The following is a 71,448-nucleotide window of genomic DNA, read 5'->3' as shown; positions in this document are numbered from 1 at the left end:
GAGCTAAGAACACACAACCCGTGAGTTTTTGAGCTTAATTGCATGGTTACATTATTTAACCATAATTTTTATTCTTGTGTGTTTCTTCTCTATGATTGCAATATTTGGTTTGTTCCATTCTATATGTCCATTATTTAGTGTATGTTCATGCTTATATATGATTGAGGCCATCATTTGATATTAGCTCACTTATCCCAAATAGCCTACCATTCTATTTACCTTTGTTTGCCACTTTGAGCCTTCTTAACCCCCTTTTTGTTCTTTATATTACTACATCACTAGCCTTAAGTGGAAAAATAATTAATTACCTTATTTGAATCTTTGGTTAGCTTAAGATAGAGATTGTGTGTCAACTAAGTGTGGGAAAATGTAGGACCTATGGTTAATGAGAATGTGTTTTTGCTTATATTGACAAATATTGAGAATTTGGGTGCCTACTCATGTGAAATTAGAAAAACATATACATTAATATGTTATGCTTTCATTCAAAAAAAATGAATAGGGGAATAAAATCACCCCAATGTTAAGTTCAATAAAAAGATCAATGCATATGTGATGAAATTAAAAATTAATACATGAGTGTGTGAAAATATGTAAAAGTGAGATTTTGGGTAGCTAAGCTTAATTTTAGGATTGTATAGAGTATGTGTATGTGTTAGGTGAGAACTTAAGTTAGTCAAAGATTCATATGATAGCTCACTTGGCCATATATATACCCTCACCCTTACCTTAGCTCCATTACAACCTTGAAAAGCCCTCATGATATTTGCATTTGTACACTTGATAATTGTTGATTGGTTAGATGAAGAACAAAGTTTTAGAAAGCATGATTAGAGGAGATTTGAGTGGTTTAACCCCAAACACTTGAGTGATTAGAGTTCATATACAAATCCAGTGAGGGTTCAATTGCTTATTTCCATATGTCCATATTTGATCATTGCTTGTCTTGTAAGTTTGTGAACTCTTTTGATTAACTCAACTCAATTGTGAATGTGCTTTGATATGATTGATTTAGTCCTTGATTGTGCATATATGATTTCTTTTGGAAATTTAACTCACTTTGACCACATATATGCTTTTATATATATATATATATATATATATATATATATATATATATATATATATATATATATATATATAGTACTTAGAATAGCATGATGCATGTAGGTAGCTTGCATCTAGATAGGTTGCATTGCATAAGTTCTACCATTTTGCCTTCACTCTTTTGGTTCTCTTGAACTTAGCATGAGGACATGCTAATGTTTAAGTGTGGGGAGATTGATAAACTCTATTTTTAGGGTTTATCTTATGCTTAATTTAGTAAATTTTATCCATTATTCTCACACTTATGCATATAATTCGCATGTTTTATATTTTCCTTCCTAATTTTATGTTATGATTGAAAACATGCTTCTTTGGCCTTAAACTTGCTAATTTTGATTCCCTCTTATTACCATTCGATGCCGTGATATATTTCCTGAGTGTTTTCAGGGTTTATAGGATAGGAATGACTTAGAGGATGGAAAGGAAGCATGCAAAAGTGGAAGGAACGCAAGAAAATGGTGTTTTGAGAAGCTGGCAGCGACGCGTACACGTGACTGGCGCAAAAGACGAGCGATGCGTACGTGTGACCCACGCGTACGAGTGACCCACGCATACGCGTGACCAGAATTTTTGCCAAGCGACGCATACGTGTGGACGACGCGTACGCGTGACAAAGCGTCACGTGCTGCATTACACAGAAGACGCTGGGGCAATTTTCGGGCTCCTTTTTGGCCCAGTTCCAGGCTCGAACACACAGAATGGAGGCTGCAGAGTGGGAAAATCATTGAACAACTTTCATTAACATAATTTTAGGTTTTAAATGTAGTTTTCTAGAGAGAGAGGCTCTCTCCTCTCTCTAGGTTTTAGGTTTCTTAGTTTTAATTCTTCTCAATTTCTGAATTCTATCTTATTTTAATTTAGTTTCTCTTCTACTTTTAATTGTCCTAGCTTTCTAGTTTATTAATTTCCCTTGTTGATTACTTTATGTTGCTATTTTAGTTTATGAATTCTCATGTTAGATTCAATTTTCCTTTATAATATAATTTGAGGTATTTCATAATTATTATTCCTTTCTTCATTTGTTATTATTGATGTTTGTAATTGGCTGTTTAGATTTGATATTCCTTGTCAGTTTCTATGCTTTTATGATGTGCCTTCCAAGTGTTTGATGAAATGCTTGGAAGGGTTTTAAGTTAGATTTTTATATTCTTGGCTTGAATTGATTAATTGGAGACTCTTGAATCATCATAAGTCTCTTGTTGATTGATAATTGAAAGTTACTAGTTGATTTGAATTCCACTAACTCTAGTCTTTCCTTAGGAGTTGACTAGGACTTGAGGATTCAAGTTGATTTATCCACTTGACTTTCCTTCATAGTTAGAGATTGACTAAGTGGGAGCAATGGACAATTGATATCATAGTTGACATTGATAATAAGGATAGGACTTCCGATTATCAATCCTTGCTAGGACCTTTTCATAATTATTAGTTTATTTTCTTATTATTTACATTCCTTGTTCAACCTTTCAAAAATCCAAAAAGATATTTTCTCGTAACCAATAATAACTACACTTCCCTGCAATTCCTTGAGGGACGACCCGAGGTTTGAATACTTCGGTTATTATTTTTATTGGGGTTTGTTACTTGTGACAAACAAATTAAATTTGATTGAGGTTTAATTGTCAGTTTAGATCTAGACTTGCAACGCAACTATTTTTATGAAATTCTTTACCGACGATTTTTCCGCCGTCAAAAGCCTTAGCTTGCATAGAAGAGAAGGAAAACTAGAAGGATGGAAAGAAAATTTACTCAATCAAGTGGGAAAAGAAACCTCTCATCAAATTAGTGGTTCAAGCCATTTCGGCCTATGCTATGGATGTGGTTTTATTTCCTAAAGGGTTCTGCAGAAAACTAAGTGCCAAAGCTGAAAAATTCTGGTGGAGTTCTAATAATAAGGATTTTAGCATCCATTAGAGAAGTTGGAGAAATATTTGTAAAAGCAAAAGAGAGGGGAGTTTAGGCTTCAAAGATTTTCAACATCAAAATCTGGCCCTTTTGGCAAAGTAGGCATGGAGGATTTTAGAAGAACTAGAGGCAACTTGGGTTAAAATAATCAAAGCCATTTATTTTTCAACTGAAAGCTTTTGGGAGGTGAGAGTAAAGGAAGGTGCATCTTGGGTATGGAAAAGCATCATACAAGGGAGAGATTTCTTCAGAAGGAAGGGAAAGTGGATGGTTGGTAATGGCAGAACTATCAATATTTGGGAGGATTCCTGGATATACGACATGGGGAGGGTTTTCAGAGAGAAAAATAAGGAGGTAAGCTTAGTGGAAGAGCTGATAAAATGAGGAGAAGGTTGGGATGAATTAAAGATTAAAAGAATTTTTTCGAGTGATATAGCCAACATGATTCTCAGAATCCCGATAAGCATAATGGATAGAGAGGACACTCTGAAATGGCTGTATAAGTTGGATGGATGCTACTCGGTTAAGATGGGATATCATGCTGTTAGGAAGGAAGAGAACAAACAAAATCTGAATGCACCATCAACAAGTGGAGAAGACAAGGAGGTGTGGCAGAAATTTGGAAGCTTTAGGTACCACAGAAAATAAAAATATTTATGTGGAGGGTGGCTCAAAATATCTTACCAGTGGGGCCAACCTATTCAGAAGAAAACTAACAAGGAATCCCATCTGCCTTATTTGTAATGAGAGCATTGAAACTACAGAACATACCCTCTTGCTATGTTCCTGGACCAGGGCAGCCTGGTTTGAGGCTCAATGCCAGCTCAGTCAATCAACATAAATTATCTCTACTTTTGGGAACTTGTTTCTTATAAATGTGAGAAAAATTAGAGCAGACAAGGACAAGAATCAGGATATAATGATCAGTAAACTTGCTTATTTATGTTGGGAGATATGGAAAACGAGAAATTGGGCTTCTTTTTAGAATTTAGCAGTCGATCCTAAAACTACAATCAGACGAGCCATCACAATGGAGAAAGAATTTAGAGCAGCAACCAAAGAGGAACAAATAGCAACAAATACTAACATGTCAAAGAAAAGGAGAACAGCTACCTGGGGGTGGATCAAGGCCAATGTGGATGCAGCCTTCAACTGCAATTCAGGAGAAGGAGCAACAGCAACAATAATCAGAGACAACAGGGGGAGACTCCTCATAGGTGCTTGATGAATCCACATTTTATGGTATTTATTTGTTTAAATTGAGTGGATTTTATTGACTTTTCCCACATTTATTCACCAAAATAGCATGGTTTTGTAAATTTCTCCTAATTTGTACTTAATAGTAAAAACATACTTTTTAGCCCTTATAATTGCTAAATTTTATTCACTTTAATCCAATTTGATGCCTTGATGTGTTTGTTGAGTAATTTCAGGTTTAGAAGGCAAGGATTAGATTGAAGGAATGAAGAAAAAGCGTATAAAAGTGGAGAATTCATGAAGAAATGAAGTTTGAAAATCTGTCCAGTCCCATGTACGCGTGACCAGAGACTTCATCAAGCGATGCGTATGCGTGACCCACACGTACACGTGACCAGAATTCGTCAAGTGACGTGTACGCGTGACCCACGCGTACGCGTGACACTCAGCACGTGACTTCATTTAATGCAATACGGTGGGGGGAATTCTGGGCTTCCAGAGCCTAATCCAACTCATTTCTGAAGCTTTTTTAGGCCAAATTCAAGAAGGAACAAGGGGAGAACAATTAGGTTTAGAAAGAATCATGCTTTAGGTTATATTCTAGAGAGAGAATCTCTCCATTCTCTCTAGAATTAGGTTAGAATTAGGTTAATTTCTCTTAGATTTAGGTTTTATTTCTTGTCTTGATCTAGTTTCCTTTACTTTTCCGTGTTCTATTGCTTTAATTTTCTTAGTTATTCTTGTTAATTTTGTATTTTGGTCACTTTTATGTTTATGAACTCTTTGTTGATTTTAATTTTCATTAATGCAATTTAGTGTTTTTAAGTTTATTGATATTTAATTGAGTTGTTATTATTAATTTCTTGCATTTGGTAGCTTTAGATTTTATTTTTATTGCAATTTAATTAACATACTTTTATTTTCGTGCACACCAAGTGTTTGATAAAATGATTGGGTTAGTTTTAGTATAGTTTTCCATACTCTTGGCTTGGAATTGAGGACTTTGGTGACCTTGAGTCATTGATGTCCATTCTTGATTGATATATTAGGGTAGCTAGTTGATTTGGTTTCCACTAACGCTAGTATTTCACTAAGCTGATTGGTGAGTAGGCTAGGACTTATGGATTGAGATCAATTATGCCTATTTGACTTATCCTCGATGTTAGGGTTGACTAATTAGGATTAACTCTTCATAATCATTATATATTTGTAGTCAATGGCTAGGATAGATAACCTTAACTCTCAATCCTTGCCAAGGGGTTTCTTAGCATTTGAATTTTTCTTTCTCTTGATTAATTTCCTTGAGTTTGATTCCTCTTGATATTTAGTTATCGTTTGTTTCTTTAATTTCTTGCTATTTATATTACTTGCTTCTTGCATCAAACCCCATTCCCTTCATAGCCAATAATGGAGTACTCTATTGCAATTCTTAGGGAGAACGACCCGGGATTTAAAACTCCTGGATAATTTGATTTGAATTGTAACAATTCTTTGAATTAAACTTTGATTGAGGGTCAATTATCGGTTTGAAACTATACTTGCAACGAAGAAATTCTATTTTGTGAAATTCTGAACCCACCTTTGGCCTTCATCAGTGCTACGAAAAGAATCATGGCAAGCTCAGCCCTAACAGCAGAGGCAACATCGATTAGAAATGCAGTCATCCTAGCCAGAAACCTCAGCTTAAATAAAATTTTAATTGAATCGGATAGCCTTCTCATGGTACAAGCACTAAAATCAAACAATATAGGAGGCGAATCAGAACCCATTCTAAGACATATTCTAGATTGGATGAAAGAAGTGGAGAATGGTGGACTTACCTGGACCCCAGGGAGGGGAACCAATTGGCACACATGGCGGTAGCAATAGAAGCTGAGTGAAAGCTGGATAGGAATTGACCTGGGAACCTGAAGAGAGAACTTTTGCGTGGTCTAGAATTCAGAATAAATTTCCGTTGCAAGTATAGCTTCTAAACCAACAAAAGTCCTTTCTTACAAACGTTTTGGTTGTCACAAGTAACAAATCCCTTTAAAATTGATAACCAAAGTATTTAAACCTCGGGTCGTCTTCTCAAGGAACTGCAGGGAGGTATGTTCTTATTATTGGTTATGAGTTTTGTAAATTGGGGTTTTGAAAGTAAGGAACAGGTAATTTAAATGACAAATAAAATAAATAAATAACTGTAAAATAAACTCTTGGCAAGGTATGAAAATTCGGAAGTCCTATCCTAGTTATCCTTATCAATGGTGATGAGAATTATATTTTGCTCTCCACTAAATCAACCTCTAACTATGAAGGTAATTCGAGCGGATAAATCAATTTAACACCTAAAGTCCTAGTCAATTCCTAAGGAAAGACTAGAGTTATAGGGAATTAAATCAATCAGCAAAGATAACAATTATCAATCACGATGAGTTTGACAACTCAAGAGTTACCAATTAATCAACCAAAGCCAAAAGGGAAAATTCTAAATTATTCATATAATTGAAGGAAAGCAATCGTAATTTTGAAATACCTCAAATTATATTAAATAGAAATTCAAATCTAAACATGAATGGTTCATAAGCCAAATTGGCAACAAAAGTAATTAAAGGAAAGTATTAAAGTATCTGAAAGTAAAAGAGAAATATAAAGTAAAAGGAATATTGAACCTGATAAGAAGTTGGAATACTAAATTGAAATAATGAGAAATCCTAATCCTAAAAACCTAAGAGAGAGGAGAGAACCTCTCTCTCTAAAAACTACATCTAAAACTATGAAAAGTGAATAATTGAAGACATGATGATGAATGGATGAATTCTCCCACTTCATAACCTCTGATCTGTGCCTTCTGGACTTGGATCTGGGCCAAAAAGGGTTTCAGAAATCGCTGGGAGCATTTTCTATAATTTCAGGTGCGTGGCGTCTGTCACGCGTCCGCGTGGGTCACGGTGTCGCGTCATCTGGAGTTTTTCTTATCACGCGTTCGCTTCGGTCATGCGTCCGCATCATCTGTGTTCTGCTCAAGGCACGCTTCCGCGTAAATCACGCGTTCGCGTCGCTGCCTTTTCGCGCTGGGCATGCGGCCGCGTCGTCCATGCGTTCGCGTCGCTGCCAATTTCTTCAAAAACTCCATTTTGTGCTTTCCTTCCATTTTTGTATGTTTCTTTTCCATCCTTTAAGTCATTCTTGCCTTAGGATATCTGAAACTACTTAACACACAAATCACGGCATCGAATGGTAATAAAGGGTAATTAAAATAATTATTTTTAAAGCATAGGAAACATGTTTTTCACATATATCACATATTAAGGAAGGGAAAGTAAAACCATGCAATTTACTTGAATAAGTGGGTGAAGGGTTGAATAAATCACTTAAATTGAGCACAATATATATCATAAAATATGGGTTTATCAACCTCCCCACACTTAAGCAATAGCATGTCCTCATGCTAAGTCCAAGATAAAGAGTAAGGTAAGGTCAAAGTGGTGGAATCTCATGCAATGCAATCTATCCTAAATGCAAACTACCTAAATGAATCATGCAATTCTAATTGTTATTCACTTGTATATAAAACTTACATGTAGTTAAATTAATTCACATTCTCAAGAAATCATATATGCATAGCCAAACCCTAGATAATGTTAAAGCACTTTTACAATTGAGATGGGTAAAAATATTTTTCAAACTTGCAAGACAATTAACAATTTAAGCAGAGACATATGGTGATGAGCTATTGAACCCTCACTGGATTTTATGTTTACTCTCTAGTCACTCAGTGTTTATTGGGTTAATCACTCTATTCTTCTTTTTATCCTTACTTTCTATAACTTTGTTCTTCATCTAACCAATCAATAATTATAGAATATAGGCATACAAAAATCATGAGGTCTTTTTCAAGGTTGTAATGGGGCCAAGGTAAAGGTAAGGGTATATGTATAAGGCTAAGTGAGCTAATTAAGTGAATCCTTGATTAGTCTAAGATCTCACCTAACATACATATTTTGTAATTCCAAGTTTCTTAACCTATTTGCCCAACTTTTCTCACCTTGTATTGCAAGCTCATGCATTAACTTTAATTTTGTCCCATGTGCATTGATTCTTTTTATTTTTGCAATTGGGGAATTTTTTTGCATCCCCTTAATTAAATACCGAAAATAAATTTTTTTTATGCATATGGTAATTCAATTGTTTTGATCTCACATGAGCATGCTTCCCAAATTTTTTTTATTTTGAAACATCTTTATTCTTTTTAACTTTCCACCTTTGTTTCTATCATCCATGTTCCCATAAAGTTTCCCACACTTAAACAATACACAATTTCTATCTTAAGCTAACCAAGGATTCAATTTGGGATTTTTATTTTATTTTTCTACTTAAGGCTAGTAATGTGGTTTATAGAACAAGAGGGGATTTCAAAAAGCTCAAGGGGGCTAGCAAGGGTGATGTAAAAGGTAGGCTAATTTGGGATAAGTGAGGAAAATTCAAATGATGGCCTCAATCATCTCTTAGTATGTATCTATACTCTATAATTGGACATATAGATTAAAACAAAGTAAAGAACACCAGAATAAAAAAAAAAGAAGGGCGAAACACACAAGAATAAAAATTATGGTTTGAATGTAACCATACAATTAAGCTCAAAACTCACAGGCTGTGTGTTCTCTAGCTCAAAAATCATATATCAGTTATACATGTCATGCAAGTAGAAATTAAGAGTTCCCATTATTCTCAATGTAAATCTTAGGATGCCTTTAAAGTTTTAGTGTTGTTCCTTGATGAAATGTTGTTAACTAACTAACATGTACTGCTATATATACAAGGTGTGTGGATTGTTTTTGATTATGTTAAAGTCTCTAGTTTACTTCCTTTTTATTTTCAATTTAAACGAAACTATTATATGCTAAAAGGGTAAACTATACTAATTAATCCACATATTCTATAACTGATAAGTTTAGAATTGCAACTAAACTAAATGGCTAAAATATAAACTAAAGTGCAAAATGCAGAAATAGAGTAAAAATACAGCAAAAGAACAATGTATAAGTACTGAAAAATAAAAATAAAGATAAAAATACAGAAAAATAAACAAAATAAGATAGAAAGAGTCTGTAGTGGTTCACCAAAAAGAAATACGCCAGGGATGGCGACCTCCCCACACTTAAAATAAAGCATCGTCCTCGATGCTCACTCAAGCTGGGTATGAAGGAGTGTCATCACTGGAAGGATGGGCTGCTGGAGTCTCTGTGGTGGCCTAAGGATCTGCAGACTGGATGAGGGTAGGAGGATCTGTCTGCTGCAGTGGAGGCTCTGACTGGATAGGAATCTCTGGATCGGTGGCCTGAATCTGGTGTGGCACCTCCTGCTGTGGCACAGCCTGCTCTGGTCCTGCCTGTGCGGCCTGGGTAGGTGTCTCCTCCTCGTGATCATCCTCCTCCACCTCAGATCTATCAGAAGGGGTGTCAGGCTCGGAGGGGATGTCACCGCCGGATCGGATCATCAACTTGACGTGCTCATAGCGTCGCTTGTTATGACGCTCCATACGATCCAAGCGGGCGAAGAGTCGATGCACCAAATGGTAAATAGGCTCAGAAGCAGCTGGAGGTGCAGTGGTGGTAGCTGGGGCAACAGTAGATGAAGAAGGGGCAGCTGAATGGGTGGCTGTCTCATCAGGAGCGGTGAGGAATGGAGGCCTGTAGCCTAAAGCCAGAAACTTCCTGCTGTGAGGAATGATCTTCTTGCAGTCTGCAGCAGTCGGCTTCGCATCAGCATCCTCCCAAGGCACGTCAGCTCGACGGCCTAGCTGGGTAACCAGGTAAGGGAAAGGAAGGGTGCCTCTGACATGGACCCTGGCCATAAAGTGCCGGATGAATCGTGAGAGGTACAGGTCCTTACCCTCCATCACACACCAGAGAAGGGTGATCATAGTGACAGGTAGCTCTGTCTCATGAGTGCTCGGCATAACAAAGTTGCTCAGGATCTGGTGCCAGAGCCGAGCCTCATCATTCAGATACATCAGCTTGATTCCTTTAGGCATTGTGGTGTTCTTACCCATGACCCATGGGACAGTCGGATCAAGGCTATCCTCTGCTTGACAGCATCCCAGTTAAATCTCAAAAAGTGCATGTCCTCTTCAGCCTTTTGGTAACCGTCAGGCTGATCTGACTTAGGCTGAAGCTGCAGAATATCCTCAATGGCCTCTTCAGTGACCAGTATCTGTTTCCCTCTGAGGTGCACTGCATCCAGGGAAGTCTTGAAATAATTGCAGTAAAACTCTCTTACCCAGGAAGCATTGACCTCTGTCAGGTTTCTCTCCAAGAAGAACCAGCCTCACTGTTTGATCTGATCGGAAGTGTACTGCTGTAGTTCTTCTGAAATTTTCAGAGTCCGCTCCAGGTACAGGTTTCTGGAGGTGGCAAACACTTGATACTTCAGCTCACAGTATCGATTTGCAAATTTAATTGGATCATTGGCAGGGAGGAGCTGGTCAGCCTTCTCCTGCGGGGTAAAGTGCTTTTCCCGCCAGGAGTCATCATGCATAATCTCCAAGATAGACATAGAGGATTCACCTCTTTTCCATTTGCCAGTTGTGACTTTGCTTTTTCCTTTTCTTTGAGGGTCAGACATCCTGAAAAGCAGAAAATTCAGGATATAAAGGAAGAACAGAGCAGGAAAATAAGTAGGCAAATAGCAATATAAGCACATAGTGGCAAAATAGTAGTAGAATTATGAAATGAGTTGAATAATTGTGCATTTTGGATTGTTTCGGAGTTAAAAAGCTGAGATGAGGAATTACAATCCAAAATATGTTATAAGTAGAATATCTGTTAATTAGGAAAAACAATAACCATGCCATGAGTTAAAAAAAATTAAAAGAGTTAGTCAAAAAAGTGGAGGGGGAAGTTAGAAAGTTAAAAGTGGTTAAAATTGAAAAAGAGGTTAGAAAGCGAAAATCAGTGAGTTAGTAAAAATAAAGTCAGAGTAAGTGGCATGATGATCGGTTTCTAAGTAACAAGAATTTCACAATTTTAAGCAACAGTCAACTCATACTTAAGCAAGGAAATCAGGTTGTTGATGATTCATATAGATATAAAAATAGCAAAAAAGTAAAATCGAATCATCAAAAGTGCAATTTATTAACCAGGAAATCGAAAGGAATAAGAATGCGGGCACGTGCATTCATGAAGTGGTTTCGGAAAAGCTAAGTAATGCCAAATTCAAATTTCCAAAACCAAAACATGAATGAAAATCAAAACAATTTACAGAAAATTGGGCAGCATTCCGACTAAAAATGGATGTTCCCGGGTAATAAACAGCAAGCAGAATAGTTTCTATAAATTAAAATAAAGCTGCAATTACATATACGGAATATGAACATGAAAAAGCAGTGTAAAAAGCAGCATGAAACAGTAAAGAATATCATATGAACATTATTAACATCACAGCAACATTAGAATTGCGAAATTGATAAAACAAGAAGCACGAACAGCGCAATTATCAGGCCTAAATCCACTAACCACATCCTAGCTACCTAACCACCTAGAATCCACTACAAACATGCATCTCTAACTAGCCTAGTTTGAACAGAAACTAAAAAATATGCAACTAACTACGAATGGGGGAAAAATGGTGTTCGGCGGAACCTGGTATGCAGATGAACTAAGGTAAGGCTCAGAGAGATGGCGGTGGTGAGATGGCGGTGTTGGGGGGGCACGGTGGCGCTGTGGTGGAGCAGGGTGGTTGGCGCGGCGGTTGGTGGCTATTTGGTGGCAGGGGGTTTCGGGTGGGGGTAATGGTGGAGAGGGGGTTCAGGAGGGAGGAAGGAAGGGGGTGAGGGTGATGGTGGTGGGAGTCGTGGCGGTGATGGCGCGGTGGCGGTGATGGCGCGGTGGCGGTGGCTGGCCGCGGTGGTGGAAGGGAGAGAAGGGAGGGGAGAAGAAGAAGGAGAGGGGGGTGGGCGTCGCGATGGGTTCGGGTTGGTGGGGGTGGTGCGGCGGTCGGAGGTGGTTGGTTTGGTGGTGTTGGAAGGGGGCAGAGAGGGAGCAGGGGGGTTGGGGATGGAAGAATGGGGACGCGATGGGGGTAGGGTTCGCGTCACTGGGGGTTAGTGAATTTGAATCCACGCGAACGCGTGGGGCACGCGGTCGCGTGGCTAGGGTGGAATGGGGTTGACGCAATCGCATGGAATGGGTAAAAGGATGAATGACGCCGTCGCATGAGGCACGCGACCGCGTCGCTGGAAATTGTACGAAATGCACAAGTCCAGCGTCGTTTCAGCGCAACTCTCTGTCTCCATTTAGGGTGTTGTGCAATCCACGCGACGCGGACGCGTCGCTCACGCTTTCGCGTGAGATGGGTATTTTGCAAATGACGCGTTCGTGTGATGGACGCGAACGCGTGAGCCATTTTGTGCTAAACGCACAACAGCCGCACGATTCCAGCCCAAATTTCTGGGCGTCGGATTTTTACGCCGATTTTCAGATCACGCGTTCGCGTGATTGACGCGGACGCGTGGGAGGTGGTTTTCGCAACTGACGCGAACGCATTAGCAATGCGGTCGCGTCGCGCCCTCTTCTTTTTTTTTTTATATATGCAGGTATGCAATTATGTAGTATGCAATGCTAATGCAAATTCTATGAATAACATCCAGGTTCAATAAAAATAATATAACATAAAATCAAACAGTACGAAATAAAAATTGAAAAAGAAATGACCATACCATTGTGTGTTGTCTCCCACCTAGCACTTTTAGTTAAAGTCCTTAAGTTGGACATTGGATGAGCTTCCTGTTATGGTGGCTTATGCTTAAATTCATCCAGAAATCTCCACCAATGTTTGAAATGCCAACAGCCTCCGGGGTCCCAAACTAGGCATGTGAAGCCTTTGAGTATCTTCAAACAGGTTCTCAGGCTCCCGGGGTGACGAATGTCAAAATAGATTCCAGGATCCTAAACTTTGCATTTAAATCCGCCTTTGTCTTGATCTATATTCTTCGATCCGGGCGGTTTAGAAATTGTATTCTCACCAAGATGACCAAACGTCTTCCAAGATCCATTCAATTGAACTTGATACCAATCCTTGCACTTCGAATTGAAGCGTGGAACCTTATTGAATCTTGTATACCAGCTCTGAGTACGAACCATTTTCCTCTTACTCTTAAAGCCGCAGAGAGCTCTAAGCTGGCCATCTGTTTCAAGCAAACCATATTCAAGTGGAAAAGTAAAGATAAAGGTTAAGGATTGTACCCACTTGAAGCTTGTATTAGGTGGTAATGGCCTTGGGATAGGTGTTTCCAGTGGTTCTGTAAGTTCTACTCCCTTGTAATCTTCTGTGAATTCCTCCACTTCCTTGCAAACTTCTTCAAATGCAATCACATCTTGATCAAAGTCTTCGATATCTTCCGCATCACTCAAGTCATAAGTTGGAGGTTGAGAAAAATCTACCTCGACATCATCTTCGTATTCGCTTGGATAAGGTTCTTCAATCTCAGAGAATTCATGTGCGGATGCGAGTTCATTACTAGGAGAACTTGACTTGAGACTATCATCATCAAGGAAACTTGCGTCTTGGGTTATTCCGTCTAGTTCTTCATGAAATACCTGCTTTGGGAGTTGTGCACTATCCTCCTTAGCATCAATTGTAACGTCCTTGACGGAATTTTTCACAACTCTGGATTCCCATGGAGGTTCAGCATCTCCTAAATCTTCAATTAGTACTTCTTCTTCTTGGATAGTTTGAGCTTCCTCTAATTGTTCCAGAACAAAGTTATGCTCATTACTGCCCACTGGGGTTTCTAGTGTCTCCTTCATGCTACGTTTGTCATTCGATTCTCCACATAAGACTATTGGAGTTCATTGAGTGTCTAAACGTCTGGAAGATAATTGTTTTATTGGTATGCATTGTAAAGTGGTCCTCGTCTGTGATACTGTGGAGGGTGTTGTTGCCTAAAGGGTTGATCAAGTTCTCGTGGCTCCATCCATCTTTAATTGCTCTGACCTTGATGCATGTTCCTGCTATAACTTCCGTTCCCTTCAACAATATTAGAACCAAACTCAAAGCGATAGGGGTGAGAATTCATAGTAGCTAATGGAAATAAAAGGAGAAAACAAAAAAAAAACAAGTAAAAGAAAAATATTTACAATAACCAATAATAACGCACACGTTTGCAATTCCCCGGCAACATCGCCATTTTTGAAGAGAAAACTTTTGCGTGGTCTAGAATTCAGAATAAATTTCCGTTGCAAGTATAGCTTCTAAACCAACAAAAGTCCTTTCTTACAAATGTTTTGGTTGTCACAAGTAACAAACCCCTTTAAAATTGATAACCGAAGTATTTAAACCTCGGGTCGTCTTCTCAAGGAACTGCAGGGAGGTATGGTCTTATTATTGGTTATGAGTTTTGTAAATTGGGGTTTTGAAAGTAAGGAACAGGTAATTTAAATGACAAATAAAATAAATAAATAACTGTAAAATAAACTCTTGGCAAGGTATGAAAATTCGGAAGTCCTATCCTAGTTATCCTTATCAATGGTGATGAGAATTATATTTTGCTCTCCACTAAATCAACCTCTAACTATGAAGGTAAGTCGAGCGGATAAATCAATTTAACACCTAAAGTCCTAGTTAATTCCTAAGGAAAGACTAGAGTTATAGGGAATTAAATCAATCAGCAAAGATAACAATTATCAATCACGATGAGTTTGACAACTCAAGAGTTACCAATTAATCAACCAAAGCCAAAAGGGAAAATTCTAAATTATTCATATAATTGAAGGAAAGCAATCGTAATTCTGAAATACCTCAAATTATATTAAATAGAAATTCAAATCTAAACATGAATGGTTCATAAGCCAAATTGGCAACAAAAGTAATTAAAGGAAAGCATTAAAGTATCTGAAAGTAAAAGAGAAATATAAAGTAAAAGGAATATTGAACCTGATAAGAAGTTGGAATACTAAATTGAAATAATGAGAAATCATAGTCCTAAAAACCTAAGAGAGAGGAGAGAACCTCTCTCTCTAAAAACTACATCTAAAACTATGAAAAGTGAATAATTGAAGACATGATGATGAATGGATGCATTCCCCCACTTCATAACCTCTGATCTGTGCCTTCTGGACTTGGATCTGGGCCAAAAAGGGTTTCAGAAATCGCTGGGAGCGTTTTCTGTAATTTCAGGCGCGTGGCATCTGTCACGCGTTCGCTTCGGTCATGCGTCCGCGTCATATGTGTTCTGCTCAAGGCGTGCGTCCGCGTCAGTCACGCGTTCGCGTCGCTGCCAGTTTCTTCAAAAACTCCATTTTGTGCTTTCCTTCCATTTTTGTATGTTTCTTTTCCATCCTTTAAGTCATTCCTGCCTTAGGAGATCTGAAACTACTTAACACACAAATTACGGCATCGAATGGTAATAAAGGGTAATTAAAATAATTATTTTTAAAGCATAGGAAACATATTTTTCACATATATCACATATTAAGGAAGGGAAAGTAAAATCATGCAATTTACTTGAATAAGTGGGTGAAGGGTTGAATAAATCACTTAAATTGAGCACAATATATATCATAAAATATGGGTTTATCAGAACCCTCCTAATCTGATACAAGACATACTTGGGAAGGAGGCTCGTCTAGCGAGTAGGATTGGATCAAATCCATTTGCAGGTTGGGCACAGGCTCCAACCAAAGTTGAGCATCAAACAATTCAAGGAAAGTAACTTACATCAGGACTTCGGGAAAGAAGCTCACAAACTTACTTGGGATGCACAGTCAACACTGGTTTCAACCACCCAACCTTAACCATTCAAGAAATCTCCACGAGATATCAAATTAAGGAAAATAGAACAAAGAAGGAGCAACAGATCCACATGGAGAATCAAAGACAAGATGCAAGCCAACTCGCATTAGAAATTGGAGAAGCAGGGATATCCGTCCTCGAAATTGCTCTCTCTGCTTTGGATTTAAGGGGCAGGTCCACAACACAAGGCGACAAGTTTAGGAGAACCATTCCAAGCTACGACAAAGGGGAAGCAAAGACGAATCATCACTGAACGTCCATAGTCGCAATTGAGGTTCCAAAGCATTCCCATGAGCTGTGAAAATGGCTTCAAATACCATATAAGAGAGGTCACTATGGCTCGTCAACCGCTTCATCTTCTTCATTTAGAGCATGGCTTTAACGTTGTTGTGAAATCGGAACGGGTCTTTTCAATTCGATTTTTTAGTAGCCTTAGCCCCAGACAAAAAAAAAAAAAGAGTAGTGAGAATGAATCTTTAAATTTTTTTCGATTAAAAAAAATAAAATATAATTTCTAACTCTTTAATTTTTTTTTTTACATTTTTTTTATTCCACTAATATAATATATGATAAAAATTTACACTTTACTCAAAATTAAGTCCCGTGAGATAAATGATAAAATTTTTGGTAAGTGTAAGAATGGAAGGAGAGAGGAGCACAGAACAGAACGTCAGAACTCAGAACCCTTGAGCGTGTGATTTTGCGTGTTTGCTCTTCGAAATAAAATTTCGATACATGGTTGCTTACTGCCATTCAGCAATTCCACTCCTTATGCAACCCTCTCACTCCCACACCGCCAAATTCCAAAGGTAAACCCAATCTCACTTCGCTGCTCTTCCTCTTCGATTATTCTGGTTTTGGAATCCACAGGTTTCACTTTCATTCATCATTCATTTTCGTCTCAAACCTCCAACTATATTTGATATTCCTGCCTTGCAATACTTCTCTTCCTACTCTCACGCGTAAATTGATTGATGATTGAGATCCTAACTACAAACATTACTTGATAATTTAGGATTATTCGGCTCTTCTTCCATTATTTTTGAACAACATTTTAGTTGGTTATAGGCTTGCATTTGTCACGTACTCACGTTAACATGAATATGTTTTTGCACTGTTTCTGATCTAATAGGCAAGAATAGCAATTTCAGGTTAAAAGGTTTCCTTATTCACCGGTTCATCTATCGTTATTCGATTTGCTTTTGCTGTAAATCATTACAATTTTCTATAAATCAAAGTATACATGGCATTCATTTCAAAAAGATGTAAGCAATTATCAAAGTGCAAGTCGATTTTTTTAGGTTCTGTTGCACATGGTCTGTTCTACTTTTTAATTCATTTTTTTTGCTTGTGTTTGTAGGAGTAAACAGAATGATCATAGATTCATAGTAACATTTAATGCCAACTCCATTTTTATTGAACTTTTGTTACATTTCTCATTAAAATGCTCTTCCAAGATGATTATGCCTAACAATGAAATTGTTCATTGAAACTTGGGCAAGCTTTCAAGAAAGGGTGTTTTCCATAAGAATTTTATTAAATTAAGTGTTGATTTATGAACATTTCAATAGGTGTAGATGGACGTTGAAGTCGGTAATCAACCCAAGCAAGAGCGTTCAAGGACGAGATGGACTGCATCCCTTGACAAGATATTTGCAGATTTGGTTGTCAAGCAGATTCAACTAGGGAATAGACCAAACAATGTTTTTGACAAGAAAACATGGAATCACATTCGTGATGAATTTAATAAGCAAACAGATCTCAACTTCAATAATAATCAGTTGAGGAAGCATCTAGATGTTCTTCGGACACGCTTCTACAATTTGAGATCTGCATATGATCAAAATAATGACTACGTGATAGATGATTCCTGTTGCATTGGCTTTGAACTATGGGATGACATTGGGGTAAAATAGTCTATTATTAAAAATAGCATTGGTGTTGTCTATCGCTATTTTCATTATGAAATTTTTATAGGTTTTGTCTACAGGAACAACCTAGGCCTGAAACAGTTAAAGTGAAAGATTGTCCAATATACGAGCAACTCTGCACAATATTCACAGATTCAGCTGCAGATGGGAAATATGCCCAATCTAGTCACTACCAAGAGTTCAACAAGTCTGTCGGGATCGATGCTGCCGGCTCAATTTCATGTCCGGAAGCTGGGGTTTCACATTATCGGAACCCATCATCAATGAAGTCCTTACAAGGTAACACCTCAACTGCAGAGAAAGTAACAAAGAATTCGTTAGATAGGAAGAAGAAACGTCCATCTCAGACGCTAATTCCTAGTCTGGATCAAGATAGCTGCGATGCTATAGCAGAAGCCTTGCTAGAGATGGTTGCTGCTTCAAGGTTAAGGACAATTGTTCCAACTGAAAATGATGATAAATTCTCCATAACTAACTGTATTAGGGCTCTGGATGAGATACAAGGCATTGATCAACTTCTCTACTTTTCTGCATTGGACCTTTTTGAAGACCCTACTTTAAGGGAGACCTTCATTTCTTTAAAATGTGATAAGATACGTCTGACATGGTTACAAGGGAAGTGTGGTAAGAGTGCCTTCCGTTAGATTTAGCCCAGCTTTAGCTGTATTTAAGCATATTAACATTGTCCATATCTTGTGGATATGATTCCATTATTATTCTTTCCAATGTGATTATAGCTAGCTATTTATACCTGACCTATTGTGTTACATACTTACATTTGCTTATAAATTAATGCTTGAGCGTTGAAGTGTGATCAGTAATCAGTTAATTTTGGCTTGAATGTATGAGTTTCAACATTTCGATAAACAAACGAAATCTGCAATCATTTTTGTTTCAAATGAATTTTGATTCTAATGCATTCTAATGATAGAAAAATTGAAATAACTATTTGATTTCTTCGATAGGAAATTGATCAATGACAAAGTTTCAATATGTCAATATTGATATGAGATTTATGCTATATAAAAAGGTGAATTCTAATATGACTATATTACAGTAGCTATGCAAGTGTTGTTGACATTAAAGTCACACTTATTAAAAAAACATTGTTTAACAATAAAAAAAAATTACTTTACCTTTAACAACACTTTTTTAAATATCATAACTACCGTAACAACCGTAGAATAACCTTAAGTCAATTCAGCTTTTAAACCCTGGACAGCTGGACTTGAAAACAATTCATCTAAACCATCTCTGATTCTTTAGCCATGCGTTCATTCTAAAGCATAAAGTGAGAAAAAAAAAAATTCAAGTGTCTAATTCTTTAGCCTGTAATGAATTCAAATTCCACATAAACTTCGACTGTAGAAACTAGAAACTCCACACTAACAAAAATTCAAAATTTGCAAAATTCAAATGTTCCTGCAACCTTGTAAGTTGTAACTAGGTCCTACATCTGTAAAACTCGAGCATTTCTTCCTCTAATGGATGGGTATTGCCTGTTATGACAAGGCAGTGTAAAGGGGCTCCAAAATCAACCATCTGCAGCTGCTTCATTGTTCCAGCTATAATCATCTGATCGTCACTTCCTAGCCGAGCAAACCCAACACACTGGGTATCTTCAGTGTAGGCTGAATGCCAAAGGGAAGGAAAAGTTGTATTTAGCTTGTTAATAATATTTCTTATGAGGGTATCAAAGGGAATTCTACAACTATGATAGTAAAGAAGATTTGTTCTTAACCAGCACGTAACAACATATCAAAATCAATCAAAAACATTTTAGCATGCCAAAGAATTAATTATAGTCCAATGAAGAAGCATAGCATTTATGATTGAGGAGAATTTCGAACTGACCAGGTTGTTGGCGCTCTTGCACAACCTCCAAGAGCTGCTCAATGGCTGTGTTTATGGTCATATATCTGGGGGGTTCATAGGTTTTTCTTCCTCTGAAAAAAAAAATGCATCAATAATGAATAAAACCAAGAGGAAGAAGTTGAGTAAACCAAACCAAACCAAACCCAACCTTGCCAGAGATTCGAGGGTGGGCTCCTTTACACGAATATCTGCAGTGAACCCATCGAATTTGAAAATCGAAGTAGAATTTGTCAACACAGAGAAATAGCAGAGAAAGTAAGAGAGTAGGTGAGTGAGTGAGTGAGACCTAACAAGCAAAGTGTGTGGAGTCCCATGGTTCGATTACTGTGAATCTTTTCATAGAAGCTATCGGGCCTCCAAGAGCCAGTGAAGAACGGAATGGAAACAGTTTCGCCATAGCGATAGAGTTGGAGACCGCAGATGCCAATAGCATTCATGACAGAGGCATTGTGCACACTCTGGACATGAATCCCCATCTTCTTAGCTCTAACAACAAGGTCAGTGTGGGTCGTGGCCCCAAAAGGGTCCCCAACAACGAGGAAGGCAACATGGGAGTGGCGAGCTTCTTCAAGAATGTGATGGGCTTTCTCTTCCACCATCTCTCTGTCTGCTAGAGTTATAGTTTTCCCATACAGCTTTTCCAGGTTGGAGAGGCCATGAGAGTCGAGCCCAAATGAGAGGAGGGAAGTGTAGGATTCCATGTAAACCTTTTCGCAGCTCTTCACTGCTTCCAACCCCCTCAACGTTATGTCTCTCTCATCTCCCAATCCTAATCCAATTATGAACAGCATTTCTTCTTCTTTCTGTCTCTGCTTTTTCCCAACTGTCCACCCTCACTTCCTAGTTTAGTCTCAACTTGTCTTTAAGCCATAAAACCCCTAAACGCCATTATCCAAACCTCCATTAAAACTGAACAAATCAAGTATATAAAATTACTCAAGAACAAATGCATATACTAAGAGTACGCTCGTTATGGAATAATATCTTAATAAATTATATTGATTTTTTTTCTAATCCTCTTTGATATTTTCCTAATTTTGTTCCCTAATTATGATATTCTAATATCTTAAACCAGACAGGGACTGAAAATGATTTCGCTTAGTGAAAAAATTGAAAGCTCACCTGCACTCACTGCAGAAACAGACGCAAAGTCAGGGGCGGACTGGGGACTTGGGATTGCAGCACCATTGCAGAGGCAGGCTACCGGGCGAGGAGGGTTGGCCGCAGAGGAGAGGAGGCCGCACGCAGAGCTTCGGACGACACAGACAGACGCAGGGGAGCCACAACGGACGACAGGCACGCAGTCGGGGCACACGGCACGGCGGAGTGAGGTAGAGAGGTGAGACTTGAGAGTGAGTGAAGCTGTTCTCAGTTGGGACTTGGGAGAGAGTGACTTCAGGTGGGGATGAGGGTGTCGTTAGGAGACGAGAGTTTTTTATTTTTATTTTTTTAATTCATAAACCAAACCACATCTATTGTAGGATTTTTTTAAAAATAAATAAAAAAAAAAACTATCATTTCTATCTACAAGAGAATTAAACTTTAACAAATTTACTCATGAAAAAAAGAAAATAATAGTTATATTCATTAAAAATGAGTTCCATACCATAAAATTTTTGAGTTCTGTGTACTCTTTATTTTTGATATTTTATGTACTCCTTATTTTAAATTTTTTTGATATTTTTGTATTATTAGTACTCATATTTTTAGTAAAAATATTATATATACATTAATAATTAAATACTAAATTAATCGTTATGCAATTATGTATAAATATTGTTTAACTTATTTTAAAGTTTAAATTATATTTTTAACTTAATTTTTTATTTTAAATACTTATATAAATGATACTATTTCTACTCATTATCACTATTTTTTATAAAATAGAAAATCTATAAATTTAAAATTGATATAAAATAAAAATATTATATATAAAATATTATATATAAAATACAAAGATGTATATAATGGACACTCAATATAATTTGATGAAATAATAAATAAAAAAAAAGTGTACTCATGAATATTGTATGTGAAACAGTGATAAAATAAAAAAAACGTCAGTAATATATAAATCAAAGTATGGAACACGGAAACAACTAGTAAATCAAAACAATGGGCGTCGATTTACAAAACCATCAAATCAAATTGGTTTCGAATTACCTTGGGCGTTTTTTCATTCGATTTGTTGCCATTTTAACTATGCACTTAAATCGAATCCACTTGATTCGATTTTTGTTCACCAACATTTTTCACCTAATTCGAATCTATTAGAATCGATTTACTTCGTGTTTTAATAAATCGAATTTAATCAATTCAGATTTATATAGAAATGTGCTTTGGGACTTTTACGTTGCATTTTTTGATTTGAGACATTCAGTTAATATTGATATGCATTTGGTTTAATGAGGTGAATTGCCCATAAAATTATCCACATACTAAAAAATTACCTAAAAATTTCAAATTATCATTTTTCTAATCCTAATCTCAACACCCTTCTTTCAAACCTCAACATTTAATATCTTTTTTTTTTCATGAATTTCATTACTTTTAAGTTTTATCCTTAACACTATTACCACCACCGCTGCCACTAACTATCCGTCTCACCTTCCTCTTTCTTTACTGTCACAACAACACCACCACTACCATCACCAAAGTTGTGTTTATGCTCTATGCGAGTGAGAACACTCTTAGTCTATGACACATGAATTCTTACATAATTTCACTCGGCGTCCCACTTTATTATGAGTCTCTCTCTACTGATGCACCTAAGCTTCTCTCTCTATCCTCTCTTTTTATAATTTCTGGTTTGTGTTCTATCTCTACTACTTTGTAATCTCTCTTTAGCGTGACTGTAATATCTGTACTCATAGTCATCATTGTTACTTTCAAGATTAACGGTGGAGTAGTGGTGATTGAAGGTTTTTAAGAGGTGGTGGATTTAGAAAAAGAAGATGATTGCACAAGATGAAAAAGAAAAAGGTCAAGTGAAACAGGTGCTGCTTTGCCATTGCATCGCTGTCGTTGTTGTGACAGTGGAGAAGGAGGAAGGTGAGACTCACGGTTGGTGGCGATAGTAATGGTGGTGTTGGTGAAAGAGGTGACGGTTGGTGGCGGTAGCGATGGTGGTGTTAGTGAAGGAGTTGGTGAAATCCATAAAAAGAATAAAGGAAGGAGTGAGATTTGGAAGACAAGTATTGAGATTAAGGTTAGGAAAAAAGTAACTTGGAATTTTTAGGTGATTTTTTAGTATTTGGTTAATTTTGTCATACGAAACCTATATTTTATGAGTACAACTATAATTTTTTTTTTGTGGCTAGAAATGGTAGCTTACTCAAAAATAAATAAAACACATTTATCACAACTGAACTGGTCTTACGAATGAATCACTAGTTCAACCAATGGTTCATTGGTTCACTTGATTATCAAAAATTAAAATGCATGTCTTCACAAACATCTTAATAACAAGCAAATATCAATTCTTAGACATAACTAATAATACAAAAATAGATAATAAATTAGTTACTAGTATAAAATACCTTCTCAATTTAAATGAACAAAAAAAAAAAACAAATCAATAAATTGATAATTAACAAACTAACCAAAAACCAAATTTAAATTTATTCTTATAGCAACAAATTCATCTTATTGATAATTTTTAATAACAAATTTTACTAATGATAATTTTCAGCAATAAAAAAATTTAGCTAAGTGATTATTTCAAGATTTGGTGATGATAATTAGTAACAAATTCAACTCAGTGATGATTTTCAATAAAAAAATAATTAAGGCTATGTTTGTTTGAAGGGAAAATGAAACGAAAGAAAAAGGAGGAAAGAAAATGGGAAGAAAAATGATTATTTTCCATTGTTTGGTTGAAGAGAGAAATGAGAGAGAAAGAAAAATTTTTTTCCTCTTCAACATTGAAAAAAAATAGAGAGAAAATTAATTCTCTCTCTACTTCCAATATTACTCTTTTACTTTTTTCAATATCTTTTATAATATAAGGATAAAATTGTCTTTTTATAACATTTCTTTCCTTCTTATTTTTTTTCCATCCAAACACATCTAAAAAAAATAAAAATTCACTTAATTTCTTTTCATTCATTTCTTTCCTTTCTATTTCTTTTCTCTCTATTTCTTTCCTTCCAACCAAACATACACTAAGTGATTATTCAGCAAGACAGCAAAAAATTCAAGGTTCAATTAGTAACAAACTCAACTCAGTGATAATTTTCAGCAACAAAAAAAATCAATTAAGTGATCATTCAGCAAGATAGCAACAAATTCAAGGTTCAATTAATAAAAAATTCAATTCAATGATGATTTTCAGCAACAAATAAATTTAGGCTAAATGATTATTTTAGCAAGACAGCAACAATTATAACATTTGGAAGCATCAAGCATGGCTTATGATCCAAAGTCCAAACTCTCGAAATGGAGCACCATCTAGATCCATCCAAAACACCTTTAAGATATGTAACACCCTACCACACAGAGTACACCTAGGGCATAAATCAAAGGTGGTGAGGTGCCACGACCTCTAAAACAAAATACGTAAATAGATATATACGAAGAATAGTTTAACTACGAGCCTTGAAAGAAAAATTAAATGAAACACCAACAGAAAAGTGCATCACTCTCAATCGGGTCAACATAGAAAAGTAGATAAGATCAAAGTTCTAAAATACAGACATCAAGCTCCAGACTCGACCCACGAAACTAAGCTCCAAAACATCAGAAAGTGTCGTTGTTGATAGATTTTCATGATGGACTAGTTAATCAGATTCAGGAAGAGAAGTCTGTAGAATTGAAAAGGATACCATCAATTGAAGAGATAAAGGATGTAGCATAGGATTTTGAGTCGTCTAAGACTCCTGGTTGTGATGGGTACAATATAAACTTTATTAAGAAGTATTGGGGAGATATTGGATCAGAATTTACTACAGTTGTCATGGATTTCTTTCAATTTGCTAAACTACCAAGAGATTCTAATGTACATAGGTGGCTCTGGCTCCAAAGTTTGTTGGAGCTAAGGAGATTAAGGATCTTCGGCCGATTATCATGGTAGGATATGTGAATAAGGTCATATCGAAGGTGTTAGTTCGGAGAATGAGGAGGGTAATGCCAGAATTAGTTGGGAAGACTCAGAGTGCTTTTGTGAAGGAAAGGAAGATCCATGACGGGGCTTTGATTGCATGTGAAACTGTGTAGTGGCTGAAGACGAAAAAGAAGAGCTCGGCGATAATTAAGTTGGACTTCCAAAAAGCCTATGATAGATTAAAGTGGAGCTTTGTGGATATTATACTTCAGAAGATGGGATTTAGCCAAAAATAGAGAGGGTGGATCAAGGAATGTGTATGCACGACATCTATGTCGATTCTAATAAATGGTTTGCCATCTAGGCTTTTAAGATGGAATGAGACTTAAGACAAGGCGATCTTCTTTCTCCATTCCCATTTGTTCTTATTTGTTGATGTCCTCTATAGGATGGTAGGAGAGGCAGTTAGACATGGTAAGATTGCTCTTCTGATGGTTGGGAGGGACAATATTGAGTTGACTCACCTGTAATTCGCAGATGATACCATACTCTTCTGCTCTAAGGAAGAGGTGTCTATCAGGAACAACAAGCGACTCCTGTAGGGCTTTGAGATGATGTCTAGTTTGAGGATTAATTTTAATAAATCTAGTTTGATTTCGGTTAATTGTGAGCAGGAGTGGTCACAAAAGATATATAGATTGCTGGGGTGTAAAGAAGCTTCGTTGCTAGTTAAATATCTTGGTATTTTTTTGGTAGTGAACCCGAAGTTGGGCAAGATATGGAAACCGATAATAGATAAAGTGGAAGAGAAGCTCAATTTGTGGAAAGCAAAAACGCTTAATAAAGCTAGTAAATTGGTCCTCATAAGATCTGTGCTTAATAGTCTGCCAGTTTATTACCTCAGTTTATATAAGATGCCCAAAGTAGTAGCAGAGAAGTTAATTTCTTTGGCAAAAAAGTTCCTATGGAATAAGGAGGATGGCAAGCATGGGATATTATTAGTGAGGTGAAAATTTGTCCAAGCTCCAAAAAAGCTAAGAGGTCTGGGAGTGGATGATGTAGTTATTCGGAATACAACTCTCTTGTTTAAGTGATGGTGGCGATTTTCGAAAGAAGATTGTCCATTATAGAAGAAAATTGTGTGCTCCCGTAATGATTTGAATACAAATATAGTACTCTATTGTCAGCCTGCGCCTAAAAGAGGAGGTCCATAGAAGGATATATGGCAGTTACAAATAAAGGAATAACAGGTGAGAGACAATATGATCAGAGAACTATCTTTGGAGGTAGGAGCTGATAGAAAAATTTGATTCTGGGAGGATAATTGGGTACCATGTGGTATATTGAAGATCGTCTTTTCAAGGCTTTTCTCGTTCTCAAACCAAAGCGGATCGGTAATAGAAAATTGTGGGTTCTAGAATGGACTAGAGTGGATATGAAATTTTTAATGGAGAAGATAATTATTCCAATAGGAGTTGAATTTAGTTAACCAACTCCATAGAGTCCTTTACTCAGTCAAATTAACAAATGAGAGATAGGACTAACTAGTGTGAAAATTTGATAAATCAGGTGTTTATCCTACTAACTCCTTTGTGCAAGTTTTGCAGACTGAACTAATACCGGAGAATATTACAAGTTACAGTTTTACTAGTTCTATTTGGAGGAGTTTGGTACCACCATGAGTTAATTATTCACCTAGTTTGTGTTAGTGAACAGGATCAATACTAAGGAGAGATTAAGTAGATTTGGCGTTATTGATCAAAATGATAGTATTTGTGTTCTATGTAAAAAGAATACTGAGAATGATTACTACTTATTTATTAGTTGTGAGTTTACTTGATAGGTATAATGTGCTTGGTTGTTTGCCTATGATAAATCATGGTCTATTCCAGGAACAATTAAGCAATATTTTGATAGTTGAACATGTGTACCTATAAGAAATGAAGAACGTAACAGGTGGTTGATTGGTTTTTTTTATTTTTTTATTTATCATTTGGAGTACTTGACTGGAAAGAAACAACGGAATCTTTAGGAATAAAGAAACAAGTGTTGTAGAAGTAATCAACAAGTCAATTAATTGATACAAAGAGTGGAGTGATATTTGATACTTCTAGTTATTGATGACATTATTGGAAATGAGTAAAAATTAATTTTATTTACCTGTTTAGTATTCTTTGCATTGTTGCTCCATCTTATTGTGTTGAACTTTTTATTTCAAAAAAATTAAAAAGTAATCATAGAATATGATACTTACAAATTAAATTAAATTAATATCTGGCATGATAAAAAATAATATCTTTTCAAAAATAATTATATATAAATAATTTAAAAAGACTATTTTAGAATTTTAAAATTTTTTTAGCAACTGTTTTAAAATTATTCAAAATTATTTTATACTTTATTTTAGATACTGATCTATTTGTATCGAACACATATATATTTAACTACTATATGTATAAATTAACATTTCACATCAACAGTTATCATTAATAATTAACAAAAGAAATTCTATTATTTAACGAAAATAAAAATTAAATATTATTTTATATATTTTAAAAATTAAAAAAACTAAAATATGTGTAATTATAAAAACTTTAGGATTAATTCGGATAATTGCTCTGTAATTTTTTATAGACCCTTATAATAGTAAATGCTTATTTTGAAACGGTTCCAGTTTCCAAATACCTTTTTTCAGTTTTCTCGGCTTCCTTCCCTCTTTGTATTCTCTACTCAACTCAATACTCTTCTCTCTTTCTCTTTCTCTCTTTCAGGGTATAATTTCGGCGCCGGCGATATCAAGCCGTAAAGTCTCATCGTCGATTTCTATTATACTTGCTTCTTCCGCTTATTCTGCCCCCGAAAACTCAATAGGTTTTATCTTCCTCTCTCTCCCTCTCTCTATTTGCTTGATTTTGCCGTTAGCATATAGTATCAGATTAAATTAAACTTAATTGCTGCATTATTTTGGTGTGTGTTGACATTTGAGCTTCAAAGTTTGAAACTGATCTTTGTTTTATTTGGTATAGGTTCGCCCTTTATATTCTAAACTCAATCGTTACTCACTTGTTTAGACAGAACACCCAAAAAAGAATCGCGATTTTCTATCTCATCAATAATATATGAAACCATTGTATTCAATTTATTTGATTTGATTGTGGTTTCAAACTCGCATTGGACTAGTGAGGGAACTGGCTTTCCCGGCGTTTCTTCCGTAGGAAGCTAAGCATAATCAAATCATCAAAATTTTGTAGTGACCCTAATTTTGTTCATAATTTCCTCATATCATGCACGGAATTTGACATTCATGGTTATTCTTCAGTTTCAATCACTTGTAAGCTGTCCTTTTTGGCTTTAACGGTTTGTGTTCCCTTTCCATTTCAGGTATACTAACAAAATGATAGGATCCTTTATTACCCGGTCACTTGTGTATGTCCTAACTTCTAACTCTGTGTATTATATTTTTGGTTTTTGTCATAATCTTTTAATTTTGAGGATAAGATTTCCATTTATGTGCTTGCAGAATGGCTTTTGGCTATGCCTACCCAGCCTATGAATGCTATAAAGCAGTTGAGAAGAATAAACCAGAAATTGAACAACTTCGCTTTTGGTGCCAATATTGGTATAATATTGATTTTTCATTTGACCGAAGCTTACCTGGTGGTGAATACCAATACCAACTTTCTTTTCCCCCTTGTGATGCAGGATTTTGGTCGCTCTTTTGACAGTTTTTGAGAGAATTGGTGATACTTTTATATCATGGTACAACATGCATCCACTGCTTTCAATTGAACAAATAAGGAAGCTGTTTTGCTTTCATATTTTGTTCTTGTCTTTAAAGTGAGTGTTCTTCTTGTAGGGTCCCAATGTACAGTGAAGCTAAGTTGGCGTTTTTCATATACCTGTGGTACCCTAAAACAAAGGTATAACATTATTCACTGTTGTAAATCTGATATTACGTTGTTCTTTGCTTTCAAGTTAGATTGACCTGTAACGCTATACCATATGACTTTTACGTGTGTTAGGGGACAACATATGTATATGATTCCTTCTTTAGACCATATGTTGCAAAACATGAGACAGAAATCGATCGCAACTTGTCAGAACTAAAGACAAGGGCTGCAGATGTAGCAGTTTTGTATTGGCAAAGAGCTGCTAGTTATGGCCAGACTAGAATAGTTGACATTCTGCAGTATGTTGCTGCGCAATCAACGCCAGCACCTCCCCCTGCTCAGGTAGCTGATGTCTATGCATTGCTTTGAATACTGTTTACGGGAATGTGACTTAACTGTAAGGTCACTACTCCATTTGATGTTGGCATATTGATCAATTAGCTTTCTTTGTTAGCAAATATTTGATTGGTCATCAATATGGATTTTGTTTTCATGCTTCTTTGCTGCATAAATTGCCATCTTCAAGGGTTTCCATCTTCTGCTTTATTCTGAAAAACTGTCTCTTCAAATCATAGCAACGACCAGGTGCAAGGGTCCGTCAAACTGCACCAGCTAATCATCAACCAGCTGCTGCAACAGAAATACAGGCTGAGGATCCTCCTTCTCCTACTTCCCGATCATCTTTAAGTCAGCAACAGAAGGAAGTAGCAGAGATGAGTTCTTCACAAGTGCCTAAAGCAGTTTTCTCTGCAGCAGGCATAAGTACCCAGAATCCTACGCCCCAGTCGATCAACCAATCAGCAGCACCTGCAGAGACAGAGCCAATGCAGATTAATGCAGCAAATGAAAGTGAGAATCCTTCTGCAGAAGAGACAGTAATGGAAGAAAGCATTAGGGTTACGCGTGGCAGATTAAGAAAAAATCGATCTACTGCAATGCCTTAAGTCAGTAAAATTTCAATTGTGAGGGTTGGTGGACAAAGATTGGCGTCAACTTCTTGTAAAAAACTCTGTAAAAAGGCATACTTAGATTAAAATTTCATTTCTTGCTTTATTTTTCATTTTATTTTGGCATGAAAGACTTGGTAACTTCATGCCACTTCATATGAACTCAGATTCCCAATCCCAAGGAATATTTGCATCAGCTGCTTTGAATAGTTGACCTTATCCTTAAGAGAGGGAATATGTTAACACTTACATGGAAGGCACATTTGATGAAGGATAATTTGTCCCAGGGCAGTTTGACATTTTTGAATAGATATATTTCACCATAGATAGCTGAATGTGTGGGGTGGAAATACTTAAAAAGTAGATGACGCTCAAAAGAATATCGGGGAAGAACATAGATTCATATTTTAATTGTTTGATTGTACAGATATGATACTTTGATTGCTGATTGACTGATTGACATCGTATGACATGGGCAGTCAATCTTAACCACACAAGGTTGGTTGTTCTCTCTCTCTCTCTCTCTCTCTCTATATATATATATATATATATATTGCACAGATGATATTGGACTGCAAAAATTACACCCAATAGAGTTCAGTTTGTTTGTCCAATATATGCTTAAACGAAAAACATGTGTCAATAGATTTACCATCCAACAATTTTGACATGTTTTGAAATTAACCTTAACATTACTAATGGCACAAATTCGCAACATTGTTGTGCTCAAGCATGACAATTTTAAGATGTTAAAGAGCCTTTATTGCAGCTAGGGTTTTGGTTGAGTGGCAATATATGATGTCTCTTAATATGCTGTATCCAGATTCGAACCTTGGTAATGGCAAAGTGGTAGATAGGACTCTTAAATGTGTCTGTGTGAGTGCGTAGTGTGCGATTGGGAGTTGTCAAATCAAACTGACCAAAAAGATAAAAAAAAGCACATTTATTTACCATTTCTTTTTATTATAAAACGAGAGCCAGTAATAGGAAAACATTTATAGAATACCAGGTTTGCATACCAAGTTATTTTTGTCGTGAATATCAATATTCGAGCGAGTTATCAGTTTCAATAATCATTAACTACCTCGAATATAATACTGCAAATATATAAGAACTCGCTATATGAGTTGAATGATTTGGCACAGCATCTTCGCCGCCTGAATTTGTCTTCTTACTTGACTGGAAACAAAAATATGAAACACACAATACATAACTTGCAGTTGCATAGTAGTAAAATAGATATTTAACGTGAAAAATGTCACATAACTAAGTCTTGCATAGAATTTCACTATTGGATAGAAAGGTCACACAAATCCTGGGCCGCAAAAAATACCTCATCAATAGTGAAATTAATAATTTCCACGAGTTAACTCATTTCTGCTCCATGCCCATAAAAAAACATTTCTACTCAATACATGTAGGATGCAATACTCTACCTACCAATTTGGTCTTGCTTTCATGCACAAAGGGTGTTATTTCCATACATCAACATCATTAGTATAGCTTCTGCAAAAATATCTAATATTCAAAACCGGAGTTGGTTTATACTTTATGGCTAAACTCTGCACATCCATGCAAAAAATCAACCAAACAGCTTATCTCTTCGATCTGCATACTTATACTGCCAAGGCAACAGCTGAGAAAGGGAGTAACAAAAAAGGCCTAACATTTACAGTTTAAATTGCTAGCCATTGCCGTTTGTCATCTCAAAAGTTAGCAGCAACTTGTATTTACATATTGATGATTGCTTCTGTTAGAAGTTATTGTTAACCCACAAATCTGTTAGGGTCACTCCAGCATCTGATTCAAACCAATAGTCATCATCCATCTGCAAATAAATCAATAGATTAATCACTATCGTCTTATTTTATTTTATTTTTCTATTTTTTGGTTTTCAATATTCAAATTAACAAGTTATTCATACTTTAAATTCCATAGGAGTAATTTCTTGGATTCCAAATGCCTCTGAGCCCGGGGATGTTAAAACCTCAGGATTTTTTAGATCAGCCTCGCTTGCTGATAATATCATGTCCCTCATTTTGCAGTGATTACCATTCCATGATGGATCTATTAGCTTAACCTGCTCGATAGTATCACTCTTACACTTAAGACCTTTCTTGCTTCAAGCATTAAAATGAGAAAACATCAGTTAAAGACCGTATAAAAAAAACAAAAATCTAAGAATAAAACCAACAAGGTGCATGGAACACGTAAATAAGCACATAAAGAGAACTTCAATAAGGTGGAAGCAACTTTTGGGAGCAATATTAGAGAACACAATACCTCAATAGATATATATATATTGGTCCAGTTGCACTTCTAACAGTCATTTTGTAATGCCGGAAACCTAACTCCTGCATATTTGTGAATTAGCCATTTATTATTCCAATAAACTTTAATATGATAAAATCTATCAGTAGAACCCACCTGATCAGGATCGGGAACCTCTACAACACTAAATTTTGGAGCCTTGATTGCAATAAGCTCTTGGTTCTGTAATCTGTACAAATGTAAGTACTTGTAATATATAAACTAAAGTTTGATAATTTTTTATATGTATAAGGAAAAGAAATTGACCTGGAAGCATGGAAGGTTAAGAATATCTTCATTTGTCAAGAAAAGGTACCTAATAATCAAGCAAGATCACATCCAGGTAAGAAAAGCAATAACAAAATCGCAACTTAATATAACACAGACGTCAGAAACTATATACCTTTGAGAGTTTTCATTTTCCTCCAGGTTTTTTATTAGCTCTTGCTTTTGCCTGAGAATTAAGAATGATAGATGTTTAAATAACAGAGAGGTTAATCATCAGAATACTTTCAACAATGATATTAGTGGAAAACCTTATACAATCGTCGAGTGCAGATTCTTCAGCGTACAGATTTTCAACTTCAGTCTGCAATTAAACAAATCAATGTCAAAGAGTTCCCCGAGTAATTTGCATACAAGTTAATCAACAAATAAAAATGATCAAACAACCTTAAGTCTTTTGAGTTGATAATCCAGTTCTTGGGCTCCATGTCCATTACATCCCCTGTTCACAAAAAGTTAGGAATAGTCATGTCATATATTCATGATAAGCAACAACAAAGTAGCAAACAAAAGAATAGATGTTTACTTCCACCGTATATGATTCTTTGAAGTCTTCTCTATCAATCCTATTCCTTCGAGAACATTTGTAATATCATAAATTCTTCGTTTTTGAACCTGCCCATAGAAACATATATAAGGGTAGCATGTATAAATATATTTTGCTAGGGAAATTAAATTCATATGAGCAGAGGGAGGAAAAATCATTGTGTAAACCTCCAAGGTCTCAGCACTTTTATTTAAATCCAAGGTACCATAGTCAGCCGCTTCAATCAAGCAGACAAATTTCTTGGTTAACAACCCTGCCATTACAAGAAAGCACCACATTAATGAATAAACCTCTTCAAAATATCATCATTGACATTTAGCATTACAGATAGAAGATTAATTGATTATGGACATACCTAAGGAACTGTCATAACGACAGTTGTTAACTGCAGCCAAATGAGGAGCTTCTGGTATGAAAATTTAACCCCCACATAATTTATTCAAAGAAAGTAAAAATAACAATGTGAAAAAGCTAACAATAAATTAATGCAGAGTTTTAAAAGAAAAAAACAAGATTGAGAAAGTTGTTACCAGTAGCATTAGGTTTGTGAGTGGCATGTTTTGTATATCTGGTGGTTTGATTCTCTGCCCTAATGGGAGGCTGAGTTTGATTGTAGAAAGTAGGAGGTAGTTGACGATGATTACTTGTGTGATTGTGATTATGATTGTTGAAGTTGAAACTACTGATTGCACATGTTTGAGTCAACTGCTATATATACATAGGTAGTTCAAGTGTGAGCAAGTGCACATTCTACAAAATAAATTAATAAATAAATTATAGTTAGTATTTAAAACTTATAAGCAAATTCGGCGAATTATATTATCCATCACCATCACTTCCCTCGTAATAAAGTGTTCAAGCGGAATCCCCTCAAGCGTAAATTGCGGAATTAACATAACATAACATAACATAACATAACAATTAAGCGTGATAATATTGAGTATTAATTAGTTTTCGATTGTAAAAGAAAAAGAAACGGAATATAAACAAGAAAGAACTCACGGGTGGGTTAGGGAGTATGGAATGGGCAAGGGATTGAGAAAGAGAATGAGAATGTGGATGGAATCGATGCTTTAATTGGGATTTTTTATCCTCCCCTGAAGTTGACATCACTGTTCAGTGTTGCGCCTGCTGTTATGTGTTTCTGTGAGAGAGAAAAAAAAGAAAGAAAGAAAGAAAGAAAGAAAGAACGAAGCGGTGACTGAGTGAGAGAGTGACTTCAGTTCGAATGATCACGCCACCCGCCTTTTGTTCTCTCTCTCTGTATATTTGGGCTTCGCCTCCATTCATACTCTTGACTTATTGGACTGCTCTTTCTTTTATTTCCGCCACAACATGCCAAACAAAAGTATGTCATCTTGACAAAAAAAAAATGACCTATTAGAAATTTAGAATATACTTCCTGAGTGGACAGTTAGTCCGCCTTTTCAGGTCAGGAATACAATCAGAACAGAAGCATAATCAATATAATCGAAATCATGTCAACCAGCTTTCAAGGACTCCAAAGAGATGAGGGGTTACCTGGGAGGGTGGAAACGGAAACCTGCGACAGGCACGAAGCTGAAGGGGAAGAGCGGTTTCAACCCACGGCATTGCAACGGCCTACTAACGACACCAGCAACGACATTATCAACATAGGGAGAAGGGACCGCGGAGGGGACGCCGAGTGACTTATTGCTTGGCGGAAGGTTAGGCGGCAGAGGAGCAGCAGCGGCCACAGGACGACTGTGACATCAGGAGCTCCATGGCGGACCCAAGTGCACCACCAGGAGCTTCAGCGAGGCATGTCTTCGGCGCGGAGCGGCTGCGGTAGAACCCAAGTGGAAAAGCTGCGAATTCGGGCTGGTGACGTCACTGAGGAGGACCGATTAAGACCTCAGCTTCATGCATCAAGTCCCCGGGATTCTGTTGGAAGTTCCGATGACAATGGGAGAGCGCTGAGAGATTGACTTCGAGGAAGAAGAGTTGAGGTTCGATTAGGGTCGGGTATTAGGGGGTTGGGTCGTTGGGTGAATTCGGGTTCTGGTTGTTAGGCCGGGTCAGTAGGGGTGTTCGCGGTGCGGTTTGGTTCGGATTTTGAAGGAAAAGCTATTCGATCCGATCGTTTAATTAAGCTGTGGTTTGGTTTGGTTCGTTTTTTTTTTCAAGGTCATCCGAACTAAATCAAACCAATTAAAATCGGTTTGGTTTGGTTCGGTTTGTTCGGTTTTTTCAATCAAATAAAAAAAATTTTACCATACTATTATGCAAAGTCATAACATTGAAATTAACAAACCGAAATACACAATAGCTAACAAAGTCTTGATCTAATGAAATATAACGACAACAGAATTCAAATACGACAATTAAAGAAGTTTAATAGTTCAACAGTCAACACAACTGAAAATAAAAATAAATTGTCATTAAACTGATAGCAAAGTTATGATGTCTTCTCCAACAAAATAGCTAAACTTCATAATGCAAACCAACCTGAAATAAAAAAAACAGTTACATAAACAAAATTGGAGGCAATGCAGTCGGAGATCTGATGCTTGTTGATTCATTCGGAATAGGAACTAGAGGCAATCCAGTGTCGCCCATATTCTCACTTGAACTGACGTCAAACTACATAAACAAATACAATAAATCAAGGACAGAAACCAGTAATAAACAAGGAATAAACAAAACTGAACAAAACCTGATAATCTTCACAAGCAATAAACAAAACCAGCAATAAACAAGCAATAAACAAAACTGAACAAAACCTGATAATCTAAACAAGCAATAAACAAAACCAGCAATAAACAAGCAAGGGGATCAGCAATAAACAACCAATAAACAAGCAATAAACCAGCAATAAACAAGTAATAACCAGCAATAAACAAAACTGAACAAAACCTGAAAATCTAAACAAGTAATAAACAGCCCTAGCAATAAACAACCAATAAACAAGCAATAAACCAGCAATAAACAAAACTGAACAAAACCTGATAATCTAAACAAGCAATAAACAAGCAAGGGGATCAGCAATAAACAACCAATAAACAAGCAATAAACTAGCAATAAACAAGCAATAACCAGCAATAAACAAAACTGAACAAAACCTGAAAATCTAAACCAGCAATAAACAGCCCCAGCAATAAACAACCAATAAACAAGCAATAAACAAAACTGAACAAAACCTGATAATCTAAACAAGCAATAAACAAAACCAGCAATAAACAAGCAAGGGGATCAGCAATAAACAACCAATAAACAACCAATAAACAAGCAATAAACCAGCAATAAACAAGCAATAACCAGTAATAAACAAAACTGAACAAAACCTGAAAATCTAAACAAGCAATAAACAGCCCCAGCAATAAACAAGCAATAAACCAGCAATAAACAAAACTGAACAAAACCTGATAATCTAAACAAGCAATAAACAAAACCAGCAATAAACAACCAAGGGGATCTGCAATAAACAAGCAATAAACTAGCAATAAACCAGCAATAAACAAGCAATAACCAGCAATAAACAAAACTGAACAAAACCTGATAATCTAAACAAGCAATAAACAGCCCCAGCAATAAACAACCAATAAACAAGCAATAAACCAGCAATAAACAAGCAATAACCAGCAATAAACAAAACTGAACAAAACCTGAAAATCTAAACAAGCAATAAACAAAGCAATAACCAGCAACTGATAATCTGAAATAAACAAGCAATAAACTGAACAAAACCCACAAAACCTGATAATCTGAAAATTAAATCAAGGACAGAACTGATAATCAATAACCAACAATGCATCAGTAAAGTTTACCTGAATAGATGGCTCGGGCTCCATATGCACTTGAATCGGTGGCTGGCTGTGTTGATCGTGGGTATCCCTACAGAACCCAGAAACGCTGCTAGGTGGAGGCGGCGAGGTCGGAGGTGGCGAGGTCGGAGGTCCTGTGTCGATCGTCGCCCGTCGGCGCTGTTTGCTGTGCTACCCTGTGGCTTTTGGGTCAGTGGGTGACTGGGTGGTGGCGAGCCAGGCGAGGTGCTGTGTTGAGGGATCTTCGTCTTCGTGGTGCACCGGCGGTGGGGGATCTGCTATGTTCGGCGGTGGGATTTGGAGGAAGCAAGGCTTCGAGTCTCAAGGAGATGGGTGGCTCAGGCTGGCTTTGTGGCTAGGTCTGGGTGAGTGGGTGTGCACTGTGTAGGCCGCAGAGGGCAGATGTGATGGCTCAGGCAGGCTAGCTCTGATATGGGATTTGGGGGTTAGGTTTCCATGGGCGATTTGGGGAGGGACTCGCGCATCAGTAAGCCAGTAAGGTAACGCGTTTGCGGGGGGTGGGGGTCTGGGGGGGTGGGGTAGGTAGTTTTTAATTTTTAGGGTTTTGGGAAGAACCGGTTCGGTTCGGTTTGGTTAGGGTTTTGGTGGCAAGAACTGAAAACTGAACCGAACTGCAAAAAAATAGCAAAACATCATTTTTTCGGTTGTTTCGGTTTTCGATTAATTCGGTTTTCGGTTTTTTCGGTTCGGTTGGTTGGTTTAGTTCGGTCCGGATCGGTTTTGAACACCCCTACGGGTCAGTTCTCTGGCCCAAGGCCAAGTCCAAAAAAAATATATACTTCCTGAGAAGTTCATATATACTTGCTGATTCAAAAATATTTATGCCCTGCAATCACAGGGGAACACCAATGTTAATGTTAATGTAATTTTTTATTGAATTGTTGGAGAAAATTTAAGCATAGTTGTTCAGTTTCTTGCACTCTTAATTCTAAGAATTGGACTATTTTTCTTTGAGTGGTTATTTACTTGGTCCTAAATATCATGCTGCATAGTCAAGCACTCATGCCACACAAAATAGGCCTCAGATTTAGAATTAAAGGATCACATATTATAATTTAAAGAGTTATGCTGCACATACAAGTCGTTTTAATTTATAAGTCTTACAAGTTGGGTCAAGTCTAACAAAAACTACATTCACCCACTGGAACGTGATAACACGTGCGTCACTCAACCGTTTCCAAAGCGCGCTCTCACTCACCATTATGGAAGACACTTCTTCTTCATGTTTCTCCTCCTCCTCTTTCTCTTCCTTCTTCTTCTTCTCTTTTTTTTTTTTTTGCGTTTCTCCTCTTTTTTCTTCGTGTTTCATCTTCATCGTTGTTTTTTTTATTACTGTTGTTGTTGTTGTTGCATTTTCTTCCTCCTCCTCTTTCTATTGATTTTTGCAACATTATATATTTTTTTCTTCTTTATTTGATTTTTTCTCCCAAGAAAAATTATAAGAAAACGAAATAAGAAGATGAGGAAGAAGAAGCAGTAGAAGATGAAGAGGAAGAAGAGGAAGAGTTTTGAATTATGCAGAATTTATCAGAATAAAAATACACCCAAAATTTCTTAAAATACACCCAAATATCTTTGTGTTACACCCAAATTTGCTACAAACACAGAAAAAATGTTGCCTCTAATGTTGTGTTTTTTTCCCTTCTTTTTTTCTTATTTCTTTCTTTCTTTTAGTTAAATGAATGTAAGTTCATCCTCTTCCAAGTAATTTTGTAGCATTATGTGTTTATTCTTCTTCTTTGTTTGATTATTTTATTTTTATTTTTGTTAAGAGGATAAAACAAGAAGAAACTTGAGAAGGTAAAATAAAAAGGAAAAGATGAATAAGAAAAAAAGAAGAAGAAGATGGTGACGATGATAAAAAAAAGAAGAAACGGTAGAAGATGAGAAGGAGGAAGAGGAAGAGTTTTGAATTATGCAGAACTTATCAGAATAAAAATACACCCAAAAATTCTTAAAATACACCCAAATATCTTCGTGTTACACCTAAATATCTTTGTGCTACACCCAAATTTGCTGCAGAAAAATGTTTCCTATAATGCTATATTTTTTCTTCTAAATTGAACCACACCTTAGCCACTTGATTGGATTCAAAACAATAATCAATTTCATTCTGGTTTAATTGACAATCTGAACCTGAATTATTTATTATCTTCAACAACAAGATAACTAATAATAAAGGAGAAAGAGAAAAAGAAAAGAGGAGAAGAAATTTCAATGAAAAAAGAAGGAGGAAGAGGAGGAGGAGAAAGAGGTGGTGTTGATGACGATGATAACAAGAGAGAAAAATTACGAAGAAGAAGAAGAAGAGGCACGGAGAAAAATGTGAAAGCGTGTGAATATAAATGACTTGTATGAAAAAACGCTTGTATGTGGAGAATAACTCTAATTTAAAATATTATAGTATTGTATTTTTGGTATAGATAAGGAGTAATCTACAAACCAACAAAATATACTCTATACGACTATAATATTACAAACATAACTATAATTAGAAGTGATAAAACTGAATTAGAATTTACATCAAAACTATAGTGAAAATATAGTTTCTTTGTTACTCTGCATATTTCTCATCATTAATTGGAAATAATTTTACTATATTCACCAATGAGTTAGACTAGAATGGCATGTAGTTATGGTTCTAAAGACAAAAGAATGTAGAATTGATTGCTAATACACATACGACGCGTGCGCGTCGTGGAGGCTTGCGCGTCGATTCCCTTTTCTCTCTTTTTTTTTAATGCAGAATGCAGGTGATGATGCATGATGTATGAGTTGACACAGATAAAGATGAGATAAACTAAAACCAAGAATGAAAAAGGAAGATCATACCATGGTGGGTTGTCTCCCACCTAATACTTTTAGTTAAAGTCCTTAAGTTGGACACTTGGTGAGCTCCTTGTCAGGGCGGCTTATGCTTGAACTCTTCCAGGAATCCCCACCAATGTTTGCAATTCCAATAGCTTCCGGGATCCCAAACTAGGCGCATAAAGCCTTCAAGTAATTTAAAGCAAGTGACAAGACCCCAAAAGTGTTGATTGTGGGAATGAATTTCGGGGTCCCAAACCTTGCTTTTACACCAGTCTTCTTGTTGATCATCATTTTTCCACTTGGGTGGTGAGCAATTGGAATTCTCACTGTGATATCCAAACAACTTCCGAGACCCATTTAATCGAGCTCTACACCAACCTTTGCATTTCATCTTGGAGCATACAACCATATTGAACCTTACATGACAACTCCAACCACTAACCATCTTCCTCTTACTCTTAACACCACAAAGAGCTCTAAGCTGACCATCTGTCTCAAGTAAAGTATATTCAAGTGGGCTAATTAAGCTTAGAGATGAAAGATTTACCCACTTGGATGAAGGAATGGATGGTGATGGCTTTGGGGGAGAGGTCTCCAACAATTTTGGCAAGCTGATTTCCAGCTCCATGCCCTTGAGCTCTTCCATGACAACTTCCACCTCTTTGCGAGCTTCTTCAACTTCAACCTCTCCCTCTTGGTAGCTATCTTCCAATTCAATCTCTTCTTCATTGCTTACCAAGGTCATGGAGGTTGTGCTTCTTCTTCTTTAATCTCCATGTCCAATCTAGTAGGAAAGGATTCGATTGTAGGTAAGAATTCATCAATGATTGAATCCATCTCATGATCAACCACTTCCAAGTCTTTAACCATGATATGCCTTGGAGGTTGTACACCCTCCTCAGCATCCAATTCAAGCATCTTGGTAGGAGACTCTATGACTTGGCTTTCCCATGGAGGTTCCGCATCTCCCAAGTCTTCAACCACTTCCTCTTCTTCTATAATTACTGCTTCTTCCAGTTATTCTAGTACAAAATCGTACTCCTACTTGATGACTTCCACTTCATGACAACTCTCTTTAGCTACTCCTTTATCTTCAAGGGTCTCTCCTACCTCCACCTTTTGGGCCTCCTCTTGCTTCTCTGGAAATAAGGCTGCGTGTAACCGATCCATTGCGTCCCTAAGACGATCCCTTCTCTCTTGTTCTATATCAATGGCATAATTGGGATCGTGTTGCTCTTGGATTGATGGATGTGGGTGCTCTTCCATGGAGGGTGGTGATGGGATAGAGAGATCATTTTGTGGTTGAAAAGGAAGTGCACTAGAGCTTGAGGGTTGACTGTTGGGAGTATTCAATGATCCAATCCGTGAGGTGAGAGCTTGTAAAGAAGAGGTAAGACCGTTTAAGGTAGAGTTAAGTGTGGTTTGAAGTTTTATTTGCCCTTGATTAATAGAATTAAGGGTGTTATTATCCAGTGGAGGTTGGGGTGGATAGGAGGGTTCATTTGTTGGGAGAAAGGGCTCATAATACGGAGGTAGTTCTTCTTGATAAGGATATGGAAATGGTGTATATTGAGGTGGTGGTTCTTGGGAGTAATTGTATTAGAATGGGGGTGGTTCTAAGTGTGGCTCATAAGGCTCTCGGTGTGGTGGGTAAGGATTAGGGTCATATGGGATGTTTGGCGAAAAAGGGGCTTGTGAGTAGGGTTGAGGGCTATGTTGAGGAGGGGGGTAGACATATGGTGGTGGTTATTGATAATCAAAAGGGTGCTCACTATAGTCATTATCTTGGTATGCCTCTTGGAAGGGCTCTTGGTCATAGTATGTTGGTGGAGGTTGTTGCCAAGAGGGTTGATCAAATCCTCGTGGCTCCTCCCATCTTTGATTCTCCCATCCTTGATGCATATTCTCATTGTAACCTCCTCTTCTTGCAGCATAATTGTAACCAAACTCATAGCCAAAGGGGTGAGAGTTCATAGTAGTAAGAGAAAATAAAAACAAAAACTAATAAAAATAAGCAACTAAGTCCTAAACTAATAAAAACTAACAAACAAGAAAATATTTACAATAACTAATAATAAGGCACACGTTTGCAATTCCCCGGCAACGGCGCCATTTTGACGAACGAACTTTTGACGATTTAGAATTTCATAAATAAAATCTCGTTGAAAGTATAGTGATAAACCACTATTTTATGGTTTATCTTGTGCTCAATTGAGTGGATTTTATCAATCTTTCATACACTTGTTCATACAAAATGCATGTTTTACATTCTCCTTCCTGATTTTGTGCTATGATTGAAAACATTCTTCTTTAGCCTTATATTTGCTAATATTAATCCTTCTTATTACCATTCGATACCTTGATATGTGTGTTAAGTGATTACAGGGATTACAGGGCAGGAATGGCTCAGAGGATGGAAAGAAAGCATGCAAAAGTGGAAGGAATACAAGAAGTTGAAGAAATTGCTAAGCTGTCTAGCCTGACCTCTTCAAACTCAAACGGTCATAACTTGAGCTACAGAGGTCCAAATGAGATGGTTTCAGCTGCGTTGGAAAACTAACGTTTGGGGCTTCGCAACGATATATAATTTGCTATAGCTGCTCTGAAGCCAGGCGACGCAAACGCGTGGATCACGCAGACGCGTGACCTGGCAGAAACGCAATCCATGCAAACGCGTGGACGACGCTTCCGCGTCACTTTCCCGCGACCTGTACGTACCAGAATATGTTGGGGGCAATTTTTGGGCTGTTTCTGACCCAGTTTTTGGCCCAAAAAGCACATATTAGAGGCTATAAAGTGGGGGAATCCATTCATTCATGAGGAAGTCTTCGATTATTCACTTTTCATAATTTAGATGTAGTTTTTAGAGAGAGAGGTTCTCTCATTTCTCTTAGGATTTAGGATTAGGATTCCTCTTAAAGGATTTAGGATTATTTCTTCTCAATTTCCAGATTCAATGTTCTTTTTATTTATTTTATCAATTTAGCTTATGAACTCTTTATGTTTAGATTGATTTTCTTTTATTAATGCAATTGAGGTATTTCAGATCTATGATTCTTATTTAGCTTTTTATATTCTTGGCTTAAATTGATTAAATGGAGACTCTTGAGTTATCAAACTCATCGTGATTGATAATTGTTATTTTTGCTAATTGAATTGAATTCCAATAACTCTAGTCCTTTCTTAGGAGTTGGCTAGGACTTGAGGATCAAACTAATTAGTCCACTTGACTTTCCTTTGCTTTAGTAAAGGTTAACTGAGTGGGATTAAAACTCAATTTTTATCACCATTGATAAGGATAACTAGGATAGGATCTCTAATTCTCATACCTTGCCAAGAGATTTTATTATTATTATTAATTTATTTTCCTTGTCATTTAAATTATTTGTTCCCTATTTCGAAAACCCCCAAAATTCTACCTTTTTGCATAACCAATAATAAATCATACCTCCCTGCAATTCTTTGAGAAGACGACCTGAGGTTTAAATACTTCGGCTATCAATTTATTAAGGGGTTTGTTTCTTGTGACAACCAAACTTTTGTACGAAAGGATTTTCTATTGGTTTAGAAACTATACTTACAACGCGATTATTTTTATTCTTTACCGATAGAAAATCCGATCGTCATATAGCTTCTAGACCGACAAGGAATCCTTTCATACAAAAGTTTTGGTTGTCACAAGTAACAAACCCCTGATAAAATTGATAATCAAAGTATTTAAACCTCGGGTCATCTCTCAAGGAATTGCAGGGAAGTGTGCTTATAATTGGTTATGGAAAAATGTATTTTTGGGGTTTTTGGATTAAGAAACAAGAATTGTAAATTGGAAAAGGAATAAACTAATAACTAGAAAAGCTCTTGGCAAGGAATGAGAACTGGAAGTTCTATCCTAGTTATCCTTATCAATTGTGATGAGAATTGTTCATTGCTCCCACTTGGTCAACCTCTAACTATGAATGTATGTCAAGTGGATAAATCAATATGAATCCTCAAGTCCTAGTCAACTCCTAAGGAAAGACTAGAATTATTGGAATTCAAGTCAATTAGCAACCTTCAATTATCAATCAACAAAAGAGTGTGATAACTCAAGAGTCTCTAATTACTCAACCAAAGCCAAGAACATAAAATCCTACTCTAACATGAAATAAAGGAAGAAGCAAGAAATATGAAATACCTCAAATTATATAAAAGGAAAATCAATCTAACATAAGAATTCATGAACTAAAGTAATCAACAAGAGGAATAAATAAGAGTATAAGAAAACTAAATTAAAGGAACGTTGAACCTGGAACTGGAAAGAAGAAATCCTAAATCCTAAAATCTAGAGAGAGGAGAGAGCCTCTCTCCCTAGAAACTACATTTCAAACCTAAAATTATGTAAATGAGAAGTGAATGAATGAATGAATCCCTGAATCTGCTACACTCCCAGCCTCTAATATGTGTTTTTTGGGCCAAAAACTGGGTCAAAAGCAGGCCAAAAATCGCTGGGGGTGATTTCTGATATATACAGCACGTGGCGCATGTCACGCGTATGCGTAGGTCATGCGTACGCATCGCTTATTAGTGCACGGAATTGTGATCACACTTTTCACAACTCCGGTACAACTAACCAGCAAGTGCACTGGGTCGTCCAAGTAATAACTTACGTGAGTAAGGGTCGATCCTACGGAGATTGCCGGCTTGAAGCAAGCTATGGTCATCTTGTAAATCTCAGTTAGGCAGATTCAAATGGTTATGAGTTTTGATAATTAAAAGATAAATAAAACGTAAATTAAAGTAAAGATACTTAACTTATGTAATTCATTGGTGGGAATTTCAGATAAGCGCTTGGAGATGCTTTGTTGCTTCTGAACCTCTGCTTTCCTATTGTCTTCATCCAATCATGCGTGCTCCTTTCTATGGCAAGTTGTATGTTGATGGATCACCGTTGTCAATGGCTACCATCCATTCTCTTAGTGAAAATGGTCCGGCTACGGGTTACCGAAGGGCTAATCATCTGTCGGTTCTCACTTGTGTCAGAATAGGATACATTTATCCTTTTGCACACTGTCACTGCGCCCAACATTCGTGAGTTTGAAGCTCGTCACAGTCATCCTATCCCAGATCCTACTTGGAATACCACAGACAAGGTTTACACTTTTTGGATCTCAAGAATGCTGCCAATTGATTCCAGCTTATACCACGAAGGTTCTAATCTCACGTATTTGAATGCTCTGTTGTCAGGAGAGACAATTCAGATCCGTGGATCAGAGGCCGAAGAGAATATACTCTGGTTGTCATCCAATGACTACATTGAATATCATGTAGACCACTTGTGGTTGTCAGGCACGTGGATATTGGCTAAGCGAGTAACAAAGATAGTGGGTGATTGTCACGGGTCACCCCTTCACTCTGACTTAACTGAATTAAGTACAAGAGTATATCATGGAGAAGAAGTAAGCATGAATTGAAAGAAAAATAATAGTACTTGCATTAATTCATGAGGAACAGCAGAGCTCCTCACCTTAATCTATGAGGTGTAGAAACTCCACCGTTGGAAAATATATAAGAAAAGAAGGTCTAGGCATGGCCAAATGGCCAGCCTCCCAAATGGCATAAGCTCACTAAAAACTGAAAGAAAGATCTAAAAGCTCCGAATACAATAGTAAAAAGTGCTATTTATACTAAACTAGTAACTTAGGTTTACAGAAATTGAGTAACTAAGTGCAGATAGTGCAGAAATCCACTTCTGGGGCCCACTTAGTGAGTGTTTGGGCTGAGCTTTGAAACTTTCACATGCATAGGCCATTCTTGGAGTTAAACGCCAGCTTGGGTGCCAGTTTGGGTGTTTAACTCCAGCTTTGGTGCCAGTTCTGGCGTTTTACGCCAGAAAAGGGTCTCTGGTGGGCGTTTGAACGCCAGTTTGGGCCATCAAATATCGAGCAAAGTATGGACTATTATATATTGATGGAAAGCCCAAGATGTCTACTTTCCAACGCAATTGAGAGCGTGCCAATTGGGCTTCTGCAGCTCCAGAAAATTCACTTCGAGTGAAGGGAGGCTAGAATCCAACAGCATCTGCAGTCCTTTCTCAGCCTCTGAATCAAATTTTTGCTCAGGTCCCTCAATTTCAGCCAAAAAATACTTGAAATTACAGAAAAATATACAAACTCATAGTAAAGTCCATAAATGTGAATTTTTCATAAAAAATAATAAAAATATAATAAAAAGTAACTAAAATATACTAAAAACTATGTAAAAACAATGCCAAAAAGCGTATAAATTATCCGCTCATCACTTATCTTCTGCGCTAGGCACGCGTGTGCGTCGTCCATGCATGCGCGTCACTGCCAACTTCTCAAAACTTCATTTTTCATGTTCCTTACACTTTTGTATGTTTCTTTTCCATCCTCTAAGCCATTCCTGCCCTATAAAGCCTGGAAACACTTAACACACAGATCACGGCATCGAATGGTAATAAAAAATAATTAAAATTAACAGTTTAAAGGCTTAGGAAACATGTTTTCAACCATATCATAGAATTAGGAAGGAATTGTAAAATCATGCAAATTATATGAATAAGTGAGCAAAGACTTGATAAGAACCACTCAAATGAGAACAAGATAAATCATAAAATAGTGGTTTATCATAGACACCCAAGAAATGGAAGTAATTGTGCAAGAGCTTAATGGGATAACTCCACCCCAAGGACAAATTGAGTGGGTAACAATTTCTTCAATGAGCTTCATAGGCCCACATCAATTTGCTTTATTGGAAACGGATCACCAACTTAAGGTGCTTCTTGGAGTGTTAAATGGTGAAAGATGGGATGTTGGTTGGAAATGGAGTTCAAAGTATAAGTGGTGCAAGGTTCAATGTGGAGGGTCACAACACTCAAGTGGGTGCTTCAAGGGTGCTTGGGAAGGTTGTTTATCCAATGGCACAAGTGAAGGTCAACAAGAGGATGATAGAGGAACCAAGTGTGGGATCCGGGCATACATGTCTACAACCAATAATTTTGGATCCCAAATTCTTTCTTGAGGTTGCTTAGGAGCTTGATATACTTTATGTGGGATTCTGGAGGATTTTTGAAGAGCAAGCATGGTTGGCAACTCAAGGATGGATGGAAGCATAAGCCACCATGACACAAGCTTCACTCAAAAGTCCAACTTGAGGACTTAAAACCAAAGTGCTAGGTGGGAGACACCCCACCATGGCAATATCCTTCTAGCTTCCTCTCTTTTACCTTTTATTTCATGAATAATTGGCTATATTACTTGGTTGGTTAGATTTATTTTGATGGTTGTTGATGGGTGGAAAATTAGATTTCCACACAAAACTCACCGGTAAGTGTACCGGGTCGCATCAAGTAGTAAAACTCACTTAGAGTGAGGTCGATCCCACAGAGATTGATGGATCAAGTAACTTTAGTGGGTGATTAGTCTAGTCAAGCTAACATTGATGATTTGAGTAAAAATTGAAGCAACAGAATGTAAATAGCAGTGAATTTAAAGTTGCAAAAAGTAAAGTGGACAGAAGCTTAAATTGGCAGAAGCTTAAAGAGCAAGAAAAGTAAATTGATGGAATCTTAAATGAAAAGAAATTTAAATTGCATCAAATGTAAAGGGGGCTGGGTGCTGAAAAATTAATTGAAAACAGTAGATCAAAGCTTAGAGCAATTGCAGAGTAATTAAATTGTGCAGGAAATGTAAATCAAGCTCAGTGTGAATGGAAAAGTGAAATTGCAGAAGAACAGAATTGCAGATTTGCAGGAAAAGTAATTTTGGATCTCAACAATTTCAAATGTAAAGTTGCAGAAAGTGAATTTACAGGAAAGAAAAGTGTAGCAGAGAGTTGCAGAAATTGAAAATTTGCATAAGCCAAATTGAATTCAATTATAACAGAAATGTATAATTGCAGAAAAGGAAAAGGAAGCTAAGCTCTCCACCAGAGCCTTTTACCCTACTCCTAATGCTCTCTAGCAGAGCCAGCCTTCTTTTGAAAATGAAACAGATGCCTTTATATAGGCTTCACAAAAATAAAAATGAAATTGAAATTGAAATTGAAAACAAATTACAATTAAATAAAATTCCAAATCTAGCTTGTTCTTGTGCCTTTGAGTCATGATGTGGGCTTTGCTTGCTTTGGATTTGAAGAGAGATGGGTCCAGTTGGCCTTGGTTCAATTGGTTTGGAGGCATGGGTCAAGGTTGCTTGGTTCAAGTTAGTTTGGTGTGTGGGAACCTTCCAGGGGAGCACTCCGTTTGATTAGTGAACTTAGCATTCACTCTTGGCCTTGTCATGTGCTAAGCATCCTTGCCCATAGTGTTCACTAAGTGAACGTTTCGCTCACTCTTTGAGCGCTATTCCTTGGGTTCCTTGCTCCCAAGTTTGGAAATCATGATAAAGTGAAAAGAGTGAACGTAGCACTATGCTTTTTGGGCCTTTGGTTGAGCGCTACGTGGTTCCCCTCTTCGAGCCTTGGTGTGAGCACTTTCTTGGTTGGTTTTGGGCCTTAAAGATGCCTATCACTTGTGCTTCAATTTCATGCCAAATATGGATTTCTATATATCGTTGGAAAGCTCTGAATGTCAGATTTCCAACACAACTGGAAGCACATCAATTGGATATCTGTAGCTCAAGTTATGGTCCATTGAAGAAGGCATGGTTGTGCTGTTTAGAGGCAGCTGGCGCTCAAAGTGTGGCGCTCATTAAGAGAGCGTAGCGCTCATAGAAAGAGCATTGCGTTTACTAATAAAACGTAGCTCTATGAGCGCCGTTTGGAGGCCAAACTTAGTGCCAGCTTCTGAGGCCCATCCTTGAGGTTCACTGATAAACCACTATTTTATGGTTTATCTTGTGCTCAATTGAGTGGTTTTCATCAACTTTTTACCCACTAATTCATACTATTTGCATGGTTTTACATTTGCCTTCCTAATTATGTGCTTTGATTGAAAACATGTTTCTTTGGACTTATATTTGCTAATATTAATCCTCTCTTATTACCATTAGATGCCTTGATATGTGTGTTAAGTGTTTTCAGAGATTATAGGGCAGGAATGGCTCAGAGGATGGAAAGGAAGCATGCAAAAGTGGAAGGAATACAATAAGTTGGAGAAATTGCTAAGCTGTCCAGCCTGACCTCTTCGCACTCAAACGGCTATAACTTTAGCTACAGAGGTCCAAATGACGCGGTTCTAAGTGCGTTGGAAAGCTAACGTCCGCGGCTTCGATTTGATATATAATTTGCCATAGTTGCCCTGATGCCAGGCGACGCGAACGCGTGGGTCACGCGGACGCGTGACCTGGCCAACACCCAATCCGCGCGGCCGCATGGACGACGCGGCCGCATCACTTTTCCGCGACCTGAACGTAACAGAAATCACAGGGGGCAATTTTTGGGCTGTTTCTGACCCAGTTTGTGGCCCAGAAAACACAGATTAGAGGCTATAAAGTGGGGGAATGCATCCATACATAGGAAGCTTTCAAATTCACAATTTTAGGAGTAGATGTAGTTTTTAGAGAGAGAGGTTCTCTCCTCTCTCTTAGGATTAGGAATTAGGACTTCTCTTAGTTTTAGGAGTGACTCTCAATCCCAGGTTCAATGTTCTTTTATTTCTTTTCTCAATTTTGTTTTTGACTCTCTATGTTTAGATTGATTTTCTATTTAATATATTTTGAGGTATTTCATACTTATGATTGCTTTCTTTTATTTACATGATTATTACTTCCCATCTGAAGGCATTCTTATTCCAGTAGATTTACTTTTCCCCTTTTGGTTATGGTTAAAATATCAGTAACTCAGGAGTTATCCAATTCAACAGCATAATTATTAATTGTTATCTTGCCAATTGAGTTGAACTTCAATAATCCCAATCTTTTCTTAGGAAATAAATAGGATTCGAAGATCAAACTAATTAGTCCCTTGACTTTCCTTTACTTTAGTAAAGGTTAACTAAGTGGAATTAAGATTCGACTTTCATTGTTATTGATAAGGATAACTAGACTGGACTTCCAATTTCTCATACCTTGCCAAAAGTTGCTTTACAGTATTTATTTATTTTTAATTGCCATTTAAATTATTTGTCATATAACATATTCCCACCTTACTTCCAAAACCCCAATTTACAAACTCATAACCAATAATAAGAACATACCTCCCTGCAATTCCTTGAGAAGACGACCCGAGGTTTAAATACTCGGTTATCAATTTTATAGGGGTTTGTTACTTGTGACAACCAAAACGTTTGTACGAAGGGATTTCTGTCGGTTTAGAGACTATATCTACAACACAACTGTTTTTATGAAATTCTTTACTGGCAAAAATCCTAATGTCAAAATGGCACCGTTGCCGGGGAATTGCAAACGTGTGCCTTATTATTGGTTATTGTAAATATTTAATAAAAATATTTCTTTTGCTTGTTTATTTATTTTTGTTTTTAATTTTTATTAATTACTATGAATTCTCACCCCTTTGGTTTCAAGTTTGGTTCCAATGTTTTTGTAAGGAATGGAAACTATAATGAAAATAGGCATCAAGGTTGGAACAATCAAAGATGGGAGGAGCCACAAGGATTTGATCAACCCTCATGGCAACAACCACCTCCAATGGACTATCAACAACCACCACCATATGCCTATGAACCCTTTCCTCAACATAACTTTGGACCACCACACTCACAAGCCCCTTTCCGCCATTCACCTCCATATAACCCCAACCCTCAACCACCATACCAACCACCTTATGAGCCATATGAACCATATATAGAACCACCCCAATTCCAACCCAATTACTCACAAGAACCACCACTTCAATATTCACCATCTCCATATCCATCAATCCAAGAGCACTATGATCCTATTTATGAAAGTCGAGTGCATCAAGAGACAAAGGATCGTCTCAAGGAAACAGTGGATCGATGTCAGGCAACCATTCATCAATTGGGGCAAGCAATAATGAGTCAATTAGCTTCCCGACGTTCAGACACTCAAGGAACCCCCATGGCTTCATGTGGACAATCTAATGAAGAACGTAGTATGAAGGAGATACTAGAAACTCCAGTGAACAGTACGGAGCATGACTTTGTACTGGAACAAGTAGAGGAAGCCGGGATTATTGAAGAAGAAGAATTGGTTGAAGACTTAGGAGATGCTGAACCTCCATGGAAAAGTCAAAACATAGAGCCTCCTTCCAAGATGGTTGCAATTGATGTTGAGGAGGGTGTACAACCTCCAAGGCATATCACAGTTGAAGACTTGGAAGAGGTTGATCAAGTGATGGAGATTCAAGAAGAAGAAGCACAACCTCCCATGCCCTTGGAAAGCAATGAAGAGGAGATTGAATTGGAAGAGAGCTGCCAAGAGGAAGAGGTTGAAATTGAAGAAGCTTGCAAAGAGGTGGTAGTTATCAGAAAAGAGCACAAGGGAGTGGAGCTTGCAATTCCATTAAAGATGCCTCCCCCTAAGTTGCCATCATCCTTCAAAAAATTCAAGTGGGTAAAATTCATATCCCTTAGCTTTCTAACCCCACTTGAATATAGGCTACTAGAGACGGATGGTCAACTTAGAGCTCTTTATGATATTAAGAGTAAGAGGAAGATGGCCAGTGGTAAGAATTGTCCTGCAAGGTTCATCATGGTTGGAAGCTTTAAGTTCAAACGCAAAGGTTGGTATAAAGCTCAACTGAATGGGTCTAGGAAGCTGTTTAGTTGCTGCAGTGAGAATTCAGATCACCTTTCACCCGGCTGGAAAAATGCAGATCGAGACAAAAACGGGTGTAAAAGTAAAGTTTGGGATCCTGGAATCTGTTCTGGCATTTGTCACCCCAGGAGCCTAAGAATCTGTTTGAAGCTTCTTAAGGGCTTTACATGCTTAGTTTGGGACCCCGGAGGCTACTGGAAATACAAACATTGGTGGGGATTCCTGGATCAGTACAAGCACAAGCCACCATAGCAGGAATCTCATCAAATGTCCAACTTAAGGACTATAACTAAAAGTGCTAGGTGGGAGACAACCCGCCATGGTATGATCGTTCTTTTTCAATTTTATTTCGTGTTGTTTATTTTTATTTTATTTTATTTTCATTGAACCTGGAATCATGCATAGCATTCACATTAAGCACTGCATTTGCATCTGCATATTGCATTAAAAAAAAGGAAAAACATGCACGCGACGCGGCAGCGTCGCTGACGCGTCCGCGTCACCAGTGCAATGGGAAGAAAAGAAAACGAACAAAAAGTCACGCGAGAGCGTGGCTAGAGGCGTGCCAATGGCACAAATCTTCCCACGCGACCGCATCGCTGATGCGACCGCGTCATATAAGAATAATGCCCTCCACGCGACCGCGTGCCCCACGCGGCCGCGTGACCAAGATTTCGACGTCAAAATGGTGCACACCCGAAAGTTGTGCGAGAGTGGTGCTGGATTGGTGCTGAACGCATAATCCTTCCCACGCGGCCGCGTGACCCACGTGACCGCGTCATATTCCTTTAAAGCCCACTCACGCGATCGCATGCCCCATGCGATCGTGTCACTTAAAATTTGGCACTAATAAGATTTTGAACAGAGAGTTGTGCGAGCGCGAGGCTGCACTCGTGCCACTAGCACAAATCGAGTCACGCGATCGCATGACCCACGCGTCCGCGTCGCTTGACCTTATTGCGCACCACGCGGCCGCGTCATCCACGCGACCGCGTCGCCAGCGTCGCACACCTTAACCTAATATGCCAAAATATTTTATCTTCCCCAATCCTAATTTTTCCTCCCTCCTTTCTTACTTACTTCTTCTTCCCTTCCTTCCCTTCTCGTTCTTCTTATCTTTTATTTTCTTTTGCTTACTTGCATACTTTCATTCATTGCATTATTTTCATTAGTGTTGGAATTTTATTTGGGTCATTGTGGATTGTTGCATAATTATTTGACAATTATATATTACTTTTTAAAGGATGCTTGCATGTTCAATTTAATACTTTCAAATAGCTTATTTACTATGCATGCTATGTGTTTGTGAAAAAGCCCATATGGCATTATGCACTTCTCTATTTTACTTTATACTATTCAATGCTTGCTTTTCATAAACTTCCTTTACTATTGTATTAATTGAAATTAATTGTCAATACAAACATGATGGTTTGTTATGAGTAATGCTTGATCTATGCTACTCATGCCCTTTGCCGGCATGCCAATAAACACCTTGCATTCACTTGTCCTTATATGCACTAGCTATTTTCCATTGATGGCTTTTCACATGTACTCGCGAGCATGTGTTAATGTCAGATATATCTTAATGTGCATCCATCACCACCTTTTCCGTTCTCTTCCTTGCTATATATATCTCTTTGAATTTAATTTACTTTCTCTTTCCTTTTTCAAGATGGCCACCAAGAAAGGAAAAGAGAAAGCCATTCCCAAATCAACAGCAAGGAAAGGAACAAAAAGAGCCCCAGCTAAGGAACCACAACCCCCATCCACTTGCACATCTTAGCATGCACCGAGGACGGTGCAATCTTTAAGTGTGGGGAGGTCGATACCGATCTCCATGGGTTAGTTATTTCCTATTTCAACACCAATGTTAATTTGTTCATTGTTGCATCTGCATATTTGATTGCATGTTTATTTGATTTTGTGCATTTAGTTATTACTTGGTTAAAGTAATAAAATTCTTTTTAGGACCCTATTTTTGAAAAATTTCACTAATTTAAAATGAAAATTTTTGGGTTAAACTTGTTTGAAGTTGTATTTGGAACATGGTTTTTGAGCCAAAGAACACACAACCTGTGAGACTTTGAGCTTATTTACATGGTTACATTATTTAACCATAAATTTTTATTCTTGTGTGTTTCCTTCCCTATGATTGTAATCTATATTTTGTTCCAATCTATATGTCCATTATTTAGTGTATTTACATGCTTGCATATGATTGATGCCATTGTTTGATTCTAGCTCACTTATCCCAAATTAGCCTACCTTTTACATCACCCTTGTTAGCCCCCTTGAGCTTCTAAATCCCTCCTTGTTTTAATAACCACATTACTAGCCTTAAGCACAAAAACAAAATAAAAATTCCAAGTTGAATCCTTGGTTAGCTTAAGATAGAAATTATGTATTGTTTAAGTGTGGGGAACCTTATGGGAACATGGATGATAAAAACAAAGGTAGAAAATTAAAAAGAATAAAGACATTTCAAAATAAAAGTTTTGGGAAGCATGCTCATGTAAAATCGAAATAATCAATTTACCATGTGCTTGAAAAAAAATATTAAGTAATTAAATAAGGGGATACAAATATATATATATATATATTACCCTAAATGCAAAATAAATAGAACCAATGCACATGGGACAAAATTCAAAAGAAAAAAAAAGTTTGATACATGAGTATGTAATACAAAATTGGGAAAATTTGGGTAGCTAAGTATAATTTTAATAGAGTATGTATATGTTAGGTGAGATCTTAGACTACTCAAGGATTCACTTCACTAGCTCACTTAGCCTTATATATATACCCTCACCCTTACCTTGGCCCCATTACAACCTTGAAAAGACCTCATGATGTTTGCATTGGTACATTAAATATTTGTTGATTGGTTAGATGAAGAACAAAGTTTAGAAAGCATGACTAGAGAAGAGTAGAGTGATTAACCCTATACACTTGAGAGATTAGAGTGCATATACACTTCCTGTAAGGGTTCAGTGCTTAATTCTATGTTCCTTGCTTTCATGAGCTATCTTCTTACAGGTTTACTTGTTTTTACTGTATAATTTTAATTAGTGAAATTTGATTTATGTTTGTCTTGGGGGAACTTATTTATTTTTAACCAAGTAGGCAGGAACATTTTTGTTACATGTAGTTGCATTCATATAGATAGGTTGCATTTCATACATCCTACCATTCCTCTTCATCTTTATAGTAATCTTAAGCTTAGCATGAGGACATGCTAGTGTTTAAGTGTGGGAAGTTTGATAAACCACTATTTTATGGTTTATCTTGTGCTCAATTGAGTGGTTTTCATCAACTCTTTACCCACTTATTCATACTATTTGCATGGTTTTACATTTGCCTTTCTAATTATGTGCTTTGATTGAAAACATGTTTCTTTGGACTTATATTTGCTAATATTAATCCTCTCTTATTACCATTAGATGCCTTGATATGTGTGTTAAGTGTTTTCAGAGATTATAGGGCAGGAATGGCTCAGAGGATGGAAAGGAAGCATGCAAAAGTGGAAGGAATACAATAAGTTGGAGAAATTGCTAAGCTGTCCAGCCTGACCTCTTCGCACTCAAACGGCTATAACTTTAGCTACAGAGGTCCAAATGACGCGATTTCAGTTGCGTTGGAAAGCTAACGTCCGGGGCTTCGATTTGATATATAATTTGCCATAGTTTCTCCGACGCCAGGTGACGCGAACGCGTGGGTCACGCGGACGCGTGACCTGGCCAACACCCAATCCGCGCGGCCGCATGGACGACGCGGCCGCATCACCTTTCCGCGACCTGAACGTAACAGAAATTGCAGGGGGGAATTTCTGGGCTGTTTCTGACCCAGTTTGCGGCCCAGAAAACACAGATTAGCGGCTATAAAGTGGGGGAATGCATCCATACATAGGAAGCTTTCAAATTCACAATTTTAGGAGTAGATGTAGTTTTTAGATAGAGAGAGGTTCTCTCCTCTCTCTTAGGATTAGGATTTAGGACTTCTCTTAGTTTTAGGAGTGACTCTCAATCCCAGGTTCAATGTTCTTTTATTTCTTTTCTCAATTTTGTTTATGACTCTCTATGTTTAGATTGATTTTCTATTTAATATATTTTGAGGTATTTCAGACTTATGATTGCTTTCTTTTATTTACATGATTATTACTTCCCATATGAAGGCATTCTTATTCCAGTAGATTTACTTTTTCCCTTTTGGTTTTGGTTAAGAAATCAGTAACTCAGGAGTTATCCAATTCAACAGCATAATTGTTAATTGTTATCTTGCCAATTGAGTTGAACTTCAATAATCCCAATATTTTCTCAGGAAATAAATAGGATTCGAAGATCAAACTAATTAGTCCCTTGACTTTCCTTTACTTTAGTAAAGGTTAACTAAGTGGAATTAAGATTCGACTTTCATTGTTATTGATAAGAATAACTAGACTGGACTTCCAATTTCTCATACCTTACCAAAAGTTGCTTTACAGTATTTATTTATTTTTAATTGCCATTTAAATTATTTGTCATATAACATATTCCCACCTTACTTCCAAAATCCCAATTTACAAACTCTTAACCAATAATAAGAACATACCTCCCTACAATTCCTTGAGTAGACGACCCGAGGTTTAAATACTCGGTTATCAATTTTATAGGGGTTTGTTACTTGTGACAACCAAAACGTTTGTACGAAGGGATTTCTGTCGGTTTAGAGACTATATCTACAACACGACTATTTTTATGAAATTCTTTACTGGCAAAAATTCTAACGTCATTCACTCCATACTATTATATATGGTTGGAAAGCTCTGGATGTCTACTTTCTAATGCAATTGAGAGCGCATCATTCCAAACTCTACATCTCAAGTTATCCTCCTTGGAAGGTGAAGAGGTCAGCTGGCCTTACTGCAGGTTGATACCATGTTCATCTATGCACTTTTGGGGCAAGTTTTCTCCCTCAGATTTAGTGTCCACCATAAAGTGCCATATATGCTTGGAAAGTTCTAGATGTCTACTTTCCAATGCCACTAAAATTACCTCATTTGGAGTTTTGTAGCTCAAGTTATTTCTGTTGGAATGTAAAGAGGTCAGGGTTGCAAATCCTCTTTTCTTAACTCATAAGCCTCTTTGAGTTTGTTTCCAACTCTTTTGCCACCATGGGAGTATGATTATTCTTTTTAGTGCTTTTATTGCTTCTCCTTCTATTATTTTCTACAAAGTTTATAAAATCAAAAGATCAAAGAAATATACCATTTAGGCACAAAAGCATTCAATATTTAAGCACTAATCATCAATTTCTTATATGAAAAAGCATAGAAAAACATGACATGATAACATGTCATCAGTTGTTAGTTAATTTTAGTGAAATAATGTATTTTTGGGAGTTTTATGATGTTTTGGGACTTGAAAATCTGTTTTGGATGTCAAGTTTGATGCCTTAGAGGCATAATTTTCGTTGTAGGAACAGAGACCTGTGCGTCCGCACAGCATCGTGCGTGCGCACAGCTCCCCTGTTTTCCCGTCCCTGTACGTCCGCACAGAAATGTGCACCCGCACGCCCCTAAAAACTCCCTCTGTTTGTAGCACACGCACGGCTTGTGTGTGTACACCACCTTCTTTTTTCCCCCTGTGCGACCGCACACGATGCGTGCAGCCGCACACAACCCTGTTCTTGAAAAAAAAAAGTGTCCTGTGCGTGCGCACAGAGCTGTGCGCATGCAGACGTATTCAGACCCCCTTTGCCAGCAGCGCTCGCACACCTTGTGCGCCTGAACGCTCCAAATTCTGGCTGGTGTGCGTACGCACACTACCCTGTGCGTCCGCACAGGTCGCGGTCTGGGCAATAATATGGAAGGGTGCCCTGTTGCGTCACTCCTCACCACTTTTCTTTTTTCCTTCTTTCTTCTTCCTTCCTTCTTTCTCTTCTCTCTTTCCTCTCTTCTCCGGCGGAGCTCCGTCGCCGTGAGACTCGCAGTGGCTAACACAAGTGCCACTGTTCCCTATCTTTTTCTTCTTCATACTTTAACTTTTCACTTTTCTTGTTTTAATCTTATTTGTTATGTTTAGTTGCTTGCTTTCTATTTTCTTCATTTAGCTTTGGTAATCTACTTTGGTTTGTTTAATTGCAAGTGTTCAAATTTTTTATTTACAGGTTGTTGATATGTGAATTTTAGCTTGAATTTGATGAATATGTGCACTGCATTCAATGTGTTTCACATAATGCCTAAATGAACATTTTGTTTATTTCATGTGTTGTAGCTACCACATGTGTTGAACTATATCCTTGTTTGGCATTCTAATTAAGAATTGTGTACCTTTGAATGATTATCATGTTATTTTGGGATTGAAATTTCAATAATGTACTTGTTTGATGCTTTGAATTGCTAGCAACAAAATTGATTTGGAGATTGGTTTTTTTGTGTGTGTCTTATTTGGTGCAATTTTTAACAAGTACAAATTGAATTTAGTGAATTGAATGGAATTGCTTGTTCATCATGGTTTTTATGTCAATATGATCACATCACAAGGTATTTGCTCCTTGTTAATGCTTTGCATTTGTTTGAGTTGACTTGACTTGATTCTTATCAAGACTTGTCACTTTTTGTAGCAACCACCTTCCCATGTGATCATTTGATTATTCTTAAGGATGAATAGGTAGTTCTCTTCATCATTGCATTGGTTATTGTTGGTTGTGTAATTTTATATCAATTTTGCTCTTTCGCTTGCACAACTTTAATATCCAATAATTCCTACATTCAATTCACTCTTGTTGCAGTTGCCTAAGTATGCTTGTCCTTAATTGATGTTCATCTATTGCTTGCGACTTAGGCCATTTAGTTGAGGAACTTACGCTTACTTTTTCATTGTGCGGATGCCACGTTAGCCGGCCGTTGTGTGTATTCTATATCACTATGCAAAATTTTTCAATTAAATGCTTTTTTACTATCGCCTTTACCTTTTTGTACTACTTGCCCTATGATTCATAATTATAATTTATTCATTCTTTGTGAGGATGAGACATAATGCAAGGAGCCAAGAGAGGAGGAGGACACTGAGGATGGAGATGCCAAGAATGCGTTGGACATTGGCGGTTTCCACTCAACCCAAACCCCCGTGTCTGCCAACTGAAGGTGGAGCCCTTGAGAGACATTTCCCACCCCGGATCGTGTTCAAGCACGGAGGACCGTGCAACGCTTAAGTGTGGGGGAGGATTCACCACTTTTGGGGGAGTAAACTTTCTTTTCCGAACACTTTGCACTTTAATTTTTTGTTTTCTTTTGCTATATTTCTTGTAGATATTTGGAGTATTTTTGATCGTGGCATTGCACTTTCTCCTAGTATATATATACATCTTAGTTCATCCGTAGTTATTGCATGTGGCATTTTTGCATCTTTTGCATGGTATATAGTATAGATATGGATTGTGATTGTATGATGTGAATAGCTTATGCCTAGTTTATCTTGATCCTAATTATTCATGTTACTTTTTGCTTGTTGAAAATTAGGAGAAGAACTAGGAAATTTTGAAAAAAATTGCATCCATCACATCATACATACATATAGGAAATAATTTTGATGAAAAACAACAAGAATTTTTCAAGAATTTTGTTTAAGGGCATTCTATCGAATTGATTTGGAAAATTATTTTTTAAACTTGTTTGAATGATTTTTATGGAACATAAAAGAGAAAAAGAACAAAATACCTTGTGAGTTTTTGAGTTTTAATGAGTGGTTACAATCTTTAACCACTAATTTTGTTCATTGTGTCCTTTCTCCTTCTATGATTGTAATCTTGGTTTTGCTTGATTCTTTATTTCTAATATTTGATGTTGTGATTGCATTTAGCATGATTGAGGCTATTTTTGTAGTAAACTCACTCACCCATATAGACCTATCCTTGCATCTACTTTTGTTAACCCCTTTTGAGCCTCTTAATCCCCTTTGTCCAAATTATAACCACATCAAAAGCCTAAGCGTAAAACCATGGAATGACCTTGAATTGCATCTTTGATTAGCTTAGGTTGAGGTGTGTGTGTCATTTAAGTGTGGGAGAAATATTGGGAAGCATTGGTAGAGAAAATATTTTTGTTTTGGGTACTTATTGAAAAATTTGGAAAATGGGTGCACATTCATGTATCAATTTACTTTAACCATATGCATTTGTCACAGAAAAAGAAAAAGAAATAGAATATATATATATATATATATATAGAAAAAAATAATAATCAGAAGGGACAAAGATTTCCCTAAGAAAAAAAATGATAAATAAGAAATGCATATGTAGATTTGGATGAAAAAAAGAGATGCATGAATGTGTATAAAAAGGGAATGGAAAGTTAGGTTGCATAGTTAGTTTTTGGTTGATATAGGTTGAGTTGGACACTTGAGCTAATCAAAGATCTAATTCCTTAGTCCACTTAGCCATATTTATCCTACCTTAACCCTAACCCCGCTACAACCCTCTAAAGACCTCATGATACCTGCACTCATGTATCACATATTTGTTGATTGTTAGATCAAAAGCAAATCCTTGAAAGCATGATTAGGAGGAGACTTGAGTGAATTGACCCTAAAACACCGAGCGTTAAGAGTGTATACACACTTAGTGAGGGTTCGATCACTCAACTCTATGCTCCTACATCTCTTATCATGCATTCTTGCAAGTTGCTTCATTTTGATGAGTAAATCAATTCTTTAGATTTTTTTATTGCATTGGATCATTTCTTTACTTAAGCCCTATATGTCTAATACTTGCTTGGGAATTTATTTGTTTGTTTTCACCAAACTCATAGTACACTATAGATAGATATATAAGAATAGATAGTATATATATACTTGCATGCATATAGATAGTTGCATTCAATAAGTTGATTACCCCTTGATTGTTTTCCTTGTTGGTTTAGCATGAGGACATGCTATTGTTTAAGTGTGAGGGAGTTGATGAGTCCATATTTTCCGATATATTTTAGCTTGATTTGAGTGGATTTCATCACATAAACCTACACTTAAACACCATAATAGTATACTTTTGTGTTTGATCCCTAATTTGAACCTAAATGTGAAAACATGCAATTTTGTGCTTGAAATGAGCAATTTAATTCCTCTTTTGTGTCTTTCGATGCCGTGATATGGTTTGTGAGTGATTTCAGGCCTTGAAGGCAAGAATGGATGGCCAAAAGTGGAAGAAAGCATGTACAAGGAAGAAAACATAAAGAAAACAAGGAAAAGCACACACAGCAAAGTGTGCGTGAGCACAAGCCAGCGTGCGTATGCACAAGAGGAAATTTCCATGCGTGCGTGCGCACAAGTACCTGTGCATACGCACAGGAGCCAAAACAGCAAAGTGTGTGGACACACACATCTGTGCGTCTATACAGGACCTAACACATGATTTCATTAATGAAACACGTGCAGCACGTATTTTGTGGGCTTTTGGCCCATTTTGGAAGGCTGAATTGCTGAATTGAAGTGCTATATAAGGGGAGAATCAACACATTTGAAGGCATTAGGACTTAGCATTTATTTTTCATAGTTTCATATAGTAGGAGTAGGAGTAGGAGTAGGGTAGAATTGCTCTCTTAGGATTTTAATTTCCATCTCCATTGTAGCATTTTATAGCAAGCTTTTCTTTGGATTTTTGCTTCTTTAATTGTAAGTACTCTTTAATTCCACTTTAATTACATTGTCTTTATTTTCATTTCCTCTTGGTTCAAGTGCTTTGTTTATATTTGTAATTTTGAGTTCTTGAAGTTTTGATTGGTGAATTTTATGTTTCATGCTTTCTTTATGCTTGATTACTTGTTTATATTTGGTTTTGTTGATAGTTGGTTATAGCTTTCCAATTTCCTTTGCAATTTTTCATGCTTTACTTTTATGCACACAAGGTGTTTGTGAAAATGCCAACTCTAGGTTTTGAGTAGATCTTCCCACCTTGGCTTGGGGTTTGAGTTCCTAGGATACTAGAGTCATAATGTCTGACATTTAGTGGTAATCCTTGGGTAGTTAGTTGACTCTTGTTTCCATTGACGCTAGCTTTTTACCAACTAGTTTGGTAAGTTAGCTAGGACTTATGGATTAAGGTCAATTATGCTTGCTTGACTTACTCCTCGATGGTTGGGGTTGACTAGGTGAGATTGACTCATCATGGTTGCAATAGTTGTGGTTATGATGATGATAGGATTCCTTGGATCCTCAATTCCTAAGTCAAGGCGTTTTATGCATTTATAGCATTTTCACTAGTTTTGATCTTATTTCTCTTTTACTTGAATTTAATTACAATTTTGCTCATTGCTTGGTTCTTTGATTTCTTAAGTTCTTTTAATCTTTCATTTCTTGATTGAAAATCCTCCTTTTGCCTTCACAACCGAAAGCGTAACATTTCAATTACATCCTAGGGAGAACGACCCGAGGTTGAGGTACTCTCGATTTCGGTTACATTTTTGTTTTGAAAAGAAATATTTTATTTGGGCGTTAATTGTTGGTCTAGACTATACTTTCAACAATGGTACTCTATTTTGTGGAAATCTAGATTGACGATAAATGCCTAACATTAGAGGTGCCAGGCCAAGATCTACAAAATTGCCCAACCTAGAAGGGTAAGAACTCATATGTATACACTCTTGTTTATATCTCTATCTTTTATTATCATTTGAATAATATTTTCAGATTTCCTAAAAAGTTTCCTACCAAGACGCATTAATCTAAGCTCATAAAACGCAAAAATTCATCGCCCGATTACGAAAAGGTCGGCAAAGTGAAAACCAAATTCATCGCCCGATTACAAAGAGGTCGGCAAGGTGAAAGCAATAGAAGAAAGTTATTGCAAGAAGTTATAAAAATTAATCCATAGAAAGCGATCTGACGAGGTCTGACTAAAAATGGATTACTAAAAATAACTTAACAAGGCCTGACAGAGAAGTTAGACCAACAAAAGAATCACTGAAAAAGGATGAAGACATCTCGCTAAGGCCAAAGAAAGGCTAAAAAGTCGAGACAAAAGTGCCTAGCTATAAAAGTTCAAGTCTCGTAAAAATGACACTACTTAAAAAGCTGAAGCACAAACAAGAGCTAAAAAGTCATCCAAACAAACTATAAAAAAAGGTTCCTCTTGGAACACTACCTAAAAAGTTGTTGGAATAAGACTAAAAAGCTCAGGTAAGGAGGTCACACGGGTCGACAGAGGAGCATGGGTACGACCTCAGAACAGGGCTATAGAAAAGTCACCCGAAATTTAAAAAGTTCTATCTAAGGAACACTAAAAAGCTATCGGATGAATCACTAAAAACCCTAGCCACTAAGCCGCAAAGACTGCCTAACTTGATACGAGGCTGATCAACGCCAAGTCAAAGCAAGGTATGACCCCCAAAAGCAATGTTAATCACTCAAAGAAGGTCAGATCGGGAAGTACTTAAATAAAAGTTAGAAGGGTTACAAAAAAGTAAAACCCCAAACGTTTAGCAAAATACAGCTACCATAACAAAATATTAAAGACTCAAAAGGCCACCTGAAAAGCAACCTCAGAGTTTGAAGTGTTTTGATTGTTGCAAAATAAAGTTGCTAGGAAGAAATCAAATGTCAAAGAAGCCAACCTCAGAAAGATTTACAAAAAGCAAAGCTCAAAGTCCACAAGTCGGACTATAACAATACACAAAACTCACAAAGGATCCAAAGTCTCCCCAGTAGTAGTATCCTTGGTTGAAGGAGGAGAAATGGTCGAGATTGGGATAGCATCAACAGTTCCATTCGCCCGATTCAAAATTTGCACATCAGGCTCAAACTCTGGATGGTTGACCTCTGAAGGGATGGAAGAAGCTGAAGCTGCTGAGGCTTTCCCTGGTGGCACAAGAGGAGGACCCTCATCGTCATCGTCAGGGGCAGGCACAATCTTGTCATCCACACCACATTATCCATACTAAACAAGGAGAGATCGGCCTCAGGAGCAATAACTCGGACCTGAGCCTTCAGGATCTCGAACATATCAGTCAAACTATTTACCATGTGACCCTGAAGCTCGGCGTAATCATCTTGGGCCGATTGAAGTCTTTCCTTGGTTTCTAACAGCTCGCCAAAGGTCCAGGTATAGCTCTCCTTATACTTTTTCACAGCCTCATCAGACAAGTTAGCAGCTGCCTCCGCCCTAGTAGCCCGCTCTTTTTCCTTCTCCACGTCAATTTCCAACTTTGCAACCTTGGCATCGAGCTCATCTTTCAAGCCTTTAACCCTATCAAACTCAGCTTTGGCTTCCTCCATAAAAGCCCTAGTGGCGTGGACAGGGGACTCCTTGATAATCCGGGAAAGGGCCACCCCAATGTTGGCAACTCGGATACTACTACTCACAACGAAATCAACATGATGAAGAAGTGACACATCATCCAAAGGGATCTTACCATGAGGAGCAATCAGTTCGGTAGCGAAACCCACAGCATCAAAATCCTTGTTACTCAGATAATAAGAACCAACAGTTTTTTGTCGTTTAGGGGAGGACCAGCAGCAGTAGGAGAGGAGGCAGCACCAGAAGTCGGCTGAACAGGGTCAGCAGGAATCATCCGGACTTGAGGGGTCGGAATGACCTTTCTCGGCCCAGAAGCATCAGAGGTCGACTTCTTCGGAGGCACCTGAGAAGACCCTTCCTCCGAGGTCTTTGCTGTCAAGTTTTGTGCAGCTGTCGCCTTCTTAGCCCTATGGAAGGCCTTCAAGGAGTCCGTAGATTTCAGCATTTCTGAACAAAGAAACCAAAGAAAACAAATTACAAACAAGAAAGGGATAAATCACCAAATCAACAAGAAGAAAGCTATCAGGAAAAGAAGTCGGACACTACCCAGTTCAGCACGCAGTAGGGAAGGATCTCCGAGAAATCTCTGTGTCAAGATAAGAAGGTTCCCTCCAGTTCTCCTCTAAAATGCCTACCAAAGCTTGTTCTACTTCACTGAGACTCTCCCAAGAATATTTGACTACTATTACATTTTCTTGCCAACAAAAAGGGAAGGTTGGCTCGTTAATTTCATCTAAGAAGAAAGGGTGGACATCCTCGACAGCTTAAACTTTAAAGTAGTAGTTCTTGAAATTACAAAAAGACTCATCATGCATAGAGAACACTTTCTTCCCTTGAGTTTCTTGGAAAGAAATCCAAGAAGCTTTCTTCTTAGCCACACCAGGCTTTGTCAACACAAAAAGATATAGAAAGAGAGTTTCGGTAGGTCGGACACCCAATTCCTGACACAACAGTTGAAAAATCTTTACAAAACCTTATGAGTTCGGATGGAGCTGAGAAGGGGCCACATTACAAGACCACAATAGGTCGGTCTCAAAAGTGGTAAAAGGGATGGTGATATTCAGCTGACTAAAAAAGTAGTTATAATCATAGAAAAAGGGCCGTTCTCCCTGAGTTAAGCAAGGAAAACTAACCCTCTCCTCAGGGTCAGGTGACACCAGTTCATAATTCTTCTCATCATCCCTATTGCTGCAAATCCTATGGAACCTCCTTAGCCTTACACAGTACTCGGGATCAGCTACGGTCACACACATTAGAATTATCGAATCCAGCCAATCGGCCATACCAGCAGGAACTTTCGAAGACATCTCGACAATATTTTTTCGTGAAGACATAGGCCCACTATCCCTACAGCAAGAAAAAGAAAAAATAGGTCACTACCAAAACAACTCGGACAAAAAACAGAGAGTATGAAAACTAACGCACAAGGAACATCGCAGTAAGAGGGCACCCCTGTTTTCACAAAAAGCACCAACAAAGACCAAGGGCACCCTCTGGAGGCAACGAAGATACAAGCACACAGGCACATAAGAAAATCAACAAAATAATCAAAATCCTAATGGAAACCCTAGCCCCTTCGCCAAAAAGGGCACAACCAAAACCTTGTCGCCTAAATACCTACGAGTCCCCGAACAAAGAAACAGAAGCAAAAAAGAAAAAAGCAACAAACTTTGTACAAAAAGAAGGCATGCAAGGATGAAAAGCGATAGGAGCAGCGACAAACAAAGCATACAAAGCATGAAAGAAACACAATATCAGAAAGACAAGGGAAGAATACCAACCTGTGCGATAAGAGAAGGAATGAGCGCAATAGAACCAATGAAAGCCCCGAGAAGCCAAAGAAAGGAACGATATTTCTAATAAATGAAAGAAAATTCTTTTCGCTGAGCAAAGAAGTGCAGAAAAGCGAGCGTAGGGGCAAGATAAAAAATGAAACAGGAGGAAGAAGGGAATTGAAAACTAAAGGTAAAAACCTCTCCTTTGATTTTCAAACGAAGTCACAAAGAGGGAAAAGAAACGGCAAAGCAAAAATGAAAGCTTAATTAAAAGGCATTAAAAGCATGTGCATATTTCCAAGGAAGTAACCCCCCTCGAGGAATAAAGCGCAAACAATAAAGGAGGCAAAAAAGGAAAAAACGCTTCGCATTTAAACTCAGCGCAAAACTCTCCAACAAGAAGTACAGCTTGGACCAAGATGCTCGAACACGACTCCCCTAAGGGATCGAGGCTAGAAAAAATGACCTCATGGGAAGATCGAAGCTCGAGCAGGGGCACTGTTCATACCATGGGTCGAGCTAGGCGAGCCGGCTTGAATAAAGACAAAAACGACCGACTTCTTGTAAAGGTTGGTTGATGGCAATGACCTAAGTTGTATAGGTTTGGATTTTCACACTGAAAGAGGATTAACGTTGCAAGCATAGACCAAACCCAACAATCGATCATCGATCAAATTGGAAATTCAAAAGATGTGTCACAATTCAAAACCAATCTAAAACCGAGAGTATTTGACTCCCGGGTCGTCTCCCAAGGAATCACTTGAGAACAATGAGTGTGCAATTCTGGTTGTAGTGATCAAGGGGTTGTCAACAAAAAAATGAACATATAAAGCAATAAAAAACATGCAAAATTGTAATGATTGAACTAATGAAGAAATTAAAGAACCGACTATGTAATATAAACAAGTAAAGTATAAAAGAGATTAACATAGAGGTGTATGAAAGATTGGAAGTATAAAAAGAGTCTTGCCTTGGAGTGAGCTAAGGGTCCTTTCCTTTTTGGAACCACAACTATGACAATTATGATGGATTAGTCTCACTTGATCAACCCTCACATCGGAAAGTAAGTTAAATGAGCATAAGTGTTCTTAATCCACAAATCCTAAATTGCTGGCTAATTGCCTTAGCAACAAATTAGCGTTAGTGGGAACAAAGACAATTAACAATCCAAGAATTGACACTAATTGTTGGACATTCCAACTCTAGGAACCCAATTGCTCACTTTACCCAAGCCAAGAGACAAAATTTAGCCTAAAATCATATTTGACATTTTGTCAAATACTTAGTGGGCAAAAACCTTAAACATGGGAAAAATGAGAAAAGACTTGAAACTAAAAGCAATAATTGATCTCAATCAACAAGAATAACACAAGAAAGCATAAAACAAACATCAAACATCAAATCCATCAACAAGAAATTGAAATTGCAAGAGAGAAGTAAAATTGAACTATAACTTAATTATAAGAAAAAGTAAGAACAATGTAACTATAAAGAGTAATAACAAGAGAATACTTACAATGGAAGCTAGCAAAATCCAAGATAAAAAATGGAAATAGCACTTGAATGTAAAACCCTAATATAAACCCTAGTAGAGATGATGAAAAACTTAGAGAAAACTAAACTAAAAACTTCCTACTACTACTCCTAAACTATCCTAATGATATGCTATGTTATCTCCCTCATTTCTCCTCCATTATGAGATAAAAGACTTTAAAAATGGGCCTCCGAAGCCCTCAAATCACGAATCACGTGCCATTTTAATGAAGTCATGCGCGCGTGTGCGTCCGCACACTTTGCGAAAATCCCTTCCTGTGCGTACGCACAAGTAGCTGTGCGCACGCACACTAGGCGATGCTTGTCTGGACGCGCGACGCGCTCGAAATGATCCACGCGCTCTGCTTGGGCTCCTATGCGTACACAAAAGTGGCTGTGCGTACGCACACGTCTCTGAACTTATCTTCTTTGATTCTTCATATTTCCTCCACTTTGCATGCTTTTCTTCCATTTTCTCCAACCCATTCCTACCTTATACACCTGAAATCACTCACAAAAAGTATCAAGGCATCAAATAGAAGGCAAATGGGATAAAATAGATCAAATTGGGCATAAAAGAGCATATTTTCATAATCAAGCACAATTTGGGAGGAAAGTTCAAAAGCATGCTATTCAAGGGAATAAGTGCAAGTTTGTGTGACGAAATCTATTCAATTCTAACCAGAAATCATCATCAAATATGAGTTCATCAATTTTCCCACACTTAAACACTATCATGTCCTCATGCTAAACATACTCAAAGGAGATAGATGAAAGGGAGAATGACTTATGCTATATACTACTTAAATGCAAGCAACTATCCTAAGGCTAATTGCCAATATGTACTATGATGAGAGTTGGTAGAAACAGACCATGAAATTCCAATCCATCACAAGAGAGCTTTAGGGCCAATGCAATGAGTTCATGCACTAAGATCAATGCCTACAGAATTGAATTAAAATTTTCAAAACTATCCAATTAAACAACTTGCAAGAAGATACAATATAAGGTGTAAGAACATAGAATTGAGCGATCGAACCCCTCACCGGATGTGTATCCACTCAATTCACTCAGTGTTTAGGGTTTAACCACTCAATTCTCCTTTAATCATGCTTTTCAAAGATTTGCAAGTCAACTAACAATCAACTAGTACTTAATGCATGAATAACAAATATCATGAGGTCTTTAGAGGGATGTAATAGGGCTAGGGTTTAGGTAGGATGAAATATAGTTAAGTAGACTTAAAGAATTAGTTCTTTGATTAGCTTGAGTGTCCACCTAATCCCATATCACCTATATACACATATCATTACAACCTATCTACCCATTTCCTTTTCTATCTCACCTCACTCATGTATTTTCTTTTCAAACATAGCGTATGCATCCTTTATTTAACTCTTTATTTCATACTTTGTTGTGCACAATGTTTTTTTTCTTTTTTTTTTTTTTAAATTGAACTATGAATGCATATGTCTTAATTAATAAAATGCATGAGTATTACCTAATTGTCAAATAATTTTTCATAATGAGTTCATGCCTCTATCACCAATGTTTTCCAAAATTCCCCCACACTTAGAATTTACACACTAATCCACCCAAGCTAATCAAAGATTAATTCGAAGACATCAACGGTTTTCCGCTTAAGGGGAGTAATGTGCTTATCATCAGAACAAAAAGAGATTTATAGGCTCAAGGGATTCACAAAGGTGAATGCAAGGGTTGGCCATATAGGTTAGTGAGTTTAACATCAAAGATGGCCTCAATCATGCTAAATGCATCCAAACACAAATACATGACATAAAGAATCATGCAAATCAATGATCACAATAAAAAAGGATTATAAACACACACAAGAACAACATTATGGTTGAAAAGGTGCAACCATCTATTAAAGCTCAAATCTCACAAGGTATGTTGTTCGAGCTCTTTACCATGTTCTACTTAGCAAAATACTCCAAGCAAGTTGGTAAACACAATATTTCCTTCAATTCAATCCATGGTATGCCCTAGAAAAGATCTCATGGAAATTCCTCGGTGTTTCACCAATTTATTCATTCTATCATGCAACATGCAAATACTAACTACCAAATATCCATAAACGATAAAAAAATATTTACAACAAACCAAACAAGATGAAATAGACATAAAAGTACTCAAAATGAAGGCAAAAAAATACTACTAGAAACATTGCAAAATGCCTTGAAAAGAGAAATTTTACCCCCCTTGAAATCATCGATCTTCCCCACACTTAGTTTGTGCATGGTCCTCCGTGCATGCTTATGCTCCGAGAGTATGAAGAGGGGCCACCTTCAGCTGGTGGACTCAGAAGTGGGTTGGTCAACTGCATCATGCTCTTCCCCAGCTAGCTCGGATGAAGCTCTAGGAATTAGGCCGGAATCTCTTCCTTTTAGCCGTGCTGATATCCACTCGAAACACTTTTGCTCCAAAAGCTCCATGTTGTGGATATCGTGCAATATATCTTGTAATAATTCTGGAAGAGGACGGAGAAAAGGTAAAGCAGTTGATGAAGTTGGTGAACTTGATGGTGGTGATGTGGGTGTCTTCCTCTCGGAGGGTGTTGTGATTGTTGATCTCTCCAAATCTCCCCTCGGAATGAACTTGTTGCCTCTTAGAACCCTGAACATAATGTCTCTCGGACGCTCCTCTACCCCCGTTGCTGTTGCTAAACGCATCACCATTGATGGAAAAGGGATGTTGATGTTCTTCTTCTCAATCAGTTTCCATATCGATGTGCGTAATAAAGGCACAATGGCTATACTCTTTCCTTCCATGATAGCCCAAAGTAGCAAAGCAGTCTTAAATCTCACATGGGTAGCATGGGTGCTGGGAATGATGTATTCCGCCATAATTTGATGCCATATACGAGCTTCGACATTCAAATCAGAGTAAGCTATAGTTGCGGGAATAGAATTTCTCCCTTTGCTATACTCCCATGAAGCACCGGGACGGCCAATTCTCTCTAGTATGGGAGTCAAAGACAGTCTCCCCTTGAACACACTCGTCTTGATCCTTGAATAATCATCCTTCTCGGGCGGAATGTGGGGGATCTTCAACAGAGCTTCAAGAGCTCGTTTGGAAGTATCCAACCTCTTTCCCTGGAGGAATACCGACTCCGCTTTCCAATTTTGGTAGTTGGCATAGAATTCCCGCACCATGGTTTTGTTGACTTCAATTAGGTCTTGCTTAAGAAACTCCCAATGAAGTGAGACAATCCGCTCATGGATGACCGTTTTGTACTTGATCGGAACCTTAAGCGTCCGTTCCCAATGGATTGACCTTTTCTCAATTTTGTCATATTGGAACTCGGCTCTCTGGTTGACTAAGACATCCGGTTTATCACTCGGGCGATCCATGAAATATGGTCTTGATGCGCGGGTTGTAGGTTGCACAACCGGTAAAGCGACCGGTTTCTTACCCTTTCTTTCACATCCTAGAGAAAAAAAGAACAGAAAATTTCAAGGTCATAGGACAACAGTAAGTTAATATCAATGAGGAAGCACTTAATAAATTCAAGAAAACCAAATTCTTAGTTGGAAGCTTGAAGATAGTGTGGTTCACAAAAGTGGCAGTGTGTACATTCCAATGGTGCGCGCAGTTGGAACACACACACCGACTGCACACAACGGCAATCACACTCTTAAGGCAACTCAAAGTTCAAAGTTTTCCAACTAAGTGCTCAAGTTGCAAATACAAAACAAAGAAATGCAAGCAACTCCAAGTAAGCACCAAAAGGAAATTGTCAATTGTTCATCCTCAACAAGTGGTAATCACATATACAACATTCTTAATTTGAAGCCAAAAGATGTTTGATCAAGACATCATCAAAAGTTGAATATTTGTAAAGTGGTTACTCAATTTAAATTCCAAGATGAACAATGAAACTCATATTCTACCAACACAATGCATTTGCAACTAAAGTCACCCATTAACAAGTTACACAAATCTTTGAAAAATATAGGTGGTTGAACTCAAAGTATAGAAACAAGGAAATGCATTAGTAAAGCAATTTGATCGAAATCAAAATTCAGAATTGAAGTTGCATAATTCATACAATATGCCTAACAAAAGATCAATTGAAAGCATATGATGGCTAAGTCATATGAATCAAACAAAATATTCTTTGAGGCATTTTATCGAACATGTGGTATGCAATGCGCAAGTTCATCACAATTAAGCTCAAATTTGATCATAAGCAACCCAATAAACAAGCAACATAACTTTGCAATACAAAGAAATGACAATGAATTTCATACATAATCTGTTTTGCATTAGAATGATCCTGAATACCCTTAATACTATATGGATGCAGGAACTTTCTTCTGGAATGTGCTGCAAAGGTTGGTGTAGAAGGTGCAGATGACTTTCTTAAGAACCCCAACAATGGATTGAAGGGGGTAACCTTTCTATAATCAAACTCACTCATGCTTGATTTAGATTCAGGGTATTGCCAAAATATATTCCATTTATGATACTTCGGTTATTAGGTGTTCGATGTTCTAACTTTCAAATGCTTAATGTGCCTTGTTTTTGTTAAAACATTAAAAACTTAAGGCCTTGTTCCAGTTTTCATTTTCATTGTATTATGTTTTTAGGATTTTATCAAAAAGAAAAAATAGTGAAAATCATGAATATGATACTATTATGTTTTTTGTTTCCATTTTTTCCTTTGCAAGATCCTAAAATAGGACACAGAAACAAAACACACCCTTATGTCTTGCAACTGTGTTAGATTGCACATTTGTGTAGTTTTCAT

At 37.3% G+C, this 71,448-nt stretch overlaps 4 protein-coding genes across 12 annotated transcripts; 2 read left to right on the top strand and 2 right to left on the bottom strand.

Moving 5' to 3' along the window:
• The first annotated feature begins 16,571 nt into the window (after nucleotides 1-16,571).
• LOC107609971 (L10-interacting MYB domain-containing protein) lies at nucleotides 16,572-18,729 on the top strand. Its single transcript, XM_016312033.3, has 3 exons — nucleotides 16,572-16,790; nucleotides 17,553-17,888; nucleotides 17,972-18,729. Exons 2-3 carry the CDS (start codon nucleotides 17,559-17,561, stop codon nucleotides 18,554-18,556), a joined length of 915 nt encoding a protein of 304 aa, XP_016167519.1. The 5' UTR covers nucleotides 16,572-16,790; nucleotides 17,553-17,558; the 3' UTR covers nucleotides 18,557-18,729.
• A 404-nt stretch (nucleotides 18,730-19,133) lies between these two features.
• Nucleotides 19,134-21,238, bottom strand: LOC107609938 (putative diphthine methyl ester synthase). 2 transcript variants are annotated; one of them, XM_016312002.3, is made up of 5 exons: nucleotides 20,910-21,238; nucleotides 20,074-20,696; nucleotides 19,936-19,975; nucleotides 19,767-19,858; nucleotides 19,134-19,543 (listed from the first exon to the last, which is right to left on the bottom strand). In XM_016312002.3, the coding sequence occupies exons 2-5, from the start codon at nucleotides 20,576-20,578 to the stop codon at nucleotides 19,356-19,358; spliced, it is 825 nt and encodes a 274-aa protein (XP_016167488.1). In that variant the 5' UTR covers nucleotides 20,579-20,696; nucleotides 20,910-21,238; the 3' UTR covers nucleotides 19,134-19,355. The 2 variants fall into 2 exon arrangements, with proteins under 2 accessions (XP_016167488.1, XP_016167490.1); XM_016312004.3 differs by having other exon boundaries at nucleotides 20,074-20,665; nucleotides 20,910-21,213.
• A 6,251-nt stretch (nucleotides 21,239-27,489) lies between these two features.
• Nucleotides 27,490-30,159, top strand: LOC107609937 (putative HVA22-like protein g). Its single transcript, XM_016312000.3, has 7 exons — nucleotides 27,490-27,699; nucleotides 28,210-28,254; nucleotides 28,349-28,447; nucleotides 28,531-28,587; nucleotides 28,685-28,748; nucleotides 28,851-29,060; nucleotides 29,294-30,159. Exons 2-7 carry the CDS (start codon nucleotides 28,223-28,225, stop codon nucleotides 29,660-29,662), a joined length of 831 nt encoding a protein of 276 aa, XP_016167486.1. The 5' UTR covers nucleotides 27,490-27,699; nucleotides 28,210-28,222; the 3' UTR covers nucleotides 29,663-30,159.
• Nucleotides 30,160-30,885: 726 nt separating this feature from the next.
• Nucleotides 30,886-34,545, bottom strand: LOC107609935 (transcription factor E2FC-like). 8 transcript variants are annotated; one of them, XM_088493908.1, is made up of 13 exons: nucleotides 34,329-34,545; nucleotides 33,338-33,512; nucleotides 33,163-33,213; nucleotides 32,975-33,060; nucleotides 32,787-32,875; nucleotides 32,648-32,702; nucleotides 32,512-32,564; nucleotides 32,379-32,429; nucleotides 32,243-32,291; nucleotides 32,093-32,158; nucleotides 31,949-32,019; nucleotides 31,590-31,785; nucleotides 30,886-31,493 (listed from the first exon to the last, which is right to left on the bottom strand). In XM_088493908.1, the coding sequence occupies exons 1-13, from the start codon at nucleotides 34,398-34,400 to the stop codon at nucleotides 31,419-31,421; spliced, it is 1,089 nt and encodes a 362-aa protein (XP_088350034.1). In that variant the 5' UTR covers nucleotides 34,401-34,545; the 3' UTR covers nucleotides 30,886-31,418. The 8 variants fall into 8 exon arrangements, with proteins under 8 accessions (XP_088350034.1, XP_016167483.1, XP_016167484.1 ...); XM_016311997.3 differs by lacking the exon at nucleotides 34,329-34,545 and adding an exon at nucleotides 33,810-34,068 and having other exon boundaries at nucleotides 33,338-33,515; XM_016311998.3 differs by lacking the exon at nucleotides 34,329-34,545 and adding an exon at nucleotides 33,810-34,068 and having other exon boundaries at nucleotides 32,793-32,875; nucleotides 33,338-33,515.
• Between the last annotated feature and the right edge of the window lie 36,903 nt (nucleotides 34,546-71,448).

This window comes from Arachis ipaensis, chromosome B7 (assembly GCF_059453495.1).
Source record: "Arachis ipaensis isolate K30076 ecotype BB chromosome B7, ASM5945349v1, whole genome shotgun sequence".
In the NCBI taxonomy this organism is placed as follows: Eukaryota; Viridiplantae; Streptophyta; class Magnoliopsida; order Fabales; family Fabaceae; genus Arachis; species Arachis ipaensis.
This window is presented reverse-complemented; position numbering and strand designations above follow the sequence as displayed.

What these genes read in the sequence shown, in the direction of transcription:
- LOC107609971 (XM_016312033.3), top strand. Translation starts at nt 17,559, where the DNA reads ATGGACGTTGAAGTCGGTAATCAACCCAAGCAAGAGCGTTCAAGGACG. An exon ending in AACTATGGGATGACATTGGG is followed by an intron (nt 17,889 to 17,971) that starts GTAAAATAGTCT and finishes TTTTGTCTACAG; the next exon opens with GAACAACCTAGGCCTGAAAC.
- LOC107609938 (XM_016312002.3), bottom strand. Translation starts at nt 20,578, where the DNA reads ATGCTGTTCATAATTGGATTAGGATTGGGAGATGAGAGAGACATAACG. An exon ending in CCACACACTTTGCTTGTTAG is followed by an intron (nt 19,976 to 20,073) that starts GTCTCACTCACT and finishes GGTTCACTGCAG; the next exon opens with ATATTCGTGTAAAGGAGCCC. An exon ending in ACCCTCGAATCTCTGGCAAG is followed by an intron (nt 19,859 to 19,935) that starts GTTGGGTTTGGT and finishes TTTTTTTTTCAG; the next exon opens with AGGAAGAAAAACCTATGAAC.
- LOC107609937 (XM_016312000.3), top strand. Translation starts at nt 28,223, where the DNA reads ATGATAGGATCCTTTATTACCCGGTCACTTGT. An exon ending in TTTATTACCCGGTCACTTGT is followed by an intron (nt 28,255 to 28,348) that starts GTATGTCCTAAC and finishes ATGTGCTTGCAG; the next exon opens with AATGGCTTTTGGCTATGCCT. An exon ending in TGTGGTACCCTAAAACAAAG is followed by an intron (nt 28,749 to 28,850) that starts GTATAACATTAT and finishes TACGTGTGTTAG; the next exon opens with GGGACAACATATGTATATGA.
- LOC107609935 (XM_016311997.3), bottom strand. Translation starts at nt 33,917, where the DNA reads ATGTCAACTTCAGGGGAGGATAAAAAATCCCAATTAAAGCATCGATTC. An exon ending in AAGAATCATATACGGTGGAA is followed by an intron (nt 32,703 to 32,786) that starts GTAAACATCTAT and finishes TTTTGTGAACAG; the next exon opens with GGGATGTAATGGACATGGAG. An exon ending in TTACTCCTATGGAATTTAAA is followed by an intron (nt 31,494 to 31,589) that starts GTATGAATAACT and finishes ATTTATTTGCAG; the next exon opens with ATGGATGATGACTATTGGTT.